The sequence below is a fragment of the Oncorhynchus tshawytscha genome, linkage group LG04, assembly GCF_018296145.1.
Source record: "Oncorhynchus tshawytscha isolate Ot180627B linkage group LG04, Otsh_v2.0, whole genome shotgun sequence".
NCBI lineage: Eukaryota > Metazoa > Chordata > Actinopteri > Salmoniformes > Salmonidae > Oncorhynchus > Oncorhynchus tshawytscha.
The window spans coordinates 35566483-35637337 of record NC_056432.1 but is presented as its reverse complement, the minus strand read 5'-3'; the positions used below and the strand labels follow the sequence as shown (position 1 = coordinate 35637337).

The 70855-nt window shown below is 43.5% G+C and overlaps 3 protein-coding genes across 5 annotated transcripts in view; 1 reads left to right on the top strand and 2 right to left on the bottom strand.

Annotated features, from left to right (window-relative positions):
- Nucleotides 1-11468, bottom strand: part of LOC112248631 (golgin subfamily A member 3) — a 22768-nt gene extending 11300 nt beyond the window's left edge. The window contains exons 1-20 of one of the 2 annotated variants that reach the window (XM_024417807.2): nucleotides 11205-11468; nucleotides 10071-10395; nucleotides 8879-9172; nucleotides 7692-7804; nucleotides 6645-7402; nucleotides 6247-6355; nucleotides 5776-6082; nucleotides 5404-5606; nucleotides 5135-5272; nucleotides 4813-4974; nucleotides 4227-4595; nucleotides 4030-4107; nucleotides 3680-3943; nucleotides 3424-3518; nucleotides 1776-1992; nucleotides 1453-1596; nucleotides 1003-1200; nucleotides 732-848; nucleotides 414-553; nucleotides 44-176 (exon numbers count right to left, since the gene is read on the bottom strand). In XM_024417807.2, the coding sequence (XP_024273575.1) occupies nucleotides 44-176; nucleotides 414-553; nucleotides 732-848; nucleotides 1003-1200; nucleotides 1453-1596; nucleotides 1776-1992; nucleotides 3424-3518; nucleotides 3680-3943; nucleotides 4030-4107; nucleotides 4227-4595; nucleotides 4813-4974; nucleotides 5135-5272; nucleotides 5404-5606; nucleotides 5776-6082; nucleotides 6247-6355; nucleotides 6645-7402; nucleotides 7692-7804; nucleotides 8879-9172; nucleotides 10071-10245 (4014 nt within the window). In that variant the 5' untranslated portion in view covers nucleotides 10246-10395; nucleotides 11205-11468. The remainder of the gene's footprint in view (nucleotides 1-43; nucleotides 177-413; nucleotides 554-731; nucleotides 849-1002; nucleotides 1201-1452; nucleotides 1597-1775; nucleotides 1993-3423; nucleotides 3519-3679; nucleotides 3944-4029; nucleotides 4108-4226; nucleotides 4596-4812; nucleotides 4975-5134; nucleotides 5273-5403; nucleotides 5607-5775; nucleotides 6083-6246; nucleotides 6356-6644; nucleotides 7403-7691; nucleotides 7805-8878; nucleotides 9173-10070; nucleotides 10396-11204) is intronic. The other variant, XM_024417809.2, reaches the window with a different exon arrangement.
- Nucleotides 11469-13180: 1712 nt separating this feature from the next.
- On the top strand, nucleotides 13181-46904 carry si:dkey-112e17.1. The gene is made up of 7 exons (XM_024417806.2): nucleotides 13181-13463; nucleotides 35481-36493; nucleotides 38197-38248; nucleotides 40876-41011; nucleotides 42234-42388; nucleotides 44820-45059; nucleotides 45312-46904. The coding sequence occupies exons 1-7, from the start codon at nucleotides 13383-13385 to the stop codon at nucleotides 46041-46043; spliced, it is 2409 nt and encodes an 802-aa protein (XP_024273574.1). The 5' UTR covers nucleotides 13181-13382; the 3' UTR covers nucleotides 46044-46904.
- An 8502-nt stretch (nucleotides 46905-55406) lies between these two features.
- Nucleotides 55407-65241, bottom strand: chfr (checkpoint with forkhead and ring finger domains, E3 ubiquitin protein ligase). Of its 2 annotated transcripts, none has more exons than XM_024417804.2 (18): nucleotides 65109-65241; nucleotides 64517-64652; nucleotides 63388-63487; nucleotides 62522-62631; nucleotides 61963-62022; nucleotides 61628-61840; nucleotides 61166-61336; nucleotides 60894-61083; nucleotides 60517-60671; nucleotides 60118-60280; nucleotides 59780-59958; nucleotides 59365-59499; nucleotides 59183-59266; nucleotides 58012-58082; nucleotides 57701-57788; nucleotides 57370-57477; nucleotides 57178-57250; nucleotides 55407-56003 (listed from the first exon to the last, which is right to left on the bottom strand). In XM_024417804.2, exons 2-18 carry the CDS (start codon nucleotides 64620-64622, stop codon nucleotides 55961-55963), a joined length of 2049 nt encoding a protein of 682 aa, XP_024273572.1. In that variant the 5' UTR covers nucleotides 64623-64652; nucleotides 65109-65241; the 3' UTR covers nucleotides 55407-55960. The 2 variants fall into 2 exon arrangements, with proteins under 2 accessions (XP_024273572.1, XP_024273573.1); XM_024417805.2 differs by having other exon boundaries at nucleotides 61166-61258.
- Nucleotides 65242-70855: the final 5614 nt, after the last annotated feature.

Here is a 70855-nt window from a genome sequence, read left to right as displayed (position 1 = left end):
TGGTTGTGCCTTTTGTATAGCGTGGTGTGGCATAGCTAGTTACCTCCTGGTTGGTGAGAGGCTGCTTGCTGAACTGCTCATCCAGCTGTTTCTGGAGGATCTGGAGTTGGGAGTGGGCCTCTGACAGCTCCTCCTGGAACCTGGAGACCTCCTGAGAGTGTTTCTCATCCTGAGCCCTATGGAGGGGAAGGAAATGATATTAGGGTAAGACAATGTTAAAATAAAGGGGAGACATTAGATCAAAATAAAAATATTATGTTGAGTTAGATGGGGTTATTCCCTAAAATACAAGGACAGAGCATTCCCTAACGATTCCATCTACTCATAGGGTAATCAAAATCTTTTCTATCTGTTAAACACAGCATCATTGCAGGTCTTATTCACTAAACTATAAAGTGCACATTTAGACTCACTGTAGTTTGTGTGCCTCGCTGTGCAGGGCTTTGACCAGCTCCTCCTTGGCCTGCAGGTCCTTCTTGATCTCACACAGCTCCAGCATGGCTGCCCGGTAGTGCCGCCTGTTGTGGGCAGCCTCCGCCTTGGCTGCTGCCACCTAGTGCACAACACACACTTACAGTCTGTCTCCAGTCCATTACAGTATGTTACAATGTGTTAATGACAACACAAGACTATGTTGTGGCTGGGCCAGTTTGTCTCCTTCAGCGGGGGTTGTATGTGTATATAATGTGTTAATGACAACAGATTATGACTGTTGGGTTGGGAGTCTTTACCTGCTCTTTCAGGTCCTTGACTTTGGTCTTTTCCTTCTCCAAGGCGACCTGTAGTGTCTGGACCAGCTGTTTCATCTGCTGGTCTTCCTCCTCTTTGCGTTTTAGTACGGCTTGCACCTGTGGATAAGGGCAAGGAAGAGAATAGAAAAAACAATCTCTTCTGTTAGCTTTTTAATGAAAAAGGGCAACCATTAATGGTGTTATCGTATGGGTTTAGTCATGTAATAGATCATTGATAGTAGTAACTGAATGTAACATTGAAGCCTTTTACCTGGAGGTTGAGCTGGACCAGGTCTGCCTCTCTCTTGGCTAGGGCGGTCTCCAGAATATTGGAATGCTCCCGCAGTGCATTGTGGGACAGCCCTAGTCCTGTCAACTTCCCTTTCTCATGTTCCAGCTCCAAGGATAGCTTCTTGTTGGTGTCTTCCAGCCTCCTAATCCGCCTTTTGAAGCATCGTGCCTCCTGCAGCTGTGGATGACAAAGATATACGATTTTACAATCAAACCTTTGAGAAGCACTTATACCATTGGCTGCGAGTAATTTTCAAAGGGGTTGGGATAGCATAGCAAAACACACATGGACAAAAAGTAATCGCTACGAGAAAATATTTTACCTAAAAAAATACAGTACAACTTTTAAATGTTCTGCATTGCAGGAAAGTTCTCCTGCAAAATGGTGATCAAATTAAGATCCTGCATTGTATGCAAGACAACCACTCACCTCATCCTCAAGCTCCATTACTTTCTCCTGGTACTCCTCCAGCTCAGTGCTGGTGAGGGAAATTACCTCCTGAAGCTCTTTCTCCAGCATGGCCTTGCTGTGGCTCACAGCCTGGAGCTCACTCTGCAGAACCTCAATTTTATCCTGGAACAAGTATAGGTTTAGGCTATAGAAATATCACCACAGCTAAAGATGTGCTGAAATCTTATGTTATGAGTATTGCCACATGATGTGACCAGAAACAAACTCTGGACCCTAGTTCCTAGTTAAGTCATTTGATCAGGAAAAACACTGGGCCCTTATCATGAGAGTACTTTATGTACCTGCAGGGCCTGGTTATTGCCTCCATCTGAGACCTGGGCCTTGACTTTGACCAGCTCTGCCTCTGTGGTCGCCTTGTCTGCCAGGGCTTCCTGGAGCCTGCGACTCAGGATGCCCACTGCGTTCTCATAGGCCTTGTGCTTGGCCTTCATCTCCTTCTGCGCGCTGGTCAAATCAGTCCCCAGCCGCTTCATTCTCACCTTCTGCTCTGAGATGGCCCTGAGAGAGGAAAACAAGACAATTACACACATCAACAGTAGTGCACATCTAAGCAAACTGACTAAAAGAGATTGAGAGAAACTTATTCCGTTCATATAAACTCAGCAAAAAAAAAAACGTCCCTTATTCAGGACCCTGTCTTCCAAAGATGATAATTCGTAAAAATCCAAATAACTTCACAGATCCTCATTGTAAAGGGTTTAAACACTGTTTCCCACGTTTGTTCAATGAACCATAAACAATTAATGAACATGCACCTGTGGAACGGTCGTTAAGACACTAACAGCTTACAGACGGTAGGCAATTAAGGTCACAGTTCTGAAAACGGAGGCCTTTCTACTGACTCTGAAAAACACCAAAAGAAAGATGCCCATGGTCCCTGCTCATCAGTGTGAATGTTCCTTAGGCATGATGCAAGGAGGTATGAGGACTGCAGATGTGGCCAGGGCAATAAATTGCAATGTCCGTACTGTGAGACTCCTAAGACAAGGCTACAGGGAGACAGGAAGTATAGCTGATCGTCCTCGCAGTGGCAGACCACGTGTAACAACACCTGCACAGGATCAGCATATCCGAACATCACACCTGTGGGACAGGTACAGGATGACAACAACAACTGCCGAGTTACACCAGGAACGCACAATCCCTCCATCAGTGCTCAGACTGTCCGCAATAGGCTGAGAGAGGCTGGACTGAGGGCTTGTAGGCCTATTGTAAGGCAGGTCCTTACCAGACATCACCGGCAACAACGTCTCCTATGGGCACAAACCCACTGTCGCTGGACCAGACAGTACTGGAAAAGTGCTCTTCACTGACGAGTCGCGGATTTGTCTCACCAGGGGTGATTGTCGGATTCGCATTTATCATTGAAGGAATGAGCGTTACACCGATGCCTGTACTCTGGAGCGGAATCGATTTGGAGGTGGAGGGTCCATCATGGTCTGGGGCGGTGTGCCACAGCATCATCGGACTGAGTTTGTCGTCATTGCAGGAAATCTCGATGCTGTGTGATATCCTCCTCCCTCATGTGGTACCCTTCCTGCAGGTTCCAGCCCTCCAGCATGACAATGCCACCAGCCATACTTCTCGTTCTGTGCGTGATTTCCTGCAAGACAGGAATGTCAGTGTTCTGCCATTGCCAGCGAAGTGCCTGGATCTCAATCCCATTGAGCACGTCTGGGACCTGTTGGATTGGAGGGTGAGGGTTCGGGCCATTCCCCTCAGAAATGTCCAGCAACTTACAGGTGCCTTGGTGGAAGAGTGGGGTAACATCTCACAGCAAGAACTGGCAGATATGGTGCAGTCCATGAGGAGGACATGCACTGCAGTACTTAGTATCTGGTGTGGCCACCAGCTGCATTGACTGTTACTTTTGATTTTGACCAGGCTAGTTCCAGAAGTCAGTCTGCCTTTAGAAATGTTTTGACTCACTTCTTGGCTTCCGACTGCATCTGCTCCACCTGTTTCTTCAGGCCCTCATTCTCCTCTGTCACTGCTGCTAGCTGACTCTGGTCAAACTGCAGAGACTGTGGAGGAACATCAAACGCACACTGATTATTATCAAATGCCTATCAAAGATAGCCGGATAAGGCAATATGTAATGCAAGTACTGTCATGGAAGTAATGCAAAGAAAACCCTTAGGAAATCCTAGAAAAAACCTAAAGCTTCTAGGGAGGCATTGTGTACCTGGATCTGTGTCTCCAGCTGATCCCTCTCGGTCTGCACGGACTGCAGGTGGTTCTCCAGGCTGTTCATCTGCTGCGAGACCCGGACCACCTCCTTCTGCAGCCGGCTCTGCTCCAGCTCAGCCTTCTGCTTCTGCCCCTGGGCCTCCAGCAGCTCCTGCTTCAGCCCCCTCACCTCCGACACCAGACGCTTCTTAGTCGACTTCAGCTCGCTGATCAGCTGCTCCTTGGAGCCGGCGTCCCGCCGATAGGCCTCCACCATCACCTGATGGGTGGGGAACAGGAAGGGGTGTGTGAATGTGTGTGTGTGTGTGTCAACAATCCTCCCAAAGCCAAAAAAGTGACAAGCACCTTTTGCTGCGTGAACTGCTCTTTCAATTTCTGAGCTTGTTTCTTCAGGGTGCCATTTTCCTGCTGCAGAGTTTCAATCTAAAAACAAAGAGGAGAAGGGGTTTACATTCTACGTAAGCTCAAACATGGTTGCTCAACAGCCATAGTAGGGTAGTGTGTGATGGGACCCATTGGCTCGACGGCGGTTTGTTTCTCACCTGTGAGGCTTTGACCTGGACCTCCTGCCTGAGCTGATCCAGGAGGTATGAGGACACCAGCACCTCCTCCCCCAGCCTCTCGGCCCCCTCGTCCAGCTGACTTTTGTCAGCCCTGGCAGCCTGGAGGGCCACCTCCAGCACAATCTTCTCATTCTGTAGATACTGGATGTTCTCGTCTTTGGTGTTGGTCTCTGTCTGCAGCTCTGCCAGAGTGGCCTCTAGCTCTAGGTAGCGGGCCTCTAGCTGGTTGATGGACTGCTCTTTGGTGTGTAGGCTCTCCTGAGTGGCTGTCAGCTGTCTCATCAGCTCTAGGTGGTCTTTCTGGAGGGCCTCCAGCTGCAGGTCCTTCTGCGATAGGGTCAACTTCATCTGTGGGGGACGCAGAGAGGGGTTACATTAGGCAACTGTTGTTGCAAAATAGCAAACCAGTGAGCAGACATTCAGTTTTTCTCAAAGTATTGGACCTTGTTATTGGACCCCACTTTCATTGATATTAGACCACTGCCCCAGACTATCAAATAACATTCATTTGAACAATACAAAGGTTTTCATAAGTGTTTTCATAAACCCACAATTAGTTCCTTACCTGCTCTAGTTCCCTCTCCAGAGAGCTGGCTGTGTTGGCCAGTTTGTGTAAGTGCTCTCGCTCCTCCTCAAACTCGTCTAGCTTGTGCTGGAGGTCGTCCTCCACCATGTTCTTGGCATCCTGGATCTGCTGGTAGGCAGCCTCCTGGGTCATCATGTCAGTCTACGGCCAAAGGAAGGACAGAGGTCAGATCACACGCTCCTTAATAACCTCAAATCTAATTCCTCATATTTTATTTTGCCAGTAAATCTTATATGTATATTTTTTTAACTATCACCAATCACTTAACATGTCATATTTCCTCATTTTCAAGGGGACAGACCTCAATACTCTGCAGCTGTACGGCGATGCGCTCCTTCTCTTTGATGGAGCGATGCTGGGTTTCTGTCAGCTGGTGGGACAGAGTCACATTCTCCAGCTTTAGGTGCTCCATGACACCAATCTGGGTCATCTGCAAAGCCTGGGGGGAAAAAAACATGTCAACTCAGTCAAACAGCATATCAACTCCGTACCACATCAATTTCATAACACGTCACCTCTGCAACACATCAATTCAGTAGAAGGAGGAGCCCTTGTCACAGATAGCCTTACCTGCATGTTGGACACTTCACCCTGGAGCCGTACTCGAGCCTCCTGTGCCAGCGCTAGCTGCTGCTGGTACCATTGGCGGACCTGCTGCAGTGAGTCAATCTCGGCCTGGGAGGTCTTCAGCCGGCTCTGCAGGGTGCTGCGCTCTAGTTGGACCTGCTGGAGCTGAGTCTGGAGTCCACCCATCTGCTGACGCAACTGTTGGACTGTAGAAGGACAACACCAAAACAAATCATTCACAAAGCGTTTTGTTTTTAGCACAGTAATAAGTGAGGCATCGAATTTCATTAGTATTATTGTGTGGCGCATGTTGTGAGGAGATGATAGATTTAAAAGCATGATGCCAAATCTGGGCTCTCCATCCAGCCAATTTACCAGCGTTGTCCCTGGAGGTCACGTTCTGCTGCATCTCCTCCACTTTCCCCATGAGCCTCAGGTACTGCTCCTCGGCCACCTGCAGGTCATTGCCCAGTGAGGAAAGGCCGGCGTTCTTGCGCTCTAGGTTGCCCTGCAGCTCCACCATGGCCCTCTCCAGCTGGGAGCAGCTCTGGCGCAGGGTGGAGACCTCCTTGTTGAGGGAGCTCTGTTTCTCCTGGCTGGCCTGGGCCTGCTCCACCTGGTCCCGCAGCTGGGCGTTGACTGTAGCCAGCTGGGCCTGGAGCTCAGTCTTCTCTTTCAGAGCCTGGAGAGGAGAGGGAGGAATTGTAGGGTGCTAACCTAGCTATTCTAGTGACGGTAAGTCTGAACATGTAAGGAGTGTTAATTACCTTAGTTGATCCTATGTTTAAAGTGTTAGCCATTGAAGACAGTGAAGTCCTTACTACCTTGTCTGTATGTTAATTATACCTGGTTGGCCTCAGAAGACAGAGACTCTAGCTGACCCTCCAGTCTCATCTTCTCCTTCAGAACCTGGAGCATTTCATCATGTCCCATCACAGAGCTCTCTAATGACACACTGCAGGAAACAAGCAATTAAACAATATAAGCATACATCTTGCAAGTGCAATTGACTGGGGCATTCTAGAACAATCCATGGTAAATTATGATTGGAAAAATAAGCAAACATAAACCAGTGTACATGTGGATTCGATATATAACAGCAATGATCTAAAGTAGACTAGTGTTCCTGCTTATTTGCTATCTGCAACCGCAATGTGCTTATGTTATTCACTAGTACTACACCAGTCAGTTTGTGTTGCTATGTGTCATTACAGAAGTGCTGTGCTGATGATGGTGTGGCCTACCTGCTGGAGAAGCTGTCCCTGCGGCTGCGTGGTTCTCCGGTGCCCTCTCTGTCCTGCTCCAACTCCAGCAGGTGCTGCTCATCACTGGCAGCCTGCAGAACCTCTTGCAGTGAGGGGAAGTTTCCCATAGCCTCTGGGGCAATCTCCCTACCCTCCACTGTGTAGTTCCCGCCCCTCTGCCTGCCCACTGCTGCGGCCAGCATGCCGTAGGTCCCAGTGCCCCTGGTGGAGGTGGACACGCTGCTGTAGGTCGAGCTGTCGCTGTCGTTCCCGTCTCCACCGGGCCTCGACCCCATCCCTGACTCGCTGCTGGCGTCCACCTCCGAGATGTCCTGGAAAGACATTGACGACCTCAGCGGGGCCTCCGAAGAGGTCGTCTCCATGGAGCTGACCTCTGACCTCATGCTGCTCTCTGACAGGGTGGACACAGAGCTCAAGTTGGACCCCAAGGAGCCCATGGAGGAGTCTGCAGAAGTTCTGACCCCACCTCCACCACTACTGCCCCCTGCTGGCTCGGGAGTCTTGTAGTCGGCCAGGGAGTGGATCTTGCTGGGGCGGGCTGACCGCGACTTCCTCTCCTTGGCTGGGGGGATGCCCAGGCTGCCCAGCTTTGGGCCCCGGGGGACGCTGGTCCGCAGGAAGGAGTACTCTGTGGTCATGGAGGTGGTGTTGGCCCGGGGGAGAGCCTCTGGGTGCATCATGAGGTCTGGATCCAGAGTGCTGAATCCAGTGCGGCTCTTTAAGGTAGAGCGGTGGGACTGGATGAGGAGAGAGGGTAGCATGAGCAGAGGATGTAGTCTACTTCAGACCAATGTTTCCCCTAGCTTGTTTTCCCCTAGCTTGTTTTCTTGTATGGGCACAAAGAAGCAACATTCAGGGCTGCAAACATCAGACCTTTCAACTGAAACTAACAGAGGATCATTTTTATACTATACTGTAGGTAGTGGATTGCAACAAAACTAGGCAAGAAGGCCTGCTATGCCAAAATAATGTTAGGGGAAACACTTCTGCTTCAATTCAACTCGGTTCACACACACACTCACTCACCGTCTCCTTGTGCCTCTGCACCCTGTACTGTTTGAGCTGCTCCTCCAGGCGTCGCCGAGCATCATGGCGAATCTTCTCCTCATTCTCCATCTCCAGTGATTGCTCTTTGACAGCTACAGGAAGAGCAAGTTTAACACAAGAAATAGAAGGGCCTAACCGCACCACCATACAACACAGAATATGCTAACAATAACTTAGACATTGTCAAACAAGCATACAATACATTTTAGAAGGAAACCACAACTGTGTGCTACAACTACTTTGTCGCTCAGTTTAGAGCCCTTTTTATGTAAGAAATGAGAGTGCTTTATTGACACGGTTTTCCATCCACCATGGTTAGTTACCACCATGTGAAACTGCACGTAACCCAGTACTTACAAAGCCAAATGACTAAGACTCAAATCAATCCCATATATTAGCCAGTCGCTTAGTTATTACAGTAATGTTAATAAAAATGTGACACACAAAGTAGTTTAGTATCCAAACGTATTCTGTTTTTAGCTTTTTTGGGTAGTTAGTTAGTTAGTTAGCAGACAGTTGGTGATATGCCTGATTGATGATGCTCTGACTGCAATTGGCCAGGTGTGCTGAAGACCAACCAACAGGTGTCAAATCAGTGCAACTTAGAAGTTAGCATGAGTACTTCCTGATTGCAGCATCACTTAGAGCAGAGTGCACCATGAACGGAACGAAACCAAGAATGTGATACTCTAAACGAGTTTATGTATATGACACTGTAAACATTCTATGTGGGAGTGGTTAGCCTAGTGGCTCACAGTAAACAAAAAGCTCTTCAGGCAAAATGAGACATATTCTGTAATATAACTAAAAAACTTTAAATACTTTGCATATCATGGTACCTGTAAGCCTCGGCCGTCATCCAAAACAACATACACGACATGTAAAGGAGTAGTTTAAATACAGCCACTACCAAGAGAAGCACCAAGACCCAAATCAAGCAATTAAATGACCACTGGCATTGCACAAAGTAAGCAGGCTCAAACCACCAAACAGATAGTCTCTCGATCTAACTCTTTAATGGGAGTGTAGTAAGTAGAGGCAAGGGAATTAAATTAGGATATGGAGGTAGGCCTAATCAACAAGTCAGCCTCTGAAGCAACATCCCAGAGCAAAAGGGGGGTGGGGGCACTCACTGCAAGAACAGGTTACAGTTACAGTATGCTTACACAATTCAGTCTCCTGCATAGGCATACTCAGTCTGAGCGACTGCAATGCGTCGCCCTTGTGAACAGGGCCCTCAGCACTAGTTCCCTCAGACTTCTCTAGCATGGGTGGTGGGAAAGCGGCCACACCTTGGGATGGCTCTTTGGAATGGGGGCTGACGGTGGGGCTGGTGCCCTGAGCAGCAGGGGGCGATGGAGGAGGCAGGGGGCCATTTGGATGGCCGTCCCCTCCAGCACCTGGCCCCGGGCCCCGTGCCACTCGTTCTCCATTAGGCACCACGTCTGCTTTGAAAGATCCTGCAACAAGGGAGTGGGGTGAGTTGGAGGTTGACAGTGGAGTGTGTCAGTATAGTAGGTCATTTACAGCATCCATCCATCCAGTTTGTATTTCACCACACAATGAGAGAAGATTGTGACATACTTTAAATTTTAAAAAGGAAAGGACTTGGAGGTAAGGCTCCTTTGCATGACAAAGTCTATTGTGGCTTTCACAGGAAACCAGTCAAACACGCTTTGTTGTCAAGCCAGACTAGTGCTTTAGGAACTGAAAGTGGCAGTTTGATATTATTCATTTTACATGTGTCAAGATAGCCAAACTATTTTTATTGAAGGTGAGATGTGTAGGAATAACGACAGCATGCAAATATGCCATAGTGCACTCGTGACTGCGAAGTCACAGTCGATTGTAGATTAGTTATAAGGCTCAGATCTCTGTCCAGACAGTACTGCAATTCCCCATACCAGTACAAAGAGAGCTGTAGCAGGGAGGGGCAGATGGCCTGAGACGGCAAAGTAATGGCAGGTCGCACACAAGCATGTCATGCATAGTTGGCAAAAAATACTGGTAGAAGACAGTGGAATTGCCTCCATATAAGGAACTCCTATTATAGCAGATTCCCTTCAACAACAACGTTTTCACAATTATGTCCTGTGAAAATAATACAAGCATTCAGTTATGCTTTCCTATTAACTTTTGAAATGAATTGTTCTCCTACAATTAACTGGTTGAGGAAGAACACACTCCATTGTTTGATGATGAGAGTGGATGGAATCATTAAATCAGTCAGAATGAGGTCAGAGTCAGGTTGCCTAAATAAATAAATAAATAAATAAATATATATATAAAAAATAAAGCTAATCAAATCCTATCATTTGAGGGGCAGGCTAGGGTATTAACTAATTAACTAACACTTACCATTAACAACATCCCTCGATGTTGTCGGCTTCTCCTGCCCTCCTTTCTTCAGTAGCTGAGCATCATTCTCCACAGGATCAGCACCGCCCTCTTTGGACTGCGGTATCAGGTCTAGTTGATGGTTTTCTCCATTGGCTGTCTCCATCTCAGCAACGGCTGCTTTGTGGTTTGCCATTTACATACAGAATCAAATGATGTTGCACTGGAGCCCATGGAAGAGAGTAGCTATAATCCTTTCAAAACAGTTTCTTCCCGTTTGTCCAGTTGAAAAGGTTGAATACAATTCATGCGTCCAAGGAAGGACAACCCAAAACAATGGTCTCCCCTGAAAATGTAAGGTTTAGTTAGTTAATATTTAAGTAGTATGAGCATCATAACGTATTTAGTCTGATCAAAGAAAGGGTCATCTAAATGCAAATTAGCCGTCATCTGAAAGGATTTGCCACGGTGATGGCGTAGTGTGGATGTAGCGAAAATTTTTAAAAAGTGGGCGTGGTCTGCAATAATAACATTGCAAATGTATTGATAAAGTACATTATTTGCAATAAATTTGGTCAAATGTTCTGACCAACTGGGAGAATGTGGTTGGGAGGAACAACTCCAGCTAAAGCCGTCTAGCTAACTAACGTTAAGTGGATTGAGTACCTAAATATAGCTAACTTCATTGCCTAGCTAACGTTAGGCCTTTGAATATCGTAAGTTACAAATGTGTCTGTTATTAAGATGGCTGGGCTTTACTAACGACATGCATTTCACTACACCCGCAATAACGTCTGCTAAACGTGTATGCGACCAATACATTTGATTGGATTCAGTAACAAGCAAGGTAGCTACTTGGCTTTACCAACCTGTCAAGCAAAGAAAGCCTACGTTTCCAAGTTAGCTAGTTAACACATCAGTCCCATAACGTTACTTTAGTTATACAAATATTTGCATTAACTGTGTGTTGTGATCCTGCGAGGTTTATGGGGCTAGAATTATTCTAGTATGTCCCGATTTTCACACCGGTACAAGTTGTGTAATTTATATATCAACGCACAACGTGAAAAGGTTTAATAAATAACCATAATATATATATACATAAAAATTGACATGACAATGGTTAAAATGCACGGAAAATGTTTACAAGCCAACCTTTTTCAGACGACTTTTCGTTCTGCTTCTACGTGGCTAAATGGATGCCATTTAGGATATTTGACATCAGGATACTTAACATCGTTTTGTGACTTGATGTCTAGTAAACACCTATTAAATAATTATATCTTTGAGAATTATATATTAATTATTGTTATTTTTCTCTACCTAATAATGTATACATTATAAGCCTATGCTTGGAAATGAGCTAGATTTAAAGGTAAAAATGCCAAACCAGTTGCTAGCCGAACAGTAATAATGAACGGACACCAATGACGTTTTGTCTCGCGCGGGGCGTTGTGGGTGTTAGAGCCCGCCCCTTTGTAATGAATAGAAAAAACATGTACTCCGTCTGGCGGTCGTGGAGTAAAACTGCGGTCTTTTTATCAGACATTTTTTTCTAGTTTTGTCAAAACTGTAACAAACTGTTTATTTAATTCTGTATCCCCATAAAATATAAAGGTTACAGTGTGTATTACCATGCGGATGTTTTACTGTCTTTATGATGTCTCTCTATGCAAAATAGGGTGTGATTAGATAATGCCTTGTCATTAATGATGAGGATTGTTTCTACCTATTCAGCACAGATTTAAGGTTTCATGAATATCAATAATTACACAGCTAGTGACAAATACCAATAGCCTATTATTATATCCATTTGCAAAAATATCTCTCCAGTGACATGAATAGAAGTCTATTTTAGTGTAGTTAGGAATACAGTCTACAACACATTTTCAGTGTTGAATAGGTACTGATTACTGAATTTGATTACTGACTGTCTAATGATCTCAGATAGGAGATAAATGTGGCAATTGAGAAGGAACAGTCAGAGAGGGGCTTGAACCAGCAACCCTTCAGTGTAGTACAAGCACATTTTCACCTGTGCCATAAAGGTCCAGACCTCTTGGCAGAGGTAGCAATACTCTGAATAGGGAGGCTACATAAGGATTTCTCTGGCCTGCACATGTAGTCAACAAGAAATGTGCCGAATCTTGTTTCACCACAAGACTGTCCCATATACTCGCTGACATGCTTATGAGTGAGCATGCTCATGGAACAGTGGTGTCCCGTCATTCAGGGCGAGCTCCACCGGTTTAGCTAAAGAAAATATATGTTTTTTTTTGTTGATGCCTGTTTTGCATGTTATTTCTGCATTAACATACGTGTGTCACATATCCGATCGCAAACAATGTACATTTGAAAAAATATATCATTAAGTTAATAAAGCCGCATACAAACATGGTCTGGCAGGCATCTACATTTTTGTTGTTGTTGAGTTTTTCCCCACCAAGATTGACATGCTAAAATCGCCACTGTCAAGGAATGATTATTTAACATTGACAGGGCAGACAACACACGCTATTTCCTCCTGATTTGCCCTTAACGCTGTTAAAGTCAGACAAACAATATGCTTAACGGTTTAGTGAGCATTTTGTTCTATAGGTCTACAGCACTGTTAATCAGCATGCTTATGAATACCAGCTAATCTTAGTAACTCCATACAGAGTTTACACAAAAGGATTCTCAACTCTGCATAAGTCAAGTAATTTATGCTATATATACTACATAGCCTTCCTATATGATGGTATATTGCCTCTGCCAAGAGGCATGGGCTTTTATGGCACAGGTGGTAGTGCATTTTCCCTGTAACCAGAGGTCCCTGGTTCAGCCCTGCTCCACTCCAGCTTTCCCCTCTCAACTTGCTGGAGTTGGCTTCACATGCAAGAGTTGGCTTCACATGTTCACATTGGGTTTGTGCTCCGGACACTTCTAGGGAAAAGGGGGAATAGTGTAGCCTGTTTGAGAGTACTACTACCCCTCGGTCAAGATGCCTGGGCTTTTATGGCACAGGTGGCAGAGCTCTGCTCCTCTTAAATCACTACATAACCATAAAGTTACTCCATTATCAATGGTCTGCAGCTGACCAACTACAAGGAAATGTAGGTTACTGTTTCTAATCCCACAGCTGGTGCATTGGAAGCTAAATTCGTCGAAATGATTGTTGACAAATAAGACTGACTGCCAAATTGTGGGCGCTTCAGTACAACCCCCTTTGATTTCTGTATGCGGGTCCACGAAGGATGAAAGCGCGCTCCCGAGAGTTCAGGTGAATGGAGAGTGGGAGCGAGAGCGGGTCACGGTTCAGTGTGCGTAAGAGAAAAGGACGAAATAAGGAAAATGAACTGCAACAGCTCGTTCTGGGCACATGTGTTCTTGACAGCGTATCTACTATGGGTCACGGGATGTGTTGCACAGAACGTAAGTAATACATGGCTGCTCTTTGTTTACAGTCTCATTTGCCTCATGGAAAAGCGCAATCAATCGTTTTACCCGTCAGCGGGCTTCTAGTGACTGGCAGAAAACTTGTAAGCAAGAATGAAACATGTTTCCTTGTTGTGTAGTTGGTACCCACACTGGGAAAGACATAATATAGCCTTTCCAGGGTAATTCGTCATTATGGTGAACGTACATGATGCAATGCACTGTAAACGTGTTTTAGTAGAATAGTCCAGCGAATACATCACCCGTGCATACAGGTCTCACGTACAGAAGTTTGTGTATAGTTTTACATCATCTTTATTGTATTGTTAATATTTTTAATCTAATACCATTATACTTTTAAATCATCTATAATCTTATCGAAAGCTACAAAAAAGTTTATTGACATGCATTTCAGTAGGAAGCTTCCAATTCTAATAATCCCAAATTCAAAGTCATGCTGGGTTGGTAACTATGGAAAATAAGCCATTATTTTATGGGATTTTCCATTGCTCGTGTTGTCAATGAATGCATAATTGCAGATATCACAACTGTAAGACATTGCAAATATACATCACTATTAGGTTATAGCCACGTGTTTGAACGGAACATATTGAGTAATGACGAACTTTGGGACATCTCAGGGCTTAATGCCCTCTTCTTCCCTCTTGTCCATGTATCTGTCTGGTGAAGGTCAGGTTTGTCAAGATACAAGAGGGAGGAGGTTGTGGAATTCTTTCTTTTTTTCCCCTCAACTTGATTTGGTTAAAACAAACTTTAATGGATTTAAACATATAAAGAAGTAAAGTAAAACAATTATAATAATAAAATAGAGGAGGGGTTTGGAAAAGGATACGAACCCGGTTTAGGGTAAAAGGATTTGGGTTGGGGGAAAGGGTAAATAAAAATAGGACGTAGGGGATTCTTCAGGATACTGGGAGGGGAGTAATGGTTTGTAATATTTGAATAGTGGGATGAATGGTTACTTTTTTATGTTGTTTGTGTCTCCATTGAGTTGTGTGAAAAAAATAGAAAAAAAATCTACTTACAGCGAAATAAAACCGTCCGTTTAGGTTGTTAAAATGTCAGCTTCTATTGCAGTGGCCCACCATCCTGGACAGATGAGTTTAAAAGGGTATAATTATTTAAATAGATCGGGTAAAACCCAGGCTTTAAAATGTTGAGATATCAGCGGGAGGAAAAGTGGATAAAATGCATAAATTATCCACTCTAAAAAGGGCTTTAAAAGTGATAAATATGCGCAATATTTAATAAGCACGGAAAGGGAGTTGATAAATAAAAATCTGGGCGGGTCAGCTTGTTCCTACCGAATCATGGGCTCAGGTCCACCGACCCGAGGGTTCAGAGATCAGATTGTTGCAGGTGTGATTGCAGGGTACAGTGAAAATCTTAGGTTTTGAGCTCCAACATACTGGACTAGTGAAATAAAATGGTAAAAACAATATAAATTGACATAGCACTATATACATAATAACAGCTGATGGATATTTATTATGAATAAATAAATGTCCATTGGGATGTATGCAGAGTAAAGACTGTTGGGGGGGGTTAGAAAAACCATAGGGTGAGCAGCAGGCTGATCATTGAGTGAAATAGAAATCAAAACCGTAATAATATACATATTAACAACTGCAATAGTGATGAATGCCATTGGGGTGGGGGCAGAGTATAGTCTGTTGGGGGGTGAAATGCCCATAGAAGGGGTGGGGCAGCAGGGGAGAGCATGTCGATAAGGGGAGTAGAAGGGGTGGGTGGAGCAACAGAAGAAAGAATGTCCATAGGGGGAGTAGCAGGCAAGATAAGTGAGAGTTGATTGAGGATGTCCATGAGGGAGAGTAGGGGGGTCCCTGATGATTTTCTTGGCCTTCCTGCGACACCTGGTGTTGTAGGTGTCCTGTAGGGCGGGCAGTGTTTGCCCAATGGTGCGTTAGGCTCACTCTCTCACTTTGTGGTGAAAACAACCCAACCTGCTTGCCTGCCCGACACTGACATGGACTTCATGTCTTCATTCTTGAACCATAGCTCTCATGAATCACCCTGTACATCTGTAGAATAGTGACACCTTACCCCTGCTCTCTGCAAGTAGCTACACAACACACAGCAGTTTTTCTGAGAGAGGGGGTTCTTAGTATAGTAGTATTTAAGTGTAACCCAACCGGCCCTTACAATTCATGGTCGGAGTGTTACATGGCACTGGATTGCCTGGTGTTGGGTTTCCACATCCACACTATGGTGGGGTTTGGAGGTGTTACTCACCTGAAACGTGTTCAGCTGGTTGTGCAACAGAGATGATGGTGACACTCTAGTTAGGGTTTATTCTCAATTCGGTATAATTTCCAAACTAGGAAGAAACCTGCTAGCCTCGTACAACCAGACTGATCTCGCAAGATTACATAAATTATTCGCTACACTGATCCACTCTATCTATTTGGCCCCCCTTTTATGTCCAAATTGTTGGACATAAAAGACAAAAAAAAAAAAAACACCAGCAAATCAACTCCAGGTGATTTTAATTTAGTAAATCTCTTCCAAAGTATTACAACACATAATAGAGAGAGATATGTGATCGTTTTAGTCAAATAATATATCTGTTTGGGCTTCTTGTTGTCAATTTGCGGTCTACAAATGATTTGTAATTTTGTTCCTGCCCCCTCACCATCCGCCCAATAAAAAATGGTCCCGTGGCTGAATCTCGTGGATTATCCATCATATCTGCTCTCCTCTTCTGAGTGTTCTGTATGTGAACAACGGACACTACAGTATTGATTTACTGCACATGTACTTCTGCTATTTATCTGGGGAAAAGGAAGCTATTGATCTGCCACTGTACTGTAAATAAAATAGAAGGCAGACATGACCTAGTGAATCCATAACACGACCATGCTATCAGTAGTGTCTATGGGCCATGTTTATGTGGTATTTAATTATGTTCAGTTGTTAGCATTTGGAAAATACCCCCCCACCCCCCTAATCTGTTCAGTGCTTACAGGTGATTAACAGAGTCTGGCAGAAGGCGTTCTTTTTAATGACCAAATCCTTCCTGACAACTTTGGCAGCAGAGTCAGATTGCAGTACTATAAAATAATTCTCCCACTTCCTGTGTATTCTGGTGCTGTAGCCTACTGTCTCCACTATGAGTTGAATGTCACACGGTCATTGTATGTCTATGGCAATGTCTGGTGTCATTTACATAAAAAGCTTACCTGTCTCATTGCAGAGTTCTCCTTTGCGCCATGTCAGAAGAAATATTATCTATGACCACACACTACTATAACACTAGGAAGGAGAATCGATAAGGCTACGAGCTGTCAAGACTCGTCCCCATCCACTGTGACTGAGTGAGGGTGAGCAGCAGAATTCTTAGAACTGAACAACGAAAGCCCTTAGTATATTGAATTGTCAGCGTCCCTAGCTTTAGTTTCTGTGTGCATAGGGTGCTCACTATCTTTGCAATTATCTGCCTGAGGGGGCACTCTAAATGATGTCTTTGTCCTCTTGTCCTCTTTTGTATTAAGTTGATTTTTGGAATAGCGTAAACAAGCTTGGTATTCATTTCATCCAACCCCAAAATGAAGGGTTCAACTCTGATGAATCAACCACCCTAACAGCTACAAAAAATGAGTGCATGTTTGACATTAGAAGATACTGCAATCATTTCATTGGCTATTATCATGTTGATTAAAAGAGGGAACAACCTAAAAATAGAACCACTGAGGAATTCATTGCCTAGTTAAATGTTTAAATTCCGCAAAGAGACTAGATCATACTGTAAACACATATTGGTCAGACAGTGAGGTTGGCATGGTGGTAAATTACCTATACTGTTACTTTAAATGAGATGAATGGGCCAGGCGGAGAGAGTGGCCCTGCCCTGCTAGCTGGTCTGGCTGGTCTGGCTGTGTGTGTTGTTGTCATCCTGCATGGTGGGGCTACTCGCTCAGCTGCTGAGAGATTAATTACTTAGGATGCATCCATTCGCTGCCTGGGTCACATTCCAAATCTGGAAATGATTTCTCCTAATTGGTCCAAACCACCATGGTGACAGATAACACTGACTGACTGCATTTCGCCCACATGCTTTACTTTCTAGGCTAGGCATACTTAGTTAATGACGGTTACTGCAACCTCCTTCCATCCAGAGAGGAAGAAAAATACAGGGAAACTGTTAATTGGTGTGTGCACCGCAAATCTGGAACCCCTCCATCCAACAGCCCGCCCACCCAGCCACATATCTATGTGGAGTTGGAGGGTCCACCGCCACCACAATGCTGAGCATTCCACTGGCTCATGCAGAGCTCATTTGTGGCACCAACATTGATGACCAAAGAACATTATGGTCTTGATGGAGGTTTGTAAAGGTCCATATTTTGTGAGGTGAAGACTATGCTCTCAGAGGTTACTGGGGGCAGCTTCAGTTAGAGCCCAATCAGGAAGCTAACCGGTTGTTTTGTAAATTCACCCTGAGTGAATATGATGGCACGGAATAACTGCATGCACACACACTATACTTATTGTTTAAGTCGTGGGCTTGTGTATCAGTGCCTTTTCACAGCTGTGGACAAACAGCACCGGGTGCAAGGACCTCCTTTCTTCTCTTAAAAAATACACTATACAGTGCCTTGCAAAAGTATTCGGCCCCCTTGAACTTTGCGGCCTTTTGCCACATTTCAGGCTTCAAACATAAAGATATAAAACTGTATTTTTTTGTGAAGAATCAACAACAAGTGGGACACAATCATGAAGTGGAACGACATTTATTGGATATTTCAAACTTTTTTAACAAATCAAAAACTGAAAAATTGGGCGTGCAAAATTGTTCAGCCCCCTTAAGTTAATACTTTGTAGCGCCACCTTTTGCTGCGATTACAGCTGTAAGTTGCTTGGGGTTTGTCTCTATCAGTTTTGCACATCGAGAGACTGACATTTTTTCCCATTCCTCCTTGCAAAACAGCTCGAGCTCAGTGAGGTTGGATGGAGAGCATTTGTGAACAGCAGTTTTCAGTTCTTTCCACAGATTCTCAATTGGATTCAGGTCTGGACTTTGACTTGGCCATTCTAACACCTGGATATGTTTATTTTTGAACCATTCCATTGTAGATTTTGCTTTATGTTTTGGATCATTGTCTTGTTGGAAGACAAATCTCCGTCCCAGTCTCAGGTCTTTTGCAGACTCCATCAGGTTTTCTTCCAGAATGGTCCTGTATTTGGCTCCATCCATCTTCCCATCAATTTTAACCATCTTCCCTGTCCCTGCTGAAGAAAAGCAGGCCCAAACCATGATGCTGCTACCACCATGTTTGACAGTGGGGATGGTGTGTTCAGGGTGATGAGCTGTGTTGCTTTTACGCCAAACATAACGTTTTGCATTGTTCCCAAAAAGTTACATTTTGGTTTCATCTGACCAAAGCACCTTCTTCCACATGTATGGTGTGTCTCCCAGGTGGCTTGTGGCAAACTTTAAACTACACTTTTTATGGATATCTTTAAGAAATGGCTTTCTTCTTGCCACTCTTCCATAAAGGCCAGATTTGTGCAATATACGACTGATTGTTGTCCTATGGACAGAGTCTCCCACCTCAGCTGTAGATCTCTGCAGTTCATCCAGAGTGATCATGGGCCTCTTGGCTGCATCTTTGATCAGTCTTCTCCTTGTATGAGCCGAAAGTTTAGAGGGACGGCCAGGTCTTGGTAGATTTGCAGTGGTCTGATACTCCTTCCATTTCAATATTATCGCTTGCACAGTGCTCCTTGGGATGTTTAAAGCTTGGGAAATCTTTTTGTATCCAAATCCAGCTTTAAACTTCTTCACAACAGTATCTCGGACCTGCCTGGTGTGTTCCTTGTTCTTCATGATGCTCTCTGCGCTTTTAACAGACCTCTGAGACTATCACAGTGCAGGTGCATTTATACGGAGACTTGATTACACACAGGTGGATTGTATTTATCATCATTAGTCATTTAGGTCAACATTGGATCATTCAGAGATCCTCACTGAACTTCTGGAGAGAGTTTGCTGCACTGAAAGTAAAGGGGCTGAATAATTTTGCACGCCCAATTTTTCAGTTTTTGATTTGTTAAAAAAGTTTGAAATATCCAATAAATGTCGTTCCACTTCATGATTGTGTCCCACTTGTTGTTGATTCTTCACAAAAAAATACAGTTTTATATCTTTATGTTTGAAGCCTGAAATGTGGCAAAAGGTCGCAAAGTTCAAGGGGGCCGAATACTTTCGCAAGGCACTGTATATACAAAAGTATGTGGACACCCATTCAAATAATTGGATTCAGCTATTTCAGCCACACCCGTTGCTGACAGGTGTGTAAAATCGAGCACACCGCCATGCAATCTCCATAGACAAACATTGGCAGTAGAGTGGACTTACTGAAGAGCTCAGTCACTTTCAACATGGCACCGTCATAGGATGCCACCTTTCCAACAAGTCAGTTCGTCAAATTTCTGCCCTGCTAGAGCTGCCTCGGTCAACTGTAAGTGCTGTTGTAAGTGTAAGTGCTCAACAAAGGCTCAGCCACAAAGTGGTTGGCCACACAAGATCACAGAAAGGGACCGCCGAGTGTGTAAGAATTGTCTGTCCTCGGTTGCAACACTGACTACCTTAGTTCCAAACTTTCTCTGCAAGCAACGTAAACACAAGATCTGTTTGTCGGGAGCTTCATGGAATGGGTTTCCATGGCTGAGCAGCCGCACACAAGCCTAAGATCACCATGTGCAATGCCAAACGTTGGCTGGAGTGGTGTAAAGCTTGCTGCCATTGGACTCTGGAGCAGTGGAAGCATGTTCTCTGGGTTTGTCGGATGCCTGGAGAACGCTACCTGCCACAATGTATAGTGCCAACAGTAAACTTTGGTGGAGGTGAAATAATAGTCTAGGGCGGTTTTTCATGGTTAGGCTAGGCACCTTAGTTCCAGTGAGGGGAAATCTTAACGCTACAGCATACAATGATATTAGAGACACTTCTATGCTTCCAACTTTGTGGAAACAGTTTGGGGATCTAGTAGAAAGCCTTCCAAGAAGAGTGGAGGCTGTTATTTATTTTTAATTTTTAATTTTACCTTTATTTAACTAGGCAAGTCAGTTAAGAACAAATTCTTATTTTCAATGACGGCCTAGGAACAGTGAGTTAACTGCCTGTTCAGGGGCAGAACGACAGATTTGTACCTTGTCAGCTCGGGGGTTTGAACTTTCAACCTTCCGGTTACTAGTCCAACACTCTAACCACTAGGCTACCCTGCCGCCCCATATAGCGGGAAAGGGGGGACAAACTCCATATTAATGCCCAGGAATTAGTAATGAGCTGTTTGACGAGCAGGTGTCCACATAATTTTGGTCATGTAGTGTAGCTCTTCTAGCTTCTATGACACACGGATCTAGTATGCGCCATTGGAGAAATGACCCTACAGTCTATGATCTAGATTTCTGTCAGTGTCTGACCTGACCAGCAACAGTGGCTAAATTATTGGACCGAGACAGAGCTGCTGAGTTCTGGGTTAATCACATCATCTGGGGGTTGACACAGCTGAAGCGTTAGCCTTTTGGGGCAGTGTCACTTTTCTACTCCCAGTAAATACTCCCAGTAAATAGCGCATGTGGGAGTCCCTGCCTCTTTTGAGGGGCCCGTCTGGCTGTTTATGAGCCAGTCAGGAGTTGTTTGTGCATGTGAAGGAGTGAGGGAAGGGAATGAGTGAGTGTGTGTGTGTGTGACAGCAAGCGCTATGGGAAGTTGGGCGTCAGTGTTTTGCAAGGTTTTAGCTGGGGGTTTCATCATACTAGTTGTATACTCACTAACCTGTTGCTAAGGTTCAATTAGGCAATAGTAGATTTCTCTAAGCTCTTCAGTTAAGTTTTATTTGTCACATGCACAAGTACAGTGAAATGCTTAAAGGGCAACTCCACCACTTTTCAACATCATTTTCACTATCTCCAGCTCAATACCAGTGTCTACATATGTGAAAACAAAGTTTTACCCGATGAAACTATACCCAAATATTTTCAAAGACAGATTTACCGTGGCTAAAAACTAGTTGCAGGTTTTGAAAATCACTTTTTTTTTAGGACTTTAATTCAAATATTTTAACAGCAGATCATAAGCGCTTTGTTTTCACATAATTAGAGACTGGTTTGGCGCTGGAGATCATGAATATGAGGTTGAAAAGTGGCGGAATTGCCCTTTAACTTGCAAGCCCTAGACTCCCGGGTGGCGCAGTGGTTAAGGGCGCTGTACTGCAGCGCCAGCTGTGCCACCAGAGACTCTGGGTTCGTGCCCAGGCTCTGTCGTAACCGGCCGCGACCGGGAGGTCCGTGGGGCAATTGGCCTAGCGTCGTCAGGGTTAGGGAGGGCTTGGCCGGTAGGGATATCCTTGTCTCATCGCGCACCAGCGACTCCTGTGGTGCAGTGCACGCTAACCCAAGGTTGCCAGGTGCACGGTGTTTCCTCCGACACATTGGTGCGGCTGGCTTCTGGGTTGGATGCGCGCTGTGTTAAGAAGCAGTGCGGCTTGGTCGGGTTGTGTATCGGAGGACGCATGACTTTCAACCTTCGTCTCTCCCCAGCCCGTACGGGAGTTGTAGCGATGAGACAAGATAGTAGCTACTAACAATTGGATACCACGAAATTGGGGAGAAAAGGGGGTAAATTCACACACAAACCCCCTCCCCCAAAAAAAAAAACTTGGAAGCCATTCCCAACAGTGCATTATTCAATATCAAATTAAACACGAAAAAAGAGAGGAAACTATATACAGGGTCTGTGTCAGTACCAAATTCATGAAGGAACAAATGGGATGCTTGAGGGGAGGAGTTCCTGCAGATGCTGGAATGCCCCAAATTGCGGGTTGCAGTTGCACACTTTGAAAAAACCCTTGCCAAAGACCAAAATGAACTAAAACGTCAAAAAATGTGGTCATAATATATGCACGCACTGTTCCGAACAATTTCGTATGGGAAGCATGTGAACGCCTTCAGTGTGTGTGTGTGTGTGTGTGTGTAAGAGTGCCAGTGTAGGCATGAAAAGTGACTGGTGGTGGGAATATATAAATACTTATGTTAATATACTAATGGTAATACATGTAAATACATGTAAACAGGAGTGATAGTGACCAGTAGCGGGATAAATAGATACAGTAGATACTATTGGTAATCAATGAACAGAAGTGCAGTGGTAGTAATAAATCTAATGAATAATCATTTTAGCAGCAGCGTAGGGGTGAGGGGGAGCAGTAGTTGTTAGCCATTTAACAGTCTTATGGCCAGGGGCTAGAAGCTGTTTAGGAGTCTGTTGGTCTAAGCCTGGATGCACTGGTACCACCTGCCGGATGGGAGCATGATTCTCTGATCTACCTCTACGCAGACGATACCATTCTGTATACTTCTGGCCCTTCTTTGGACACTGTGTTAACTAACCTCCAGACGAGCTTCAATGCCATACTCTCCTTCAGTGGCCTCCAACTGCTCTTAAATGAAAGTAAAACTAAATGCTCTTCAACCGATCGCTACCAGCACCTGCCCGCCTGTCCAGCATCACTACTCTGTATGGTTCTGACTCAGAATCTGTGGACATCTACAAATATCTAGATGTCTGTTTAGACTGTAAACTCTCCTTCCAGAGTCCCATTAAGCATCTCAAATCCAAAATGAAATCTAGAATCGGCTTCCTATTTCACAACAAAGCATCCTTCACTCATGCTGCTAAACATACCCTCGTAAAACTGACTATCCTACTGATCCTTGACTTCGGCGATGCAATTTCCAAAATAGCCTCCACTACTCAGCAAATTGGATGCAGTCTATCACAGTGCCATCCGTTTTGTCACCAAAGCCCCATATACTACCTACCACTGCGACCTGTATGCTCTCATTGTCTGGCCCTCCCTTCATATTCGTCGCCAAACCCACTGGCTCCAGGTCATCTATAAGTCTTTGCTAGGTAAAGCCCCACCTTATCTCAGCTCACTGGTCACCATAGCAGCACCCACCCGTAGCACGCGCTCCAGAAGGTATATTTCACTGGTCATCCCCAAAGCCAATTCCTCCTTTGGCCGCCTTTCCTTCCAGTTCTCTGCTGCCAATGACTGGAACGAATTACAAAAATCCCTGAAGCTGGAGACTCATATCTCCCTCACTAACTTTAAGCACCAGCTGTCAGAGCAGCTCACAGATCACTGCACCTGTACATAGCCCATCTGTAAATAGCCCATCCATCTACCTCATCCCCATACTCTTTTCTTTTTTTTTTGCTCCCCAGTATCTCTACTTGCACATTCATCTTCTGCACATCTATCACTCCAGTGTTTAATTGCTAAATTGTAATGAATTTGCCACTATGGCCTATTTATTGCCTTACCTCCCTTATCTTACCTCATTTGCACACACTGTATATATATCTTTTTTTATTATTGTGTTATTGACTGTCTGTTTGTTTATTCCATGTGTAACTTTGTTGTTGTTTGTGTCGCACTGCTTTGCTTTATCTTGGCCAGGTCACAGTAAATGAGAACTTGTTCTCAACTAGCCTATCTGGTTAAATAAAGGTGAAATATATTTTTTTAAATGTTTCGGTTGGCCAGAGTCTTTGGCAATTTTTCAGCCCTTTTTCAGGCAGCAGTTAGGGAGTTTTATTTAGTTTTTAAGACATTTGAATTGTGTTTCAAGCAGCAAAACAGTATACAGTATGTGTCTTTTAGAAGGCTTTTGTATTCAGTTCAAACTACATTTTTGGTAATTAGCATTTTAGTTCCGACATAGGATTCAAGTTCCTTCACAATATAATTATGGTAAACCTCAAAATAATGACTGTGCTTAATTTGACATTCCACTGCACAAGTAATTTCAATCAATTATTTGCTTGTGTACTTTACTTTTGTACAAGGATAGTCTAGTCATCTCCATATAGCACAACTGGGGCGCGATGACCGACGAGCAGGGCCTTATGTAAACTTTCTGCCTGCTCCTACTTATTAGCTTCACTTCATTAAAATGGTATCTCCCATCCCACCATGAAGTGGTGCAACCAAACAGCACTGTGGCCCATTGTGCCCCATGAGAAAAGGTTTCCTCGAATAATGACCGCCTTGGCTGCCAGTGGAGAGGAAAGGCCTGCGTCTGTGATGTAACAGAACTGGGATGTTTGGCATTATAAGAATGTCCCATTTCCATTAAACACTGTGGCACTTTGGAGACCATTCATGTGTAGTCTACCTTGTGCATCACATCACAGTGAGGGTGGCAGACCTCCAGATAGCCAGCCCAGTCCTACTGTAGTCAGGTCCATGGAGATGACACAGTCTCTGACCCTCTCTCCCTCCTTGACACAGTTCTCTCTCTCTGATGGGGGATGGAAATGTAGCCCACAAACTGTGAATAGAAAGAGCATGCATAAAGAAAATTGGATTTGGTCACTTTTTTTGGTCACAGAGATACACACACACACACACACACACACATCCCTCCCTCCCCCCCATGTTGTCAAGCTGCTCCCTTCATTCTATAGTGTATTGCACAACACCGTTGAGCAAAACCGAAAATTGGCTTACTCTCTGCAACCTCTCGGGAATGGCATTTGACCAGTTCAAATGTCATCTGTGTAATTATGTGTTGTGGTTGTGGCATTCACGACATGAGTTCCTAGTAGGTCTAAGGCCATTTTCTTGGTTGTACCTTACTATGATGTAATGCTTTCATGCTAAACTGCATTCTGAGAAAGGAAAAGCCATCATACAACACTCTTAGAACTAGTTGGGCATCAAAGTACTGACTGTACCATGACGTTTGTAATTTATCACTGTTACATCAGCGTCCATCACTATCAGATTGTATTTACCAATGGGCAATTACACATTAACAGAAGGACGCCAAGATGCAGATCTTTCACTTTAAACGTGTGCCAAAGAGAAACCATTGATTGCAGTTTAACATACCATACAGATCTATGCACAAGGACTACTTTTAACAATTGCGACTGAACATATTACAAAAACACATTTACTCGAACAGTGCAGGTGTAAAGTTTGGTAACTATGCGAAAATGTCTGTGACCACGTTTTCCAAAAACTGTTAAATATCTACTCCGAATTAAAATTCAAAGATGTCTGCAGAAAGAATTGGGTGTCAGCTATGATATGAAACCTTGAGATTGAAAAAAATCTATTTGGTTATTGAACTACAGCAAGTGAAGTGGATTAACACCCGGTAACAGAATGATGGTAACAGAATGACATCATGGGTCCCTGATCTGTACTATACAGAAATGCCATTCTCTTCATGGTGATGTATCCTGAATAGATACACAAAGGTAGACATTTTTTATATCCTCCTTTGCATGTTTGGGTATTAATCTATACACTGCTATTATTCTAATGTGCTCCTCCCCCAAATAAGACCAAATTTGTTTGGTCAGGACCTAACCAAATCTGTACCAGTTTGAACAGTACAGCACAGTAGAGTTCAGTGTATTAGAGTATAGTTCAGTAAATTATACTGTACTCTACTTTAATGTGCTCTTCTGTATACTCTACTATATTGTACTGACCTATACTCTGTTTCTTTACTGTATTGTACTGTGCTTTAATTTCCTGCACTGTGCTATCCAAACTTGTGAAAAAGGATATGTTTGGTTCAGATTTGGACTGACTAAACTTCAACTACTTTTCAACGTTCATGGACATCCGGTGTCAGTCGGTGCTCAGTGGGTGAGAGGGCTGGTAATAGTAAATGGAAAGAGGGGGCTCAAGGGAAGGTGGCAGTAAGAGCCTGGAGAGGAGACATTAACTGGAGAGGGAGAAGGGAGACAAACAAAATGAGGGGTGAACAATGGGAAGTTCTTGACTTTAAAAAAGTATTATTATTATACAGTATAATTGGGAAAGTACCCTTTTGATTTTTCCACATTTTATTACGTTACAGCCTTATCCTACAATTGATTAAATAAAAAATGTTCTCATCAATCTACACACAATACCCCATAATGACAAAGTAAAATGTTTGCTCATTTATTTAAAATCAACTGAAATACGACATTTACATAAGTATTCAGACCCTTTACTCAGTACTGTTTTTTTTTAACCTTTTATTTAACTAGGCAAGTCAGTTAAGAACAAATTCTTATTTTCAATGACGGCCTAGGAACAGTGGGTTAACTGCCACACTTAATTTGTACCTTGTCAGCTCGGGGATTTGAACTTGCCACCTTCCGGTTGCTAGTCCAACGCTCTAACCACTAGGCTACCCTGCCACCCCGGTTGAAGCACCCTTCGCAGCAATTACAGCCTTGAGTCTTCTTGGGTATGACGCTACAAGCTTGGCACACCTGTATTTGGGGAGTTTCTCCCATTCCTCTGCAGATCCTCTCAAAATCTGTCAGGTTGGATGGGGAGTGTTGCTGCACAGCTATTTTCAGGTCTCTCCAGAGATGTTAGATCGGGTTCAAGCGCGGGCTCTGATTGGGCCAGTTAAGGACATTCAAACACTTGCCCCGAAGCTACTCCTGCATTGTCTTGGCACTGTGCTTTGGGTCTTTGCCCTGTTGGAAGGTGAACCTTCGCCCCAGTCTGAGGTCCTGAGCGCTCTGGAGCAGGTTTTCATCAAGGATCTCTCTGTACTTTGCTCCGTTCATCTTTGCCTCGACCCTGACTAGTCTCCCAGTCCCTGCCGCTGACAACATCCCCACAGCATGTTGCTGCCACCACCGTGCTTCACCTTAGGGATGGTGCCAGGTTTCCTCCAGATGTGACGCTTGGCATTCAGACCAAAGAGTTCAATCTGAAACAGAGAATGTTGTTTCTCATTGTCAGTCCTTTAGGTGCCTTTTGGCAAACTCCAAGCAGCCTGTCATGTGCCTTTTACTGAGGAGTGGCTTTCGTCTGGCCACTCTACCATAAAGACCTGATTGGTGGAGGGCTGCAGAGATGGTTGTCCTTCTGAAAGGTTCTCCCATCTCCACAGAGGAACTCTAGAGCTCTGTCAGTGACCTTCGGGTTCTTGGTCACCTCCCTGACCAAGGCCCTTCTCCCCCGATTGCTCAGTTTGCCGGGGGGCCAGCTCCAGGAAGAGCCTTGGTGATTCCAAACTTCTTTCATTTAAGAATGATGGAATCTACTGTGTTCTTGGGGACCTTCAATGGTGCAGAAATGTTTTTGTACCCTTCCCCAGATCTGTGCATCGACACAATCCTGTCGCGGAGCTCTAAGAACAATTCCTTCAACCTCTTGGCTTGGTTTTTGCTCTGACATGCACTGTCAACTGTGGGACCTTATATAGACAGGTGTGTGCCTTTTCCAAATCATGTCCATTCAATTGAATTTACAACAGGTGGACTCCAATCAATTTGCCGAAACATCTTAAGGATTATCAATGGAAACACGATGTACCTGAGCTCAATTTTGAGTCTCAAAGGGTCTGAACACTCATGTAAATGAGGTATTTCTATTTTTATACATTTGCAAACATTTCTAAAAACCTGTTTTTGCTTTGTCTGTGTGTGTCTGTGTGTGTGTGTGTGTGTGTGTGTGTGTTGCTGAGAATTTTTTTTTATTTAATCCATTTTAGAACAAGGCTGTAACGAAACAAAATGTGGAAAAAGTCAAGGGATCTGAATACTTTCCGAAGGCACTAAGTGCTCAGCATATATGGGAACTCCTTCAAGACTGTTGGAAAAGCATTCCAGGTGAAGCTGGTTAAGAGAATGCCAAGAGTGCGCAAACCTGTCATCAAGGCAAAGGGTGGCTACTTTGAAGAATCTCAAAACACTTTTTTGGTTACGGCATGATTCCATATGTTTTTTCGTAGTTTTGATGTCTTCAGTATTATTCTACAACATAGAAAATTGTTTTGTTTTTTTAAGAAAGAAAAACCCTGGAATTAGTATGTCCAAAATTTGACAGATTCTGTATATATGCCGTAATTAAGAACTACAGACTCTTAGCTTTCATTTGACACCACATTTGATGTGCTCCTACAAACTTCAAGTTAATGCTCATGGGGCTTTTTACATGGAAATTCCCCAATGCATACATTATAATTTAATTTATGTTATTTGTTGCCCAAACTTGACAATCGGAGTACTGTGTCCACAGCAATAAAATTTGTTGACAACCTAAGTTCATCTTAAATTTTTTAACAGAAGCTGACCAGTGGAATCAAAATAGCCCCATAACATCAAATATCCAACACCATATTTTACAGTAGGTATGGGGTTCTTTCTGCTTATGCATTCTCATGTTAATGCCAAACCCACTACTGTTGTGTGTGTGTGACCACAGAGCTCTATTTTCATGTCATCTGACCAAGGCACTGGTTCCAATCTTCAAAACTTCTTGCCTGGCTACCCAAACTCTTTGCTCCAGCCAAATGCTAAGCTACGCATAATGAGTCTGGATCGGACTACCTCCTCAACGATTTCTAGAATTGAAATCCATTCTAGACCGTCTGTTTGATCCCAGAACCCGACGGGTTGGGCCAGAGTGGAACACACATGGGTAAAGCGAGGTTTGAAAATTTGTCATTGGTTTTGATACTCTGATTGGGACTTTGTTTTGTACAACACCACCAACAACTTCAATGATGGCCTGAGGTTTGACTTCTGAGTTTGACTTCAGAGGTCTGAGTTTTGACTAGGCCATTCCAATACATTTAAATGTTTCCCCTTAAACCACTTGAGTGTTGCTTTAGCAGTATGCTTAGGGTCATTGTCATGCTGGAAGGTGAACCCCCGTCCCAGTCTCAAATCTCTGGAAGACTCAAACAGGTTTCCCTCAAGGATTTCCTTGTATTTAGCGCCATCCATTATTTCTTACATTCTGACCAGTTTCTCAGTCCCTGCCGATGGGAGAACATCCCCACAGCATGATGCTGCCACCACCATGCTTCACTGTGGGGATGGTATTCTCGGGGTGATGAGAGGTGTTGGGTTTCCTTGATGGCCAAAAATCTCAATTTTAGTCTCATCTGACCAGAGTACCATCTTCCATATGTTTGGGGAGTCTCTTACATGCCTTTTGGCGAACACCAAACGTGTTTGCTTATTTTTTTCTTTAAGCAATGGCTTTTTTTCTGGCCACTCTTCCGTAAAGCCCAGCTCTGTGGAGTGTACGGCTTAAAGTGGTCCTATGGGCAGATATTCCAATCTCTGCTATGGAGCTTTGCAGCTCCTTCAGGGTTATCTTTGGTATCTTTGTTGCCTCTCTGATTAATGCCCTCCTTGCCTGCTCCGTGAGTTTTGGCGGGTGGCCCTCTCTTGGCAGGTTTGTTGTGGTGCCATATTCTTTCCATACAAAGCCGCTTGCTTGGTGGTGGCCCCCCTTGCTTAATGGTGTTGCAGACTTTGGGGCCTTTCAGAACGGATATATATATATATACATACATACATACATACATACATACATACATACATACATACATACATACATACATACATACATACAGTGGGGAGAACAAGTATTTGATACACTGCCAATTTTGCAGGTTTTCCTACTTACAAAGCATGTAGAGGTCTGTATTTTTTTATCATAGGTACACTTCAACTGTGAGAGATGGAATCCAAAACGAAAATCACATTGTATCATTTTTAAGAAATTAATTTGCATTTTATTGCATGACATAACTATTTGATACATCAGAAAAGGAGAACTAATACAGTACAGAAACCTTTGTTTGCAATTACAGAGATCATACGTTTCCTGTAGTTTTTGACCAGGTTTGCACACACTGCAGCAGGGATTTTGGACCACTCCTCCATACAGACCTTCTCCAGATCCTTCAGGTTTCGGGGCTGTCGCTGGGCAATACGGACTTTCAGCTCCCTCCAAAGATTTTCTATTGGGTTCAGGTCTGGAGACTGGACAGGCCACTCCAGGACCTTGAGATGCTTCTTACGGAGCCAGTCCTTAGTTGCCCTGGCTGTGTGTTTCGGGTCGTTGTCATGCTGGAAGACCCAGCCTCGACCCATCTTCAATGCTCTTACTGAGGGAAGGAGGATGTTGGCCAAGCTCTCGCGATACATGGCCCCATCCATCCTCCCCTCAATACGGTTCAGTCGTCCTGTCCCCTTTGCAGAAAGGAATCCCCAAAGAATGATCTTTCCACTTCCATGCTTCACGGTTGGGATGGTGTTCTTGGGGTTGTACTCATCCTTCTTCTTCCTCCAAACACGGCGAGTGGAGTTTAGACCAAAAAGCTCTATTTTTGTCTCATCAGACCACATGACCTTCTCCCATTCCTCCTCTGGATCATTCAGCTGGTCATTGGCAAACTTCAGACGGGCCTGGACATGCGCTGGCTTGAGCAGGGGGACCTTGCGTGCGCTGCAGGATTTTAATCCATGACGGCGTAGCGTGTTACTAATGGTTTTCTTTGAGACTGTGGTCCCAGCTCTCTTCAGGTCATTGGCCAGGTCCTGCCGTGTAGTTCTGGGCTGATCCCTCACCTTCCTCATGATCATTGATGCCCCACGAGGTGAGATCTTGCATGGAGCCCCAGACCGAGGGTGATTGACCGTCATCTTGAACTTCTTCCATTTTCTAATAACAACAGTTGTTGCCTTCTCACCAAGCTGCTTGCCTATTGTCCTGTAACCCATCCCAGCCTTGTGCAGGATTGTCCCGGGCTTGTGGCTGTCTAGACCCCAGCTGTTTGTTGTTGGATTTTCAATCTTCCCTGCGTCCTTCCCTGTCTGGAACGGCGAGGAGTAACAGCGTAATCTATTGTTCTTACCGTTATAAAGACCAAAGCCAACGGGAGTACCGTTGAGGACAGTGGTGTCTCTCTATCACAGGTGAAAGATTTTTTTAAACAAACAAAAATTGTTCTACAAGCAGTTGTTACAACAAGAAAATAGCTTCCAGTGTTTTGTCCAAATTCTGGTGGAGTCAACTAATAGAAGAATCAACAACCTGACCAGAGGTTGAGGACCTGAAGAACAGTTTGCAGTTCTCCCAGGGTCAGCTTGACGAGTTTAAACAGGAGAATATCAAGATGACAGCAATCTGTAAGTCATTGAGAGAGTACATCAGTTCTGTATGTGAATCTGTATGTGAATCCATGATATCAATGACGGATAAATCAGATTATCTTGAGGGACAATCAAGGCAGAACAACATGGTTGTGGACAGATTTGAAGAATCTCCACATGAGACCTGGAAGGAGTCTGATGATAAAGTGAGGGAAATGATCTCGGAGAAACTGAAGATGAACCACAGGAAGATTGAGGTGGAGCGCGTACAAGGATATAATATCTATAGAAGAAACAGGAATGCTTATGGGGGAGGTGTTGCTGTATATATTCAGAGCCATATATTTTATTTCTTTTAACCTTTATTTAGCAAGTCAGTTAAGAACAAGTTATTATTTACAATGACGGCCTACCCATATCCCTGTAATGCTTAGAGAAGATCTTATGTCAAGTGTTATTGAAGTGTTGTGGTTCCTGGTTCACCTGGCACATCTAAAGCATTTTATTTTGGGGTGTGGCTATAAGTCACCAAGTGCTACCAGTCAGTATCTAAATAATGTGTGAAATGCTTGATAATGTCTACTTTCCACTTTCTTGGGGACCTGAATATTGACTAGTTTTCATCAAGCTGTCCGCTCAAGAGGAAGCTTCTCACTGTAACCAGTGCCTGTAATCTGGTTCTGATGTATTAATCAACCTACCAGGGTGTTTACAAACACTACAGGAACAAGATCATCCACACATTGATCACGTTTACTAATACTGTCGAACTTTGTTCTTAAGATATATCTGTACACATTGGATGCAGTGATCACAATATAGTGGTTATATCCAGGAAAGCCAAAGTTCCAAAAGCTGGGCCTAAAATAGTGTGTAAGAGATCATACAAAATATTTTGCTGTGACTCTTATGTGAATGATGTTAAAAAAAATGTTGCTCTGGTGTGATTTAATAAGGAGCATCCAGGCACTGCACTTGATGAATTTATGAAATTGCTTCTTCCAATTGTTGGTAAACATGCACCTGTTAAGAAACTGACTGTTAGAACTGTTAAGGCTCCATGAATTGATGAGGAATTGAAAAACTGTATGGTTGAAAGAGATGGAGTAAAAGGAGTGGCTAATAAGTCTGGCTGCACATCTGACTGGCTGAATGACTGGAAATTGAGAAATTATGTGAATCAACTCAACAAAAGAAAACTGTATTCTGAAGCCAATATCAATGATATAAAGAGTGATGGAAAAAACATTGGAGTACTTCAAATGATATTAAGGTCAGAAAGACTAATTCAACTCCCATCTTTCATCAAATCAAATGGCTTATTTATCACAAAAAATATTTGATGTTGCCAATTATTTTAATGATTACTTCATTGGAAAAGTTGGCAGATTTAGACAGGAAATGCCAACAATGAACAGTAATCCATCATACTCATGTATAAACAAACTAATAATGAAAGAAATGCATTACAAGTTAGAATTTTGTAAAGTTATCGTGGGAGAGATGGGAAAATTGTTGTCGACTAATAATGACCAACCTCCTGGCATTGACAACATAGATGGAAATCTACTGAGGATGGTAGCTGACTCTATAGCCACTCCTATCGGTCATATCTTTAATCTGAGCCTAGAGGAAAGTTTTTGTTTTCAGGCCTGGAGGGAAGCCAAAGTCATTCCGCTACCCAAGAGTAGTAAGGCGGCCTTTACTGGTTCTAACAGCAGGCCTATCAGCTTGCTATCAGCGGGACTAAATCTGCAATATGGCAATCTATCTAATATAAATCAGAAGGTTTTCTTTAATGGAAGCTTCTCTAATGTCAAACATGTAAAGTGTGGTGTACCGCAGGGCAGCTCTCTAGGCCCGCTACTATTTTCAGTTTTTACCAATGCCCTGTCACTGCCATTAAACAAAGCATGTATGCAGATGATTCAACCATATCAGCAACCACAGTTAGGAAGTCACTGAAACCCTTAACAAAGAGTTGCATTCTGTTTTGGAATGGGTGGCCAGTAATAAATTGGTCCTGAACATCTCTAAAACTAACAGCATTATATTTCATACAAATCATTCCCTAAGTTCTAGACCTTGGTGTTACCTTAGATTGTAAACTGTCATGGTAAAAACATTCAATGGTTGTAAAGATGGGTTTGTCCGTAATAAAGAGATGCTCTGCTTTTTTTACTCTACACTCCACAAAGCAAGTCCTGCAGGCTCTAGTTTTATCTTAGCTTGATGATTGTCCAGTCATATGGTCAAGTGCTGCAAATAAAGACCCAGTTAAGCTGTAGCTTGTCTATAACAGAGCGGCACATCTTGCTCTTCATTGTAATCACAGGGTTTATTAAAACTATGCATGCCATTCTCTCTTGGCTAAGAGTTGAGGAAAGACTGACTGCGTCACTTCTTGTTTTTATAAGAAACATGAATGTGTTGTAAATTCTAAATCGCTTGCATTGTCAACTTACACACAGCACTGACACACACACTTACCCCAGCAGACATGCCACCAGGGGTCTTTTCACAGTCGGTTTGAATTGAAGAGGCCAGTCCATAAGTGCAGACGAAGGCTATCAAGGATCTGGAAGACTTCTGTATGGTGGAATGGTCTAAGATCCCTCCCAATGTGCTCTCCAACTCATTTTAGAAAAATGCACAGGGCCGTTATCCTTGCAGGGTGAGGTATTGAAAACAGGGGTGTCAATAATCCTGATCCCTACCTTTTTGGGGAAAACAAATATTGATTGTTAAACAAAATCTCTTCCTCTACGCAATTGTATTAGAAAAAATAATATAATTTCTCTTTTTTTTTTTGCATACAATGTAGCTCAGTATTTTAATTTATTTTATTCAGTAATTTATGCTCATTATCAATGGTGTCAATGGCAGGAGGTCTGAAATGGATGACACAGAATACATGGGCTATGATGGTCAAGTGATCAGGACTGTCACGCCGCTGGGGTGATGTCAGTAATTACATTTATTCAATATTTTCATTGCATTCATGTGCTTTGAAAACACCTGTTTCATCACTGTACAGAACACACACATATATGTATGCCCATACTGCCCTTCTTCTCTCTGACCTGGCTGTGAGGATGCCAGCTGTATCAGCAATAGAGAGGCCTTTGAGTTGCAGTCAGAAGAAGGTTGGACGAGGGGGGTACTGGGGCCAGACCTAGCAACAGCCCCTTTTATACAGTCATGATTGCAAAGTACATCTAGATTTGGCTTGTTAAAATAAACTGTCTGAGGGAATGCTTTTGATTAATGCACTCATATGGAGAGAGATGAGATGGTCCATGTAGCAGCAATCAAAGTGCCTGTCTGGCGTTGGTCGACCGCAGTGGTGCTGGTGCTCCTTTTTACACACACACACACACACACACACACACACACACACACACACACACACACCATGTCTCGAGTGCATTTTAAATGTGTTCCCAGCCAGTACTAGTGTTGCATGGAGGTAGTTTAATTTGTTACCTGTCTGGTGGTGCTGGTTGAGCCCCAGGTGGGTCTTCGCTCGGTTCCCACAGTCCAGAACCTGAACCGAGAGGAAATCTCATAAACACACCATCCCCCCCACAAAGGTCTGGACCTGAGCTCTGGGGCCCAGTGGCCCCAGCAAACACATCTGCCTCTGCTTAGCTAGGCTGAGGTTCCCCTCAATCGTCCACCCCTCACACCTGGGAAGCATTACAGCCAGCTCGGCGTGTTTGAAGAAATACCCTCCCCAGAGTTACCCAAGCACAGGCATGCAAGGCACCGCCACCACTTTGATATACTGGCTGGCAGAGTAGGAGGGTTGAGTAGTTCAGGTCTGGATGCTTTTTGTTGTTTTGAGGCATTCTGAATTCTGCTCAACTGGGTTATTTGTTTAAAAGACAGACGTAATTTGTATTTCCAAGTTCTACACAAAATAAGACAGATTTTCTATAAGTTTGACAAGTGCTAGTATGTGTCAATCATTAGAGAGGCTAGCATTTTAACGTACACTCACGTCCCCCTCACCAAGCCCCTGTATATTGTGATTGCAGGTCTACTTTGACTGTGGAGCGAAGATGGATGTGGTGGATGTCCAAGGCCTCATCCTGTCTCCTGGTTTCCCCTATAACTACTCCTCCGGGACCCATTGTGTCTGGCAGTTCTTTGTGCCCGTCGGCCACCAGCTCATACTGGAGATATTTGACTTTGACGTGTTCGAGAGTCACGACTCCGCCGCCCAGTATGCTGCCATCTCTGACTTGGAAGAGGTCGATGCTAACGATGGTGCGACTATCCCAACTGGGGGTCCCATCACTGATAAAGATTCCACTGTATCTCAGGCTCAGAGTGTCACAGCGAAAGCCCCCCGGTCCTCCTCCCAAAACGACAAAGTCATGCAGGTGGTGGTGCAAGAGCAGTCCACCAAGATGGAGATAGCCAAAGTCTCCAACTCTGCTAAAAGGTCCACCTTTGATGCCACCTCTGACCATGCCTCCCCACAGCCCCTCTCAGACCTCCTCCTACCAGGGGCCCATGTACCAGGAGAGAAGGCAATGAACTCAATCACCTCTCCTCTCCTCAGAGGCAACCCTGACCTTAACCCTATCCCCAGAGCATCAGCCCCAGACCAAGTCCTGGCTGTGGTTGTAGACGAGGCCACCACTCGGACCCCTCTGCTCCTCAAAGACACGGACACAGAGTCAGTGAGCCCTGAGACGCAGCAGTCTGTGGTGGACGCATGCCCCCACGACGTCCTTTACATCTCGGACCTCCTCACCTTTTCCTCGCGCTTCTGTGGCTCCAACCGGCCCTCCAGCAGCCAGCTGGTGTTTGGCTCCAGCCAGGAGATGGTAGAGGTCATCATGGAGTTGATCACCACCACCCACTGGGGCCGTGGCTTCGCCCTGCTCTTTTACTACCACAACCGGACAGAACCGGGTGGAGATGACCCCCGGCATGCCTACGCCCCTGCCGGGGCCAGCAAAATAGACACTCTGCTGGCCGCCATGAGTGGAGCAGCCTTCTTTGCCATGGTGCTCACCAGCGCTCTGTGTATTATATTCAGGTATGTAAAAGCATGCAGAGAAAGTTATTGTGATATGATAGCCCTTTGTCACACACATGTTGTGCTATAAAAAGGTTTCCCTGACTCCCTGAGATCAAACCAGCACTTGAGAGAATTGTGCCAAAACATCCTTTTGTCCTACACGCCTTGTGATGGCTTTCCCTATTTACTCCCAGAGACATACTGCTGTCAAACACAAACAAACAAGATAGTGCACAATGGAAATGATTGTCCCTTTCTGAGCCTTGTGGGTCACCTGTGCAACATCTTCAGGTACAGTAAAGCAAGGCATGCAGAAAGAATGGAGTCATAAAGATACCTTTGTCAGACATGTTTTGTGCTATAAATACATTTCCCTGACAACCTAACATAAACAAGACCGTGCACATTCTGCACAATGGGGAAAAATTGTCCTTTTATTTCTTTGTCATCCAAGGAAACTGGCACAGTGCTTTTCCTTTGAGAGAGCGCAACTGTTGGGTCTTTGATGTTGGCCAATGTGACAAAGTTTCCTCCCTTGAATGAGATGGTAGCCATGAATGGGATAGTCTGCCAGTCAGTCCTCCTCCAGCACACAGTGTGGTGCTGCTGCAGTGGATGGGCTGGTTGTTGACTCAGCTGGAGGCCTTGGTCGGTCCCTGATTTGATCCAGTGAAAGGCAGGGTTCAACTGTAGCTGCCCTTATGTGCTGCATTGTCACCATTACAGAGAGAGAGAGCAGGAGCAAGAGAGGGCCGTTCGAGGTGCAGCACCTGGCATCACTTCCAACGGACATAGAGAAACGCAGCCATACAAAAGCGAGCAGAGGGAAAACGAGGAGAGCGGAGAACCTCATACTGCTGTGCTATGAGCCTCTGTCCCGTCGAGGTGCCATTGTAGTTTAATAGAACAAGAACAACATATCAAAAGGTGTCATTTACAGGTTGTTCCCTCTGCAAATCCCATGAGGAGACAACATTAGTACATGTATCAGTTTTTGCAGGGTGTAATATAATTTATGCCAGGTAACTAAATGAGCATCACTGTTTAATCTACTGTCATGATTCTCATCTAGTTCCCTCCAGGATGGTTCAAATTCCCATAAAGATAAACCCCCTTGCAACCCCCATGAGTGTTTTAGAGCAGTTAAAGCTGTATCGGTCTCGTCCTGGGGCCATGTTTTTAATTGTGCCAAAAATTGACACACAAAAGCATTTAGATCTGTTATTGAACAGAATCACTTTAAGTCAACACTTTCACTGTTATGTTGATATTATCCAGTGAAAATTCCCTTATTGGTATGTCTTTATACTGATGCCTTTATAGTGAGACCACCCCAGATAGTGTAGTTTATGGCATTACATGGGTTTAGCTACTAGAGCCATCCTTGAGAGGAACAACCGAGGGCAAGTTTAGGCTGTTTGTATGTAGTGAGTCAGCTAGCTAGACGTTGATTATGTTTGGAAGAAAATCTTCAGTGAAGGCAATCTAATCTGTTCCAGTTTCTAATTGTGGGAGAATGTTCATTTTGTACATTTCTGGTCAAATTTGGAGAGCAGTTGCTCTAAATAAGTCAAGCTTTCACAAATAGCATGGAAGAGAATGTTGCCAAAAGTCAATAAAGTAAACAACATACATAAAAGATAGTATGCTAATGGATTTCAAAGATATGTTAAACAGTCAAACACAACTGAAATGTTGTGGATCTCTTTTTTGTTTTCCAGACCTAAACTATGTCCGAAAAGAGCCAGCTCCTGTTCATCCAACAACTCTGAGGTAAACGGATAAAGACCCCTGTCTGTCTGACTGTCCAGACATTCCTTTGTAAACTAGCTTCTGACTGGGATCAGGGAACATTTCCTTCATATCCTCTAGACCAGGGATGGGCAACTTTGATGGGGGTTGGTGCCACAAAAAAAAACAGAAAAAATGTCCTGCAATTCTACACATTTTGCAATGGGGCAAAGAGAAAAATGTGCAGTTGTACAGCTAATTTCCTGCAATTAAGGAAAAATCCATAGGGTGGGGAGAGAAGTTTGCAGTTTTTAATATTATATCTGAGTGAGAGTCACTAACAAATTCAATGGGGGCCTCCTTGGTCGGTAATTCGACCATGATTACAACGTTTAGGTGGCTAGCTAGATTTAAAATCTAAAAAATGTTAGCTGACATGGGCTGAGCGATAAACAGTGCATTCGGAAAGTATTCAGACCCCTTGACTTTTTCCACATTTGTTACGTTACAGCCTTATTCTAAAATGTATTAAACATTTATTTTCTCATCACAATATCCCATAATGACAAAGCAAAAACAGGTTTTTAAACATTTCTCTAAATGTAAAAAAATAAATATACTGAAATTTACTCAGTACATTGTTGAAGCACCTTTGGCAGCGATTACAGCCTCGAGTCTTCTTGGGTATGACGCTGCATGCTTGGTACACTTGTATTTGGGGAGTTTCTCCCATTCTTCTCTGCTGATCCTCTCAAGCTCTGTCGGGTTGGATGGGGAGCGTCGCTGCACAGCTATTTTCAGGTCTCTCCAGAGATGTTCGTTCGAGTTCAAGTACGGGCTTTGGCTGATCCACTCAAGGACATTCAGAGACTTGTCCCAAAGCCACTCCTGTGTTGTCTTGACTGTGTGCTTAGAGTTTTTGTCCTGTTGGAAGGTGAACCTTTGCCCAGTCTGAGGTCCTGAGCACTCTGGAGCAGGTTTTCCTCAAGGATATTTCTGTGCTTTGCTCTGTTAATCTTTTCCTCCATCCTGACTAGTCTCCCAGTCTCCTTTTATGTGCCTTTTGGCACACTCCAAATGGGCTGTCATGTATGTGCCTTTTACAGAGGAGTGGCTTCCATCTGGCCACTCTACCATAAAGACCTGATTGGTGGAGTGCTGCAGAGATGGTTGTCATTCTGGAAAGTTCTCCCATCTCCACAGAAAAACTCTGGAGCTCTGTCAGAGTGACCATCGGGTTCTTTGTCATCTCCCTGACCAAGGCCCTTCTCCCCCGATTTCTCAGTTTGCCCGGGCGGCCAGCTCTAGGAAGAGTCTTGGTGGTTCCAAACTTCTTCCATGTAAGAATGATCTCGGCCACTATGTTCTTGGGGACCTTCAATGCTGCAGAAATGTTTTGGTACCCTTCCCCAGATCTGTGCCTTGACAAAATCCTGTCTCGGAGCTCTACGGGCAATTCCTTTGACCTCATGGCTTGTTTTTTTCTCTGACATGCACTGTCAACTGTGGGACCTTATATAGACAGGTGTGTGCCTTTTCCAAATCATGTCCAATCAATTCAATTTACAACAGGTGGACTCTAATCAAGTTGTCGAAACATTTAGGATCAATGGAAACAGGATGCACCTGAGCTCAATTTCGAGTCTCATAGCAAAGGCTCTGAATACTTATGTAAATATGGTATTTGTTTTTTATTTTTCAAATCGTCAAACATTTCTATAAACCTGTTTTTGCTTTCTTATTATGGGGTATTGTGTGTAGATTGATGAGGGAAACAAATAATTTAATCAGTTATAGAATAAGGCTGTAACTTAACAAAAATATATGTTCACCTGTCAGGTGGACTAACAGGGATGTAAACAAATTTCTGCACAACATTTGAGAGAAGTAAGCTTTTTGTGCGTATGGAACATTTCTGGGATCTTTTATTTCAGCTCATGAAACATGGGACCAGCACTTTACATGTTGCGTTTATATTTTTGTTGTGTGTATTTTATATATATATATATTTTTTTAAATGTAACTGCACCTGCACCTTGCATTCTTCTATTCTAACTCTCAATTGTAAGTTAAGACCCAAATTTGAGTTTAAAAAAATAAAAATCCCCAAACCCCTCAAAAAAAAAAAATCTGTGAGGGGGGCGGGAGGGAAATTGATCCACAGGCCTACAAAAGGGGGCCATGCAGCCCGCCACTTTCCAATCCCTTCTCTAGACTACAGACACTGGAGCAAATACAAATACCCTACACTGGCCTGGTGAACTTGTTGTCCAAATTCTCCTATGCAGGGCAAGCAGCCCCAGAGGTAGACAGGTTCACTAAAGGTCAGACTAACTGACTCCCCTATAAAGCAGAACTGGACAAGTTACACTTCCCTATTTTCTAGTCATGAGATGAATTTGTAATTAAGTTGTCAAAATGTGTCCATCTGGGATTGAATTTTAGAAAGAAGCAAAACACTCCTATAAAAGTTCTGGCCACTAAGTATCTTATTGCCACTAGATCATTATACTGACTGGGTATAGAAACATTTTATTAATTGACAAGAACAACTTCAGTTCATATGGCTGTTTTTCATAGTGCTGTGCAGCCCTACTCCGTTGGTGTATGTGAGGTGGCAGGCATGTGTAGTAGTACTAGCTGACACTAAACTGTACTGGCTGCTGTAGGTGCAGGAGGGAGTGCAGAACTCTGGAGCTGATGTCCGTGAGCTGCAGCTGGTGGCTCCTAATCAGCCCGGCCTGGAGGTCCCTTGCCCTGCAGAGAACGACAACAACAACCACTCTCTCAGCCTCACACACAGAGGTGGGTATTCGCAAGTGGGCGGGCTCACATGCACACGTGCACACACACACAAAACACACACACGCCATCTACTTTCTCTCTCCCTCTAACACTCCCCTGTTTTTCCCTATCTGCTTGTGCTCCAGCCGCCTAGCCTAGTCTAGTCAATCCCCCTCGCTCCCCCTGCCCTGCGCCCCCTCTCTTTCTCTCTCCGTGATCGAGGGGTACCGCTGGGGTGTTTGGTCTGGTTCCAACCTGGCTGACAATGACTTTATCTGCCCCTAAACTGAATTTACATGTTCAGCGTAAATGGGACACTTATTTCATTACGCTCTGTAACTATGACAGAAAATGGTACACCGGGTCTGACTATCAGATCTCCAGCACACAGTAATAGAGCTGCCAGGATTCTACCACATACTGAATTATCTCATGGTGTTATGGCCATAGTATGGCTCTAATCGGGTGTAAAACATACATCCCGTGAGGGGTTCCAATCTGGCCCGTGGGTGGTTTTAAATGATTATTTAAATAAAAAAATACAAAATTGAGGTGGGGGCCAATACAGCTCATAATATGTGAAATCATTAAGGTATTCTGTGTGCTCAGTAGCTGCATATACAGTATTTAATCAATAACTTATATGAAAGGAAGTTGGCTGCAACATTGTACTGTCCACATAGTATCTTCCTAGAGTCATTTGAGTGTATTTCTTCTCTTATAAAAGTTGATCAGATTGTGTGGGAATATGCAAGGCCAGCTTGTAGTGGATGTAGCTGAGTGAATGGGAGATGCAGCATTTCGAAGTCTCAATAGAAAATTGCTTTCATTTTGGCGTAACACTGGGTTTATCCCAGAACGATCCAAATTCTCACTCATTGTAGCTGATCCCACAGAGAGATTTACAGGTCGTGACATTTAACCTATATAACAGCGTGGGAGCATTGGGAACATCATGTTTCTCCTCTCGCTGAGTTCAACCATGTCACTATGAGTTAACAGGAATATGAATGGAAAAGTACAGTGGCTTCACAGTGTACTGGGTGCACAGTGCAGTAATTTACAGTAGCCTATGGAGACCAATCTGTAACATTCCATTTCTAGTGCTCTTTTAGGGACAAGCAGTGGAAATTATCATAAGCTGCTGCAATACATCTGACTGTTGTGCCTTGAATGTTTTAATTGTAGCCTATCACCATACAAGTAAGTGATTAATGAAACCACTTTCCCGTTTCTTTCCTAGGTTCACCAGGCAGTGTTGATGGTGATATGTCCCAGCATGCTGAAGTGGACCTCTCATCCAATGGTCTCACGGAATTGGACTTGGGGACAGATGAGGTGTTTATCATTTCGTCTGTGCCTAGTCCAAGCAGCAGAATGCCGTTCTCGGCCCGCACGGTAAGGAGCGAGGCAAGGCAGGTAACCCAGTTGAGGACTCACAGTGGTGCCAAGGCAGTAGAGGGAACCCAGGCTAGGACCCATGGTGGTGCTTTTCTAAAGGGTGACACCCAGGCAGTAGCAGGGAACCCAGCCTAGGTCCCATGGTGGTGCCCTCTTCTCGGGGTGACACCCAGGCAGTAGAGGGAACCCAGGCTAGGACCCGCTCTAGGGGTGGGTGACACCAAGGCAGAAGGCTACATCCTGCCAAGTATTTTTTTCCTTGAATCAGCAACCCTCTGCTGGTAATAGCTATGAACCTCACCGCCTGGTGGTCGAGGTGTCAGGGTATAGAAACACAGTGGCAGGAGATTGGCGGTAGGATACGGTTTGACACAGCATTTTTGCTTGTGCTCTATTGGAATAAGAGTTGGCATAAGGCAGGCCTGGCAGCTATTAGGAAGCTGGCTTGCTTTCCTGCAGCCTAGCCTAATGGATGTATTATCTGAGAAGCCAGTTTCCCAGCTCCAATTCTCTCTCTCTCTCTGTGTGAGTGTGTGTGTTCATGCGCGCTGTGGTGCATTACTGTGTGTGTGGTCTGTATGTGTACATGTTAATTTGCCTTTTTGTGCAGATTGTGTGTATGTACATATTTGTTCAGACTGATGGTTGAAAGGACTCGCACAGGAAATCTGTCCAGAGCCTTATCCGTTTATGTAACTAGCGAGATGGAACTCGCGTTAATTTCTCGTGGAAAAACGACATGAACATAAATGGTACCTTAGATCAGTCATGATACAACGGGATGTGTGAGATCACGAGCAGCATTAGTTCCAGTGCTTGTGTTTTTCGTCCCTGGTTATTTGGACAAATCACAATTTCACACATTTTATCATCTTTAGAATTTAAGAAGGAGAGGGGACATTTGTCCTATAAACTTGCACTTAACTGGCAAAGAGAGATGGTGGAGCTCTTCCTTCTGTTCCGATCCTCGTTCCCTCTCCTTATAACGCGTATGGACCCAGAACTTAATCAGCAATTAAACAGGACTTTAGTTCTGGGTTAACCAATATTACGCTTATGTAAAATATTTTATTTTAGTGTATTTTTCAGATGAGTAGTTTGCATGCGCCATGACAGTTAATGTTAGCAACACCCACTGACTGACTGTGGCAAAAATGAGCCCAGCTATCTGTGTTTGCACTGTGTCTGTCTAACTCTGTCATGTTTCCGATGAGATTATTTTTCACGCTCAATTCCCGCCGCATTTTATTAAGCCCCGCCTACACAAACTCGTGATTTGTTGGGAGAGTTGTATGTCTGAAGAGCACCCTCCCCGAAATGGCCAAGAAAATCCGACATGATCCCCAGACCTAGTGCTGGTGCCCTAGGTCTAGGATTTCTGAGACTAGGTGTGGGGGGTAATAAGGGGCTCTGTTTCACATCTGGGGGGCTTATCCTCCACCTTTTTGCCCAAACTGCAACAAGTTGCCATTGTGTGGTGGGCTTTTGTGGTGAGCAGGGTACTTCATTTAAAACCTTCCTAATTCTTGTCTAGACTAAGCGAGCTGTGAGTGATTCTGTATAAGGATTATCTGGTTCTTTCTGAGAGGAGCAACCGCTAACCCCCCCCAAAACCTTACCACAAACCTTCCCCTATCCTGATTAACTAGCTGAATAATGATGGGGGGATATGTGACTAATGTGCCCTTCACCCCTGACCTGCCATTCCTATTAGTGAGACACCTACTGTATAGCCCTAGGCCCACGTTCACAAAGACTCTCAGAGTAGTAGAGTAGGTCCTACCTGTCCATATAATCGTATTCATTATGATCTAAAAGGCAAAACTGATCCTATAATCAGCAGTCCTATCTGAGAATGTTTGTGAATATGGTTCCAGGAATCACTGACTGCATCCACTACCAGGCAAGACTTGTTTTGGGTTACATGTCGGATTACATGGTTTGCTTGCTGCCCTTTTAGGTCAACGGCGATTGGAGGAGCCGTACAGCACTTGAATATAATGTGACCTCTGATACAAAGCAAGCTATTTTTATTAGTGATCATTTCTTGTGAATGAGTCTCATTCACACTCTGATGCAACTGGTGGAGAAAACTCCATTGACTGAGGGCTTAAGTCAGTTAAACACCCATTGTATTTAAGCAGTGTTTTTCCCATGGTCAAATAAATGATAGAATAGTCACAGGTAGATGCTTTCAGTCTCCAGAATAAGAAGTGTGTGTGTGTTCCATGGCACTAAATTGTAAACTAAGACACTGTGTAAACATTGCTACAGTGGGTTTGAGAGGTTCTGCTCTTTCAGATGCTTACAGTTTTCCAACTAAGAAGTCGGTCTGTTTACAAACTACTGTAGGCCTACTCCACATGCACACAAATACACTGCATGCCGGGTTTGCTTGATTTGGTTGTTGTCTCTCTCCCCTCGGCAGCGGGAGAGGTTCCTGAGACACAGTGACACCGGCCCTGGCCCTGTGACTGACTGGCCCTCTCCAGACCCGGCTTCCTCCCCCACAGACACCCGGGCTGCTCAGGATGGCAGTGCCAGCTGTGCCCGGCCCCGGGCCTGGAGCGTTCGTACCTTCCAGGACTTCCTCCCTCCACTGCCCCAGTTACACAAGAAGTGGTGCAGTTGGAACTCCACCAGTCCCTTCACTAAGCTGGTGGACAGCGTTAGTAGCTATTATGTTATTGGTTATTCAGCAGTGCTGTTGAATAATAGTTCAACCATCATATACTGTATTTCTTTACGTTTACATCTTGGTTATTTAGCAGACGCTCTTACCCAGAGCGACTTACATTACTGTATGTTTGTAAGTGGATTATTGTTTAGCACATTTTGTATACTCCGATGCATAATAAATAAACCATGAATGTTGGGTTGCACTGCTGAGGGATATTATTGACTAATGTTGTTCCCCCAGTTACCCTCCAGCTTTGTGTCGGACTGCCGTGGGGAGAACAGCAGGAAGGTGTTTTCCGACCCCCAGTTGGAGGCCCAGAACGACAGTAACGCCGGTGACTCCTCCATGAGTAACGCCTCGTACCCCTTCACTCAGCTAGCCCAGCGCCGCCTCAACTCCACAAGCAACCTTCGGCGCTCCCGCTTCACCGGGCCCTGCTTTGGCCTGCTCTCTGGGTCCAGTCCCTCAAACAGCACCAAGGCCCCCGGGGGCAAACACCTCCAGGCTTCTCCATCCGAGCCCATTAACAACCCCACTGGGCATTGTGTGATTTCCCGCGATTTCCCAGCGGAGAGCGACCACGTCAGTGTCCCTGTGTTTGCCATCTGTGAGGAGGAGGACCGGCAGCCCCTGGTCCTGGCTGAGCACCTGGGCCAGTCCCCCATGCTGAACGGACTGAGCCGTGGGCCATACGAGGGGAAGGAGCCTGCCAGTGGAGGCCCCAACCCTGGCCCCCAGAGCCCAGCCAACGGCCCCCTCCTCCAGAGGGGGAGGTCAGAGTGGAGGCCATGGGGGAGTCAGGCCTCAGGAGGGACCAGTCCTTATCCTCTCCCTCACCCCTCTGACTCACCCACTGCCGCCTACACCACTGAGTTAAAGTCTGCCTTCGTGCAAAGTACAGCCAATCATATCCAGATGCCTTCCCTCAGCCAATCAACAGTGCCATGCAGTGTGACGGGCAAGGAGATGTGACCAGTGACAGTCCAGCATCCAGCCCATGTGACAGGAGAGTGGACAGAGCATGGAATCCTGGGTTGGCCGAGCAAAAAAATAATTAACTATTTTTAGTTCCACTTTTGTCAAATGCAAAACTTACCTTTTTGATTACTGAAATCAACTTTTTATATGAAATTTCTACATTCTTGAAGTCAGTTGCTTCATGGTGACAAATTGGATGTTTTCATACTAGTAACCACAATATATTTTTTTATCAAGTTAAAACCGCTTCATCAATATATGCTGTATACCACACCAAGGCTTTTTCAGCTTCGGTATAATTTGTTTAAAAAATGAAACTTGAAATCATATTGAATATGGATGTTAACAGAAAACCTGCTAGTATTTTCCAAGAGCACTTCATTTCCCAACTCATCTGAGCACTTTTGTACCAGTTAATCGTTTTGATACTTTAAATCAAATTATTAAACATAAGCACTTTCAACGCAATAGCTCACTCATGCTTGTGGATGTTGTGCTGCATTGTGCCAACTTCTGCCTTTTGTCCGACAACCATGGGCCTTGAAGCATTGAATTATAATAGCGCCACAAAGCTCCATGGGGACTGTATACTACTGCTCTGTGCCCTCTGTTCAAATGACATAGATCACACATTATATTAACCTCAACGCTACAACATGTATTCCATAGGCTGATGCTGGGATATAAAAGGGAATTGATCATTATAAAAAATGTGACAACCACCGTAACTAACATTCAATAGAAGTAAGCATATGACTAGCTATAACGATAAATGTTGCAATTTGTAACCTAGAAAATAAAGAGGGTTGGTGGGAGTTTGTGCAAAGAACTTTTAATAAAGGTTATCTACATACATTTCTGCTTCAGTTCTTGATCATTTGATGTCAGCAGAAAGTAGTAAGTAGCAAGTCATGCATCTTAAATCCGTTTTACCTCATTTCTACCAGCATGTCACGTGCAACCTGAGGGGGTGAAAAAAAAACTTGTACACCTTTACTTCACACACAGATGCATACAAAGCTCTCCCCGCACTCTACTTATCATAATTATATGCTCCTGATTCCTGCTTACAAGCAAAAACTAAAGCAGGACGTACCAGTGACTCGATCAATACGGAAGTGGTCGGATGACGCATATGCTACAGGACTGTTTTGCTAGCACAGACTGGAATGTGTTCCGGGATTCATCAAATGTCATTGAGGAGTATACCACCTCAGTCATGGGCTTCATCAATAAGTGCATCGACGACGTCATTCCACACAGGGACTGTATGTACAACCAGATGCCATGGATTACAGGCAACATCCGCATCGAGCTAAAGGCTAGAGCTGCTGCTTTCAAGTAGCAGGACACTAATCCAGATGCTTATAAGAAATCCCACTATGCCCTCAGACGAACCATCAAACAAGCAAAGCATCAATACAGGATTAAGATTGAATCCTACTACACCGGCTCTGACGCTTGTCGGATGTGGCAGGGCTTGAAAACTATTACGGACTACAAAGGGAAATCCAAACGTGAGCTGCCCAGTGACGCGAGCCTACCAGATGAGCCACATGCCTTTTATGCTCGCTTCGAGGCAAGCAACACTAAAACATGCATGAGAGCACCAGCTGTTCTGGACAACTGTGTGATAACGCTCTCTGTAGCTGATGTGAGCAAGACCTTTAAGCAGGTCAACATTCACAAAACTGAGGGGCCAGATGGATTACCAGGATGTATACTCAAAGCATGCGTGGACCAACTGAAACTGAAAATTTCAACCTCTCCCTGACTGAGTCTGTAATACCTACATGTTTCAAGCAGACCATCATAGTCCCTGTGCCCAAGGAAGCGAAGGTAACCTGCCTAAATGATTACTGTCAGTAGCCATGAAGTGCTTTGAAAGGCTGGTCATGGCTCACATCAACAGCATCCTCCCCGATACCTTAGACCCACTCCAATTCGCATACTACCAACAGATCCACAGATGACGCAATCTCAATAGCACTCCACATTGCCCTTTCCCATCTGGATAAAAGGAACACCTACATGAGAATGCTGTTCATTGACTACAGCTCAGCATTCAACACCATAGTACCCACGAAGCTCATCACTAAGCTAAGGACCCTGGGACTAAACACCCTCTGCAATTGGATCCTGGACTTCCTGATGGGCCGCCCCCAGGTGGTAAGGGTAGGCAACAACGTATGCCATGCTGATGCTCAACACGGGGTCCCCTCCTGAACTCCCTGTTCACCCACGACTTCGTGGCCAAATGACGACTCCAACACCATTATTAAGTTTGCTGACGACACAGTGGTGGGCCTGATCACCGACAACGATGAGACAGCCTATAGGGAGGTGGTCAGAGATCTGGCAGTGTGGTGCCAGGACGACAACCTCCCCCTCAATGTGAGCAAGACAAAGGAGATGATCGTGGACTACAGGAAAAGGCGGGCCGAACAGGCCCCCATTAACAGACGGGGCTGTAGTAGAGCGGGTCGAGGGTTAAGTTCCTTGGTGTCCACATCACCAACGAATTATCATGGTCCAACCACACCAAGACAGTTGTGAAGAGGGCACGACAACACCTTTCCCCTTTCAGGAGACTGAAAAGATCTCACATGGGTCCCCAGAGCCTCAATAGGTTCTACAGCTGCACCATCGAGAGCATCCTGACCGGTTGCATCAGCGCCTGGTATGGTAACTGCTCAGCATCTAATCATAAGGCGCTACAGAGGGTACTGCGTACGGCCCAGTACATCACTGGGGCCAGGCTTCCTGCAATCCAGGACCTATATAATAAGCGGTGTCAGAGGAAAGCCCATGAAATAATTGTCAGACTCCAGTCACCCAAGTCATAGACACTTTTCTCTGCTTCCGCACAGCAAGCGGTACCGGAGTACCAAGTCTAGGACCAAAAGGCTCCTTAACAGCTTCTACTCCCAAGCCATAAACCTGCTTAACAATTAATCAAATGGCCACCAGACTATTTACATTGACACCCCCCCCCACACACATTTAAAAAGTTTTTATTTATTTTTTAAATGCTGCTACTCACTGTTTTCTATGCATTGACACTTCACCCCTACCTACATGTACAAATGACCTCAACTGTCATTCTAACTGTGATAAATAGGTATTTTATTTTAACATGACTAAACGAAACATTTTATCAGCCATCTTCCTCCAACAGAGGTATGATGACACAATCGGAGGAATCAGATTTCATTGGTCCTCAACCCGCTGCGCCTTGCTGGCAGGGGTAATAAAGGGCAAGTGTACTAATTTGGTAATAAAAATATATTATTTCATAAAGTTTTCATTTTAGAAAAGTGCTGCATCACCCGCATCACCCCTACTTCCCGTGGCTCTGGACATATGTCATATAGGGCTCAGGTCTATGGACGTATGTAGTATAGGTACCTCAGATATATGTTTTAAAAGCAACTTTCACGCCTGAGGGCAAGAGTTGTGTTCCCCTGCATAAACGTAACTATTCAATCCGTTCAGCACTATATTGTGATAGAAATTGAAAGGCAATGTTTGTGTAGACTGCATTCATGGTAAACACGGCATATGTTGACGCAATAGGAAATTACCTTTATATTTCAATCGTGTTATAGCACTGCATTTCTGCGATACAGATTGAATCAAGCCTTGAGTGTTGCTCTACATGCCCATTCAGTCAGTCCTCCATTTCTTAGAATCTATTAAATGAAGTACAGATGGGTTTGTTCTGAATGTCTTTGGAGGGGGGGGGTGTTTCATGAGGTAGAATGAAACTTACCTCGGCCAGCCCTTTTCTACTTACTAACTGGTCATACTGTTAGTACAGATCAGTTTGGTCCAGACACCACCACAAAGTGAGTAAATATTTGCCCTAGAATACATAGTTTCTCTCGGAGAGAATGCAAAGCACCCCCCCAAAGCCTCCTTAACACCAATTCCGGATCGGCGGTTTGCACTGTTGTTGGCTTAGGGTGCCCAGATCCTCCTGTTAGAAATAATTAAGGTTCAGCTCTGCTGTGGGGAGGGATCGGCTGGCTGGGGAAGGTTGTGCTGAGCTAGGGCCTGAGCCTCTCAGGAATGCCACAGTGTGAACCCACAACAAGGAAACCACGACTTAAGACATGAGCTAAGGGCCTCGGGCAGAAAGCAGGCCCATTATTGGTCCCCCTTTATCTCCACGCAAAAAAACATGGGTGCGGGGGTGGAAATATTGCCACTAAACAGTCATCACAATGAGGGTATATCGTTAGGTTACATACAGTGTATTCAGACCCCTTGAATTTTCACATTGTAACATTACAGGCTTATTATAAAATGGATTGTTTTTTCCCCCCTTCAACCTACACATAATACCCAATAATGACAAATTTATTACAAATAAACTGAAATTACAATTACATAAGTATTTAGACTCTTTTCAGTACTTTTGGCAGCGTTTACATTCTTGGGTATGACTCTACAAGCTTGGCACACCTAATTTGGGGAGTTTCTCTCATTCTTCTCTGCAGATCCTCTCAAGTCAGGTTGGATAGGGAGCATCGCTATTTTCAGATGCTTGATCGGGTTCAAGTCCGGGCCACTCAAGGACATTGAGACTTGCCGCTGCGTTGTCTTGGCTGTGTGCTTATGGTCGCTGTCCTGTTGGAAGGTGCTCCGTTCATTATTTCCCTCGATCCTGACTAGTCTCCCAGTCGCTGCTGCGCAAAAACATCCCCATGCTTCACCGTAGGGATGGTGCCAGGTTTCCTCCAGACGTGGCACTTGGCATTCAGGCCAAAGAGTTCAATCTTGGTTTCATCAGACCAGAGAATCTTGTTTCTCATGGTCTGAAAGTCCTTCAGGTGCCTTTTGGCAAACTCCAAGTGGGCTGTCATGTGCCTTTTACTGAGGAGTGGCTTCCATCTACCATAAAGGCCTGATTGGTGGAGTGCTGCGAGAATCTTCCAGAAGGGCAACCATCTCCACAGAGTGACCATCGGGTTCTGGGTCACCTGCCTCCGTGACCAAGGCTCTCCTCCCCCGATTGCTCAGTTTGGCCAGGCAGCCAGCTCTAGGAAGAGTCTTGGTGGTGCCAAACTTATTCCATTTAAGAACGATGGAGGCCACTGTGTTCTTGTGGACCTTCAATGCTGCAGACATGCTTTGGCATCCTTCCCCAGATCTGTGCCTCAGAACTCTACAGACAATTCCTTCAAACTCATGGCTTGTTTTTTTTCTCTGACATGCACCGTCAACTGTGGAGCCTTTCCAAATCACGTCCATTCAGTTGAATTTACCACAGGTGGACTCCAAGTTGTAGAAACATCTCTTGGATGACGAATGGGAAACAGGATGCACCTGAGCTTAAATAGAGTCAGTTTTTATTTATTTTTAATACATTTGTAAAAATGTCAAACAGTTTTCGTTTTGTCATTGAGGTAGTGTGTAGATTGAGGGGGATTTAAAAAAAACAAATCCATTTGAGAATGAGGCCGTAACATAACAAAATGTGGAAAGTCAAGGGGTCTGAATACTTTCCAAATGCACTGTAGGTCGAATTACAGCACCAATCCCGAGTTTCACACACATTGATTGCACAAGGACGTTTCTCAACAGATGCCGTAATCGAGAATAAAAGAAGTCGTATTCTCCACCTTTTCCTCAGTGCTTATTACAGTTCAGCTTGGGGTTGGGAATCAAACACAAAGGACCAGTAAACTGTGATAGTCTAAGGTCATATCTGCTTGAGTAGACAGACATCTGTGGCCTTTACAGCCAATTTAATCTCCATGAATGTTTGGGCAATTGCCTTCAATCTATCGCTGTGCACAGGTCATTAATCAGTGTTTGTTTGAATCCCCACCTAATTGTAATCGTGTGTCATCAAAAGAACAGTTGGGTGCCGATCGCAGGTTATGGGCATTGCAGCTTTTAAAGGCAATTTCCGATTGAGCCGACATATGCAGCGTTTACCGTTAATGGGATCTCCGCGAACATTGCTTTTAAAACCCGCAATGCCTATAACCCACAATCAGATTGAATCCCAGCCTAAATGTTCAAATGAGTGATTCAAATTTGTCAATGTGTGCGAGCTGAATTAGAAGCAAATACCCTCAAAAGCTAGTCTTGCTTGTAAACAGATCTAACAGTTTGGACATTCTACTTTTTCCATATTAAATCAATGTTGTAATTTAATGTCACAATTTACAAAAATCAAACTTTTTTTTTTTAATTACACAGAATACACAAGATATTGGATCAAAGTGAAAAACCTTCATTTCATTTCTTGCAAAGTATTTTTTTTCACTTTAATGACTGTATACCCCCAACCAACCCTCCCCCCAAAATGCTGTACTTTCCTTCACTACTAACAACGCAAGTTATTTTTAATATACAAAAGGGCACATAAGAAAATAGTATATCAGGGCATTCTTGCTAGTCTAAAAGGTCTGCAGACACTGGGCCGATTAGACTTTCATATGATTGGTCACTAATTTAAAGATAATGGTAAAAGACGAGTACTGTGTAAATGCAACACTTTGTCTGACAGTGAAAACATCCTAAACAAGTTTGAATTCTAACAGCAATGTAGTATTTCCTCAACTTAATACAGGAAATATGCACCAATTTAGGTTTAACCAAACCATGGCATTTGTTCCTCTGTTTCTCCAAAACAATAAACACCGCACAAAAAAAAAAAAAAAAAAAAAACTCTGATAAAACAAACTTTGTTATGAGATCGATACAAAATGCTCCAAGGTTACACTTCAATACGGCAACATATGTCCAAAAACATGTACTCATCGTATGAACTGGAATACAAAGCAGAGGTGTCAAGTTTAACATATTACTACCTGGGGGTTCTGCAAAATTGGGCTTGCAAAACAATACAGAATAGTCATCTTACTAACAAGTATAATACACCCAGTATGCTCAAGTTGTTGGCTTAAATCAACATGTTTAGCCAACACCACTAACCTAACAATGCAAAAAAGGAGGAACAATTGTACCCCCCCTGAACCCAAGTCTAACAAATTATTGGGCATTCTAACAAAAAAAAACTGCATTGGCTGTTACTACTAGTTCAGACCTGAGAAAGCTTCTCTAATACACTACTTAAAAGAAAAAAGAAATAAATCTGCTTTACGTTGATTATCCCGAGCAAAGCATATAACTGAACACCCCTGCCTTTCCCAGCCTCAGATAAAACAACATTTCAACACATAACCCTTATTATCCCCGCCTGACAAACTGAAATCCTATACAACTAACTATCCCATGGATTCTCACTTAGCCCTATTATGCTTAGCTTGTACATGGCTTTTTGCCCTTGTCGGGAAATCCAAAAACTCAGCAGAAATCCCCTTTTCCCAAAACTAAGTATAAACCTCCCCTTTCCAATAAACACAAATTGCATCGTCTTATTTATATGTGGAAGCTGTCTGAATTCAAAATGGTGCCACTGAATATCTTTGTCATCCATACAGTGGCAAGAAAAAGTATGCGAACCCTTTGGAATTACCTGGATTTCTGCATAAATTGGTCATCAAATTTGATCTGATCTTCATCTAAGTCACAACAACAGACAAACAGTGTGCTTAAACTAATAACACACACACACATTGTATTTTTCTTGTCTATATTGAATACATCACATTCACAGTGTAGGCTGGGAAAAGTATGTGAACCCCTAGTCTAATGACTTCTCCAAATGATAATTGGAGTCAGCTAACCTGGAGTCCAATCAACGAGACGAGATTGGAGATGTTGGTTGGAGCTGGCTTGTCCTATTAAACACTCACAACATGTGAGTTTGTTATTCACCAGAAGAATTGCCTGATGTGAACCATGCCTTGAACAAAAGAGATCTCAGAAGACCTAAGATTAAGAATTGTTGACTTGCATAAAGCTGGAAAGGGTTACAAAAGTATCTCTAAAAGCCTTGATGTTCATCAGTCCACAGTAAGACAAATTATCTATAAAATGGAGAAAGTTCAGCACTGTTGCTAATCTCCCTAGGAGTGGCCATCCTGCAAAGATGATTGAGCATTCTGCGCTGTGCTCTTGCAATGAGGTTAAGAATCCTAGTGTCAGCTAAGAGACTTACAGAAATCTCTGGAACATGCTAACTTCTCTGTCTACAAAACATAAAACACTAAATAAGAATAGTGTTCATGGGAGGACACCACGGAAGAAGCCACTGCTGTCCCCCAAAAAAAAAAAGTTTGCAAAAGTGCACCTGGATGTTCCACAGCGCTACTGGCAAAATATTCTGTGGACAGGTGAAACTAAAGTTGAGTTGTTTGGAACACACAACACTATGTGAGGAGAAAAAAAAGGCACAGCACACCAACATCAAAACTTAATCCCAACTGTAAAGTATGGTGGAGGGAGCATCATGGTTTGGGGCTGCTTTGCTGCCTCGAGGCCTGGACAGCTTGCGATCATTGATGAAAAAAATGAATTCCCAAGTTCATCAGGATATTTTGCTGGAGAATGTTATGCTATTGGGTGATGCAACAGGACAACGACCCAAAACACAGAAGTAAAATCAACAACAATAGCTTCAAAAGAAGAAAATACACCTTCTGGAGTGGCCCAGTCAGAGTCCTGACCTCAACCCGATTGAGATGCTGCGGCATAACCTCGAGAGCAGTTCACACCAGGCATCACAAAAATATTGCTGAACAGAAACAGTTTTGCAAAGAGGAATGGTCCAAAATTCCTCCTGACTGTTGTGCAGGTTTGATCTGCAACTACAGAAAATGTTTGGTTGAGGTTATTGCTGCCAAAGGAGGGTCAACCAGTTATTAAATCAAAGGGTTCACATACTTTTTCCACCCTGCACTGTGAATGTTTACACGGTGTGTTCAATAAAGACAACATGTATAATTGCTTGTGTGTTATTAGTTTAAGCAGACTGTGTTTGTCTATTGTTGTGACCTAGATGAAGATCAGATCAAATGTTATGACCAATTTATGCAGAAACCCAGGTATTTACAAGGGTTCACATACTTTTTCTTGTGTGTGTGAGAGAGATATAGAAACCACAAGAAGCCTCAATGTCTATATATGCATATGAAGTCTTTAGACAACATAGCTGTGATTCTACCTAGTAGGTTTGGGGGAAGGTTCCAACATATGAATACTATTTAGAACACCATTTGCTGCTGTATTTTCACAAAAGTAGGAAGCTTTCAAATACAGAATTCTCCAAGATATCTAAAGCACTACACCACAAGTTGAGAGAGAAAAACAAAATCAATTCATCCTTTTTTTTTGTGCCAACTACTCAGGCACACGGAAATAGAAAAAGTGTCAACGGTTTACTAATATCAATATACTTATGCCTTCTAAGCTACGGTCACAAAAGATGCCATTTCATCCAGTGTGTAACAGTACACATATTTTTTATTTACCTTTATTTAACTAGGCAAGTCAGTTAAGAACAAATTCTTATTTTCAATTGTTCTCAGTGTATTTAAAAAAAAATATATCCCTCAAACTAGTCATATGATCATGTACCCAAAAGAACATGATACTGCAATGAAGGGTGCTGATCATATTCCTCATAAGATATTAGTCCATCATCATATAGGGGAATCCGGTCCTACTGTGTGGAGTGCATAGTACTATCCCACCCTACTATGCCTATAAGACTGGGCTAATCATTACCTAGCCAGTCTTATCAAAAGAGTTTGATTGTAATTTCTGCATATAATCAAATACAAAGTCTATAGAACCTGTTAGGGAACTACAAGTTATTGCCTAAGAGAGAGACACTTTTCCTCAGGGCAAAGAGCTGCTTAATAAGGGAGGGAGGAAAAAAAGGACCACTTTGTATAGAGACAGAGAGTAATACAGGAGATCCTTGGAAGTCAGTCTTTGCTCCAGTGATTGGAGAGGAGCCTTGCATAGCAGGTCACCCACAAGGCTCTTCAGCTCTTGAAACGCGTCTGCTCACATATGTGGTTGAATTTCCTGCAACAAGGTGAAAAGGAAACAATACAAATGTGTCACATCATGAACCAGAGCTGCAGTGAAGAAGTGATTGCAGCTTTCCTCTACTAGCAGGTGTTATTGGCCAAGCTGATACAACAGTGCCCCCTGCTGGTAAAATACATGTACAGCCACATTGAAGCCTCTAACAGAGACCACACAACTATACACACAGTATCAGTCAAAAGTTGACACACCTACTCATTCCAAGGGTTTTATTTAATTTGTACTATTTTCTACATTGCAGAATAATAGTGAAGACATCAAAACTATGAAATAACACATAGAAAAATGTAGTAACCCCCCCAAAAGTGTTAAATCAAAATATATTTGAGATTCTTTAAAGTAGCCACCCTTTGCCTTGACAGCTTTGCACACTCATGACATTCTCTCAACCAGTTTCATGAGGAATGCTTTTCCAACACTCTTGAAGAAGTTCCCATATTTGCGGAGCACTTGTTGGCTGCTTTTCCTTCACTCCACGGTCCAACTCATCCCAAACCATCTCAATTGGGTTGAGTTAGGGTGATTGTGGAGGCCAGGTCATGAGGATGCACTCCATTTATTTGGGGTGAAAGGCTGGTAACTAACAAACTTATCCTCTGCAGCAGAGGCAACTCTGGGTCTTCCTTTCCTGTGGCGGTCCTCATGAGAGCCAGTTTCATCATAGCGCTTGAAGGTTTTTGCGACTGCACTTCAAGAAACTTTCAAAGTTCTTGAAATGTTCCGGATTGACTGACCTTCATGTCTTGAAGTAATGATGGACTGTCGTTTCTCTTTGCTTATTTGAGCTGTTCTTGCCATAATATGGACATGGTCTTTTACGAAATAGGGCTTCTGTATACCACCCTTACCTTGTCACAACACAACTGATTGGCTCAAAACGCATTAAGGAAAGAAATGGGTACTACTTTGAAGAATCTCAAATATAAAATATATTTTGATTTGTTTAAAACTTTTGGTTATTACATGATTCCATATGTGTTATTTCATAGTTTGTGTCTTCACTATTATTCTACAATGTAGAAAATAGTTTTTTTTTTTTAAATAGTCACAAAAAAAAGAGTGGGTGTGTCCAAACTATTGACTGGTACAAATATATATAAGCTTGGACTGTGGAGACCTATTCAGAAGATAATGGCCACATGTAACTTACGTGGCGTGGTGTGCCTTTACTTGAGTCCGGCAGTTGCGTCCCCAATAACAGTCAGGCCGAGACGTCACAGCAACTGTGGGAAAGAATATCAAACAAATAAAGCTTCATTCATAATTTGGATATGCTAGTTCATTGCCATCTCGCAGTCTACAGTCGTTAGTGGCTGTGTCGTTGTGGGCAGTGCTCTCTCACCTGGGAGCTCCGAGCCAGGAATGTTCTGTCTATATTTGTAGGCCAGCTCCTTGAAGGCACGCAGGCCACAGCAGAAACACATTATGGCATTACTGTTGATGCGATAATCTGGGGGTAGAAAAATTGGAGAGCGAGGGTTACTAGTGTGTTCAAAAAGGAGGTGGAAGGATGCTCTGCACTGTCAGTAGGACTTAGAACCATGTTGGGAAGCTTAATGGTGGCGTTCCAGCTTATCGTTTCTGCAGTAGTGTTGTGCAACTGCAAAAAAGGCAACCTGGAACGCTTCCAATCTCAAGTTATGTGAAGTGAAGAGGATAGTGTCAAGACTGACCAGAGAGATAGAAGGTTCCCTGTTGCAGGCCCCGAAGACCCTCCTGTAGCATGTCCCTCCACGACATCCCTCTGGCTGACAAGTAATTCTGTAAGCAGAAGACTTGAGGCTGTAATTGCTGCCAAACGTGCATCAACAAAGTACTGAGTAAAGGGTCCGAATGTTCAATGGAGAATCGTCATTGAAATAGTGTTTTACTCCAGGACTAAGATGAATCTGTGTCTGGGAAACCACCCCAAATAGTGCAGATACGGTTTCTGGGTGGCCAGACAGACCAATGGTTAGAGCCAAGGAGTATAAAAAGGATGTACCTGGAGGATCTCTGATTCATAGTTATTGCTGTTCAGAACACCATCCAGACATTTGTCTGTAAGGTTGAGTTCTGTGGAAGAAGACATGGATATTATATTTCTCATATTGGTAAACACTGCAATGTGATTCAGTAACAAATGATGAGTAAGACATAGGGACAATATAGGAAATCTATCTTGGTAAATTTCTATTTGCAACCACTATTGTCAAACTTTCCAAAATGACAGTGTTACCTTGGAAATCACCCAAAAGGCCTGGTTAACTAAGCATCAAACTAAGCATTGGTCACATACACAGTTGGCAGATGTTAATACGAGTGTAGCGAAATGCTTGTGCTTCTAGTTCCGACCATGCAGTAATATCTAACGTGTAATCTAACAATTTCACAACAACTACCTTATACACACAAGTGTAAAGGAATGAATAAGAATATGTACATATAAATATATGGATGAGCGATGGCCGTGCAGCATAGGCAAGATGCAGTAGATGGTATAGAGTACAGTATAAACATATGAGATGAGTAATGTAGGGTATGTAAACATTATATAAAGTGGTATTGTTTAAAGTGACTAGTGATACATTTATTACATACATTTTTTATTATGAAAGTGGCTAGAGATTTGAGTCAGTATGTTGGCAGCAGCCACTCACTGTTAGTGATGGCTGTTTAATAGCACAGTGTGAAGTTTGTACCGGTTATTTTCTAAGGTCAATTAAACAAATCTCCACAAACTTATTTGCGATTAAGTACTACAACTTAGTTTGGGATTTTGGCAATGAACTTGTGGATAAAAATGTTATGTATTTGCATCAGGTATGAAGGAAGTTAGAGGTAATTTCGTGAGCCAATGCTAACTAGCTTAGCGCAAAGACTGGAAGTCTTCAGGTACAGCTCTATGCCCGAAGACTTCCAGTCTTGGCGTTAAGCTAGCGCTAGTTAGCGTTGGCTAACGAAACTACCTCTAACTTCCTTCATACTGGACGCAGAGACATACAAATTGTATCCATGAGTTAATTGGAATGCCAAAATCACAAACTATCCCTTTAACATTAAATGACCATTTTGTTCAACCTTGTATTCTTTATTTACCCTTGGAAAATATCAGGGACAAACTGAACCAGTGCCTAGTAAATCTAGCCCTTAGGAGTACTAGAGCAGAGACAAACCATTGAAACGTGCTAGGCAGCCTTGACAGCCGATCCTCTGGCAGCCCCAGTACATGTGGCAGAAGGGCCGTTGGCACGCCACACCTGCCCAACAAAAAGAACCACACCCATCAGCACATTCAGCCAAGGCAACCGTGCCGTTGGTCCATTAACATTGACTGACAGGCCTGTGGGTCACTCACATTGCTGAGAGGAGAGTTCGGTGCGGCGGTCTGGCATGGGCTGCAGGCAGCAGGTGCAGATGACATGGCTGCCCTGAGGAGGACACGTGTACTCTCGAGGAGCTGCAGGAGGAGGACACGTGTACTCTCGAGGAGCTGCAGGAGGAGGACAGGACACAGAGGGAAACATTTCAGAGGGACACATACGCATATCATCTGGGTCGTGGCCCTGAAAGGTGCACACTGTACTGTTGTAGAATCTGCAGATGGAATGCTTGTAGCGCATCTGACCAACACATTTCTCTGTTCAGGCGAGTGCAACATTTTGATACCCAATTTGATCACACAATGTAGAACGATTACATATCAGATATAAAATCACTATACAAAAAGGTCACCCATTATTGTGATTAACAGTTCGGCACAGTTCAGTAACCTGTAGTGGGGAAGTCAGAGCGTGTTGATGATGTTGATGGCCTCTCTCCAAGGGGTTTCCCAGCCCTGTCCTCAGGAGTTGGTGGGGCTGGTCCTAGAGGAGCTGGCCCTATGGCCCACAGAACCTGGCTAACCTCCTTCCTGTAGCCTAGACACTGTCTGCACATCACAAAGGGCTGGCTATGGACACACAACAACAGGAACAAGGAGAAAAGGTTTCAGTGGGAGAAAAACACAACACAGTCACACACACACACACACACACACACACGGTCACATACTGTACATACAAGACCACAAACACTCTCACGCATACACACAGCTACTCTTTTGTCTGACCTGATATCGGAGGCGTCGCTGTCATTGTCCGAGAGCTCAAAGAGATAATCAGAGCTGCCCTCTTCATCAGAGAAGGAACGCTCAATCTTTGGCTGCAGCATGTCCCGAGTTATCTTGTTGTGGCCGTCCATGCTCTTCAGGTCCTCCTCACTGCGACACTTCTCTGTGGACACACAGGGTCAATATTGCAATGCTTTATCCAAACACAAAAAGAGATGGTACAAACAAAAGGCCCACATATGTTTTTTATAGGCTAGCCCTGTACAGATATTCAGGACAAGGAGAAACACATAAGACAAGATGCAGAAATGCTGTGTTTAACAGGGGGAAGAGCTGGGGACCATCCCCAGTAGTGATAATGAGGGTCCAAGGGTAGAGTAGGGCAGATTGGATACAAACCTGGGTTCTGGATAAGGTAGGCCTCCACCAGGTTGTTGAGGATGTGGTTCTTGCGGATTCTCTCTACGGGGCAGCGACAGGTGGGGCAGAGAGACGAGCGCTCCATCCAGCCAGAGTAACACGCAGCACAGAAGGTGTGCATACAGGGCTGCAGGCTAGTTGGGAGACACACGGGGAGATGATAACATGAACAACACAGTGGAGGCAGCTTTCTGTCTTACAGAATGGAATTACACAATGTTGTGTGTTGTTTATATGACTATATATTATATTCATTGAAACAGTTATTTTCATCTGTTACGAGGAGCCACAAGCAATGAAAATGTGGAGTGGGCCTATTTTCTAATTTAGGAGTAGTAGGTAGAGTCTTGCTGTACCTGACACAGTCATGAAGTAGGTCCTGACAGATGATACAGGTGAGGGACTCCTCCATTTTGTCAGTCGTGGCTCCTTCCACAGTCACAGCAGCTTTTCCCAATAGATCCGTGATAAGAGTTCCCTTAGCTGGGCCCGGGCCCACCACCTCAATACTGGAAGTATGTGGCAGTCCAAAATCATAGTTCTTATCTAGGGAAGGAAAAGGGGGAAAACTGTTACAATCAAGCGTCACCAACCAAGTATCAAGACCCCACAAGGTAATGACACTGACCAGCACTGTCAGTTTTTCTCTTCTTTCTCTCTGGCTCCATGTCCCCCTCTTCCAGCATTGGGACTCTGCTCTGGGCTTCAGTTTGTCGCACGTCTGTTGAGCAGAGGAGGTTAGAGTTGGGCTCCTCAGCCTTGCCTACAGAGGATGCAGCACATTTAGGACCCTCGGAACCTGAGAGACGAAGAATTATCAAAAGCCCATGAGATTGGTGCACATTCAGTTACCTGTGCCTATCCTTGAATAGCAGGAGTAGTAGTGGCCATATAAGTCTGATCAAATCGGATAAAGTCTATCATATTATCAGTTGTCCAGAGCCGCCCTTGAATTTGGGGATTTTGAAAGAGGTAAAGGACCGTGAACAAAGCTGGCACAATTCAAGGGAGACATGCTATATCGGTTAAAAAATTTGACTTCACAATTAACCAAAATATAGAGCAAGCACAGGCCAGATGGAAAGCCTACCTGAGGGAGAGGAGTGCAGGAGGGAGGCTGCAGAGGAACATGCTGTAGAGGGGGAGAATGTGTGGAAGAGGTGGGAGGATGTGGAGGGCTGGGGCTCCTCTAAGGCCTGCTGTTCCCATGGAGGTCCAACCAGGAATGGCTCCACAGACACTGCTGCTGGAACAGTGCAGGGTTGGGCTTTCTGCTGCATATCTGAGCATTTGGTGGCGTCGCCTGACAGGATGAGAAAAGGGTGGTAAGCAACAAACAAGCTAATGAGCCTACAAATGTTTTTCATGAAAAGGATGCAGAGGTCGCAGTCAAACATCACATTTATTTGGGTATTACCTACTTACAAATTGAGTCTTGTGAGAATGTCCTCTCTGGTTTTATGGACTGATATATGTAGGCAATATCTGTACGAGCAAAAGATTGCACACCATACTTATACTTTACTCAGTTGTTGAGGCAAACTTTCATGAACAATTCATTAAATATCCCAAAAAGGGAACATATTACTCTTATTTTGATCGGTCAAGAATGAGTTTAGCTGACCTACTTGTCCAACTCAGTTTACACACATTATGTAAGTTAATTGTGTATATATTATATAACCAAGGTGCTTCAGCGAAAGATACACAGGAAAACAAGTGGCTAAAAGACATTTATGCACTATGAACTACTGATTTATATACACTTTCTGAAGAAACGTAAGAAAAACGTTATATTCTTTATACAGCCTACCACACGCCAACGTTTTTTTTAAACTGTGCTCCCTGTTTGTTTAACTAATTAATTGAAGTTATTATCTTAAGGAGATATAACCGATGTAAAACAGAGAAACCAACATTATGGTTTAGCAACAAAGAGACCACAGAGTGAAACACCCCAATCAATATAGGGGAAAGAACGTACTTAGCTCTGGCTCGTTTTTCCTGTACACAAAGTAGATGACGTCTCCATTCTGCAGCATATGAACCTGCTTTTTCACCAGCTTTGACATGTTAATCACTGTACCATTGGTGCTAGAGGGGTGGGAAAAAAACACAAAAAACAACACTGGTCAGTCATTTCTGTCGTGGATTTATCAGCAGCCTTGGAAGAAATCCCAGACTAGGGATGCAGTTATTATTATAGTAGCAATGAACGGGGCATTGATTAAATAGTAGCTTCTCTTCATGGGGATGTATAGGGATGGAATTGTATCCTACACTATTGAGTAACTACACTGTCGCATTCCATCTTTCCATTGCAGAGGTTTCCACAATATTCAGAAGCAAAACAGAGTTACCACTGTGCTCAATGATGCATAGCCTAATGCAGTGGGTGTGTACGCAGACACTAGAGTGATGTGTGTAGAGAATACTTGGCTGACTCAAGAGCATGGTAAAACACAACCTCTAATTACTGGTTAGTGTCATTTGCCTCATTACCTCCAAGCTGGTGGCTTTACACTGACAATTAGACTACACTGTGATGTGCAGGCCTAGATCTGTTCAATCTACCATTAAATACACTGACCAGTCACAACAAACAGGACAATCTGCATAACATATTTTTCTCTATTAAAACCTAACATAAAACACAGGTTAAAATCTATTTAGCCTGATTAGGCTAACAGGTAAAATGCTTCACATTACCGTGTTATCACATTGTTAAACATACAGAATTGATCAGACGAGCCTTGAAAATGGGCCCACATTGAGCCTATAAGCTATACAGGACCGAAGAGAAAGAAAAAAAACACACAACAAAAATATTGTTAGAGACCCCCCTCATACCTCATGTCCTCTAGCCACACCAACCCTGATCTCTCATCCTGGACTATCTTACAGTGATCCCCCGAGACCAGTTTGCTAGCAGGAAAGGAAAGATCACAGCCTGGTGAAAGAAAATGACGGTTCATAAAAATGCACAGAAAATCACAACATCGTGTAAGATGACTATTTTAAGCATGATTTGAATAAGCTAGATGTTCTCGTATGGTAGGCTACTTATGATGTCGATTAAGGTACATCTCCTATTCAGAGGGGTTGGGTTAAATGCGGAAGACATTTCCGTGGAAGGCATTCAGTTGTACAACTGACTAGGCATCCCCCTTTCCCTTATGGAGCTGTTGTGCTATACCGTGTGTAAAAAGCATTACTTTGTTTACGTCACGTTACTGTAAACAAGGCCAATTAAGACTTATTCATGATCCATTTTACAATACCAAGAAAACATGTCTTTAGGCAATGGGCAGTTGATATTTTCACGAGGCGGCACAAATTACTAGACTGAGATTGTACGATTATGATGATTTATTGTTGATATATTTACACCCTTCCTTTATAGCATATTTTGGATGGTGCATAGCATACTAGCTCATTAAACTCAGACCACTTGTATTGGAAAGCAGACTCCTGGAATTCAATATAATACAGACTAAACCTTTCCTTGAGCAAAATCCATACAAAGAAAACATACCATTCTGCACACATGTCCTCAATAGACACATTTGATATCATCAGAGGGGGGTGTCTAAGTTTAGTGACCTTGGGCATTGTGCCTTGAATTAACTGATTTTATTAAAGAGCCCAGACACTGCCTGGCTCTCATTGTCTATGACATGTTGTCTTTTGTCACAAACATCAAGACATTTATAAACCAGATCCTCAAAACAAGCAACATAGATTATATTTAGTTTTAAAAAAGTGTCATGCCTTATAGAATATATATTTTACACATTACTATTATTGTGGGAGCAATAATCATTCATATTTAGAACAGGTATTTTAGTAACTCATTAAATATGTATATAATTTATAGATAACAGTTAGTGTCCTACCACAGAACTTTCTATATATTTCAGAAATTAGCCTACAATATGGTGAAGTGAGTTAATGTCACTGTGTGGAATGTTAATTGTACCTTTTCTTCGCCCGACAGTGCATTCCCTGTTGACAAGCAATACTTCCGATTCAGTGTCCACTTTTACTAACTTCCCCCATGGTTGACTTCTTTCATGAATATCCATGGTCAAAGCTGATACGTTCCAGTCTTCCAGCTATATTTTTAGATCAAATCATGAACAATTGAAATGCAAACACACTTCTTAAATCGGTGGCAGCAAATATGTCATCTAAGAAACGAACCCTATTCTAGTTGAGAAATGTGGAGCACTTGCTAGCTAAGTAGCTAACATTAGCTACTAGCTTAGCTTAGAAGGATATACAATGAATTAACCACCCTGTTTGGAACAAGAAACATAAAGATGTTACTGTACCTAGCTTGCTAAGCTAACTACAGTAGCTAATGTAGCTAAAACGCTTGATTAGCAGGGTATTTCAACCTTGAAGCTAGTCAATCAAACATCAAAACAAGTTAACGGTGGACATGCATCAACAATAAACTTCGTGTTCAAAATAAACATTGCTAAAGCTGGCTACTAGTAGCTAGCTAGCTAACAACTTTCAAACTGCTTAACAGGTGCTAGAAACTAGAAATAATACGATTTAGCTACCTTGAAAATAGATTTACTATACTCTCAAAAGCGCGATTATTTTAGCTTGAAGATGTTTTGTCCCTTCATTTTCCATCTTGGCACGCACACTAGTTTACTTCCTGGCAACTAAACGTATTTACAAGCATCAGCTGATGGAGGAGGGGCGGAGAAAGTAGTCTGGGGGGAAAAAGCTTTTAAAACAATATTAATATCACATAACTCTTTGCAAAAATGCTTTAATTTATTTATTTTCTAACGCATCTGCGTGGAATTATACTGTAAGGCTAATGTCAAAACTCTGCATATACAACCAGGGGTTCATTGTGAATTTGGAGGGGGGGATAGGGTTGTGGTTGAGGCAGCTGCTAGGGTTGCACTAGGATGTTGACATGCAGCCAGTGGTGGAAAAAGTACCCAATTGTCAAACTTGAGTAAAAGTAAAGATACCTTAATAGAAAATTACTCAGGAAAAAGTGAAAGTCACACAGTAAAATACTACTTGAGTGAAAGTCTAAAAGTATTTGGTTTTAAATGTACTTAAGTATCAAAAGTAAATGTAATTGCTAAAATATACTTAAGTAACAAAAGCAAAAGTAAAAGTATAAATCATTTCAAGTTCCTTTTAGTATGCAAACCAGATGGCATGACTTTATTATATATATATATATTAAGGATAGTCAGAGGGACACTCAGACGTGTGTTTAGTGAGTCCGTCAGATCAGAGGCAGTGGGAATGACGAGGAATGTTCAAATCAAATTTTATTCGTCACGTACTCGTGATTAGCAGATGTTATTGCGGGTGAAGCGAAATGCTTGTGCTTCTAGCTCCGACAGTGCAGTAATATCTAACATGTTATATCTAACAAATTACACAACATACAGTATACCCAATACACACAAATCTAAGTAGGAATGAATTAAAACTATAAACATATGGACAAGCAGACTAAGCAGAACAGACTAAGATGCAGTAAAAAAGTATAGAAAACAGTATGTACACATGAGATGAGTAATGCCAGATATGTAAATATTAAGTGACTAAGATACCATAGAATAGTATAGAATACAGTATATACAGTACATATGAGATGAGTAATGCCAGATATGTAAACATTATTAAAGTGACTAGTGTTCCATTTCTTAAAGTGGCCAGTGATTTCTAGTCTATGCCTATAGGCAGCAGCCTCTAATGTGCTAGTGATGGCTGTTTAACAGTCTGATGGCCTTGAGATAGAAGCTGTTTTTCAGCCTCTCGGTCCCAACTTTGATGCACCTGTACTGACCTCACCTTCTGGATGATAGCGGGGTGAACAGGCAGTGGCTCGGGTGGTTGATGTCCTTGATAATCTTTTTGGCCTTCCTGTGACATCAGGTGCTGTAGGCTTCCTGGAGAGCGGGTAGTTTGCCCCCGGTAATGCGTTGGGCAGACTGCACCACCCTCTGGAGAGCCTTGCGGTTGCGGGCGGTGCAGTTGCCGTTCCAGGCAGTGATACAGCCCGACAGGATGCTTTCAATTGTGCATCTGTAAAGAATTGTGAGGGTTTTAGGTGACAAGCCAAATTTCTTTAGCCTCCTGACATTGAAGACGTGGGTGGCCCATTTCAGTTTGTCAGTGATGTGTAGGCCAAGGAACTTGAAGCTTTCCACCTTCTTCACTGCGGTCCCGTCAATGTAGATAGGGGGGGGTGGTGCCATCTCTGCTGTTTCCTGAAGTCCACGATCATCTCCTTTGTTTTGTTGACATTAAGTGAGAGGTTATTTTCCAGGCACCACACTCCCAGAGCCCTCACCTCCTCCCTGTAGGCTGTCTCGTCATCATTGGTAATCAAGCCTACTACTGTTGTGTCATCTGCAAACTTGAGTTGGAGGCATGCTTGGCCACGCAGTCATGGGTGAACAGGGAGTACAGGAGGGGGCTGAGCATGCACCCTTGTGGGGCCCCAGGGTTGAGGATCAGCGGAGTGGAGGTGATGTTTCCTACCTTCACCACCTGGGGGTGGCCTGTCAGGAAGTCCAGGACCCAGTAGCACAGGGCCTCAAGCTTAATGATGAGCTTGGAGGGTACTATGGTGTTGAATGCTAAGCTATAGTCAATAAACAGCATTCTTACATAGGTATTCCTCTTGTCCAGATGGGATAGGGCAGATGGTGATTGCATCTTCTGTGGATCTATGTTCTCTTGATAAGTGCAATAATTTGACCATTTTCCTGTGCTGCTTAGCATTCCAAATGTAATGCGTAGTTTTGGGTGTCAGGGATAATGTATGGAGTAAAAAGTAAATAATTTTCTTTAGGAATGTAGTAAAAGTAAAAGTTGTCAAAAATATAAATGTTCAAGTAAAGTACAGATACCCCAACAAAAACTACGTAAGTGGTAGTTTAAAGTATTTTTACTTAAGTACTTTACATCACTGCATGCAGCTAGAGTTAGGGTTAGGGTGCCATGTACCTATGTTTGTCCTCTGTAATTGTCTGCCTTTCTTTGTTTGCTGAAATCCATACTTTTTAATAAAACGTTAATTAAATAGAACCACAGACTGTTTCAATGTTGAGATTCAATTGGCACATGTGCGTTTGCGCTGAGCGGCCATCTTAGAGCAACAGCAATGAGGATAACCGTTAGTGGTTGTATTTGATTAACGTTTTATTAAAGCTGCAATAAGTAACATTTTGAGCGACCCGACCAAATTCACATAGAAATGTGAGTTATAGATATGTCATTCTCATTGAAAGCAAGTCTAAGAAGAGGTAGATCTGTTCTATGTGCGCTATTTCTATGCTTTGTGTTCTTAAAGGGTAGGTAGCATAAATTTAACCATATGTAACAAATGGATTTGCATTAGAATACGCATCAAAAGACCCAATGCAAAGTTACGCCTTACTTTCTATTTTTCAAGTTATCACATAAAACTGATCAGTATTCAGAAAAATGCTGAAGTCATGCTGGAAAAAACATTTGAGAGGTGTGACGTAATATGGAGGAACCGGAAAGCCAGCCTATTCCATAAAGTTAACTCCAACAGAAATAACTTCAAATCTATAACTTCAAATTAAACCATATAATTTGCACTCATGACTACTGGCTTCAATGTAATTTTCAGCCAACTTACAAGCAAATACTTTATAAATATATTGTTACAAATCAGCTTACAAGGTTGCTAGCCAACTAGCCTGATAGCCTAACGTTAGCTCTACCAGCCTGCTAACGTTAGCCCTAAAAGCCTGCTAACATTACCTTAGCACTTCATGAGTGAGCCAGTTGCTATTAATGCCTAGCTTACAGCTACATTAAAGTAAAAGTACGTTTTTGAAATACATAACCACATCTAACCATTTTTGCGTCTTTTACTTTCGGTTTTGTACACCAGCTTCAAGCAAGCTGAAAACATAATATTTTTTGTTATTGAAAAATATATTTCACAGCCGTTTAGATGGTACAATGATTCTGTACATTATACATTGCTTGTTTTGTCACAAACTGAAATTAGGCAAACTATTATAATTTTAGCAACCAGTAAATGGTTGACAGATTTCTGCATATTGCACCTTTAAAAAGTATGGACTTTAGCAAAAAAAAGAAAGGATTGGAGTGATGTTCATGGAGGATGGCATGAGTAGATCTGTGGAGGGAGTATGGCAGCAGCGGATGGCTTGTTACTGAGTTTCCTGAATTCCCTCATGAGATGGAATTCATGTCGGAGGCCCAGGCGAGGAAGAGGACAGATGGTGAGAATGGCGCGAGGTGCAAACCCAAACCGACTGTGAAATACAAGACTGTAACGAAGACGCTGAGAGTCGAGAAGCAGGTGCTACCTTTAATAAAACAACAAACATGGAACGAGATAACATAGCAGTGGCGTCTTCACTTAAACACAGAAACAATACTGACTTGGGAAAGGACCTAAAGGGAGTACCAGATATAGGGAAGGTAATAAGTGAGGTAATGGAGTCCAGGTTTGCCTCATGATGAAGTGCAGGTGCGCATAATGATTGGTGTGAGGTGTGCCATTTTCTCCTTTGAGTCAAGTACAGGAGCGAAAAATGCATGTTACGCAATTGAAAACCCTGAGCAATCGACGGATAGTGAACTTGAAATTGATCCTGACAAAAGTGAGGAGGAAAATTCTGCGTCGTCAGGTGAGGTGAAGGCTTCAGAGCCTCCCCCCAATAATCATGAAAATGCCAGACATGACTCTGGCCCAGTGGGAGTACAATTCGTGGAGAAAGTGGACCCATACCTTTTGGCCGATCCGTCTGTGGTATCAGGCTGGGTGAAGAAGGAGTTGGGTTCTGTCAATCCTGTCAAAGTATCCAGAGGTGGACGGACTTGCATTGATTTTTTGTGTGTCTGCTGCTCAGAGGGAGAGGGGCGCTGCATGTTTTCGAGAAACTGGGGTGGGGTTAAGTGTTAAGGTAGATTGACTGAAGTTGGAGATCCCCAGTGTCTGTGATGCATGTCGATTGGTGCAACACAGACCCGGTGGGGATCGCGAGACTGAGGAGACCCTGTCTGTCCTGAGTTTTGATGCAGAGTGTTTGCAGGATAAAGTTATGCTAGGGTATATAAGTTATCCGGTGAGAGCTTTTGTTCCGAACCCACTACAATGTTTTAGGTGGTAAGTTCATGGTCATGTTGCAGCAGTATGTAGGCGGGAGATTCCGAGGTGTGAGAAGTGTGCAGGAGGGCATGGGACAAAAAGTGTATAGATTAGGTGGAATAAGTTATGTGTTTCAATTGTGGGGGAGGCCATGTTGCTGGGGATCAGAAATGTCTTGTGCAAGTGAGACAGATTGAAGATGCCAGGGTGAGAGCAGTGCAGAAAGTGTCATATGCTGAGGCAGTGAAGAAAGTAGAGGATGATAGGCAAAGGGTGAGTGAGCCTGAGAGGATCCCTGTGAGTAGTAGGCCAGTACAGAGTGACCCGAACAGTATGTGCTTTGGTAAGGTTGGCTTCTTGGCGTTTATTGCTATGGTCATTAATTGTACCGCACAGATTGAAAGGGAATCCCAGAAGATTGAATTGGTAGTAGCAGTAGCAGAGAAGTTTTTGGGTATCAGAGATTTTAATGCAGAAGAACTACAGGGGGTTTTGAGAGAAGGGGCTCCAGCCTGCCAGGCCAACGACCCACACAAATTATATCACACTTAATGTAATCGGAACCGTTTTCTTTTCTTTAACATTTTCAGCTAACAAGGGGTAGGCCTGTGCTTTTTGCCATTTTCTTTAGGGAAATTTAGGCCTATAGCATACCCTCTCAATTCAAATCTTTGTTTTAACATCACAGCCCTTCACTGACATGGAGGTAGCCTATAACGAGTGCATGGTGGGTGGAAGGATTGACAGACAAATCTATAGACATAAAGTAGCAGCCTATAGCCTCATTTCGTCTGTCAAACAGGTAGGCCTACCTCTTATTTCTTAAATAGGAGAAATAGGCTCCAACACAAAGCCCTCTTGATGTTAGTAAAGTCCAGTGTCGATTTTAGCATGTAAATCTTGGTGGGGCAAAAAAAGATGCTGTCACGAGAATTTTAATCCCAATGGTTGAACTCAACTGTCACTATAGCCTTGACCAATTCCCAGAAGTTTGTAAGACCCTGGTTAATGTAGAATTAGACAAAGCCCCCAGTCTGCAATAGATCAATCCTTTAGTCAGAGAGTACTCTGAAGTCAAAAATGAGAACACAGTCATTTTATAATACCCACACCCACACAGACACACACACACACACACACACACACACACGCGCACGCACGCACGCA

What these genes read in the sequence shown, in the direction of transcription:
- si:dkey-112e17.1 (XM_024417806.2), top strand. Translation starts at nt 13,383, where the DNA reads ATGAACTGCAACAGCTCGTTCTGGGCACATGTGTTCTTGACAGCGTAT. An exon ending in CGGGATGTGTTGCACAGAAC is followed by an intron (nt 13,464 to 35,480) that starts GTAAGTAATACA and finishes TTGTGATTGCAG; the next exon opens with GTCTACTTTGACTGTGGAGC. An exon ending in GTTCATCCAACAACTCTGAG is followed by an intron (nt 38,249 to 40,875) that starts GTAAACGGATAA and finishes TGGCTGCTGTAG; the next exon opens with GTGCAGGAGGGAGTGCAGAA.
- chfr (XM_024417804.2), bottom strand. Translation starts at nt 64,622, where the DNA reads ATGGATATTCATGAAAGAAGTCAACCATGGGGGAAGTTAGTAAAAGTG. An exon ending in CTACTTCATGACTGTGTCAG is followed by an intron (nt 60,672 to 60,893) that starts GTACAGCAAGAC and finishes TCTCCCAACTAG; the next exon opens with CCTGCAGCCCTGTATGCACA. An exon ending in AGCGACGCCTCCGATATCAG is followed by an intron (nt 59,959 to 60,117) that starts GTCAGACAAAAG and finishes GTGTGTCCATAG; the next exon opens with CCAGCCCTTTGTGATGTGCA.